Raw genomic sequence first — 72,089 nt, 5'->3', positions numbered from 1 at the left:
ATGACAAATCTGCCCCTCACGTGAAGGGCACACTGAAGGGTTTAATAACCAGACTTAACAAGATTAGTGAATTCGGGTTTAATTGCAAATAAAATGAAACTACATGGATAAAAATCAGAAATTTGAAACTATTGGACTAAAACCGCTGATTTGAACAAACCATGAGTATGAAAACCGCAGTTCACTCTAAGAAGAACTCAATACTGAAACTTTGCTATATCATGATTTGATTTTCAAACCCATCATAAGGGTCTTTTTCACGTGCTCGTCCATGGTAGAGATGGGCAAAAAAACCGGTTGGTGAACCGGTTCAACGGTTTAAACCGAAAACCGGTTTTTACAAAAACCGGTTATTTAAAAACCGGTTTGACCGGTTTAGTAACCGCCGGTTCGTATATCGGTTACAAGTTCTAGAGAAAAAACCGGTTACTGAACCGGTTATGGAAAAAACCGGTTAATTTTAAAACCGGTTATTATGAAAAAAACCGGTTATTAACCGGTTATTTAAAAAAAAAACCGGTTAATTAAAAAAACCGATTATTATGAAAAAAACCGGTTATGGACTCCATGGCCACTAGAAAAGATTAATATGGAATCTCGAACAATCCAAATAACTCATGTCAATTTTGGTTATCAGAATGTCACACAACAAAGAAAAAAAGGTATAAAAGTTTTAACATACGTGGATGTTTAAAAGTACCAAAAATATCTAAATGTCACTAAAACACAAATTTGTATATGTTAGTGATAAACGTACATCCTTCTATGATTAATTTTTACTGTTTAATTCGTCATATTATCTCTCTTTTTTACTAAAAGCATATGCCTTAAAACACATATAAAAGATGTGTTCAGGCTCACCTTATTATATTAGAAGGTCTATTTCAAATTACTTGTTATAAATTTGTTTATAACAAACTATTATGTGTAGTGAGTTTGATAAATACTAGATGTCTTCTAAAGGTCTAAATAGAACGGATTACTTTTTCTTTTTGGTTATTATTGTCTTGACGGGTGTCACACCTTCTATCTAATCTTTTGGTGGTGCTGTGTTCTTCTGCTTTGAATAGATTTGACCAAACTTTAATGATTGATTCGATCACAATCTTACAGCCAGTGGATTGAAGTTGAACACATTTGTTTTCTTGTATAACTTTAGCACTTTTGGACCCCTCGAACCCCACGCATGCAAAGGTTGGTTCGTGCATCATGTTTGTGGTTGACCACATTAATCTTCAATGAAGCTGACCTGGGCTTTTCACGGCCGACGATCGTGCATTTGTTCATCTTTAACGTTGTGTAGACTTGATATGAAGAGGAGGCCTTGTGGAGGGGCAATATGTAATGGGCGCCGACCATGACACATTTTTTCTAGGGACACAAAATCTTTTAAAAGTTCCCGATATTATATATATTTTTAGATGCTTGAACACTTATAAAATTATTGCCGTAATAAACTCAATCTAATACAATGATTTTACTGATTGTTATGCTTATAATTATAACTTTAATCATCGTTTAAAAAATTAGTTTAAATTATGTCATTGGTTAAAAACCTAAAAGACATTCTAATTTCCGTTTTTGTCATGACACATGAATTCTCAGGGTTACCAATGGCTATCAGCTTGACTTGAGGATCTTACATAACTATTCATTATCTATCTATATATTCTAATAAAGTAAAATAAACGGGGACACTTGTCATGTTTTAGTTAATTTTCATAATTTTTTTCCTCCAAAACTAATATACCCTAATATATGTAATAAATCAATAATTATTCACTTTCCTTTTACACTATATTTATATAATATCTATATATTTTTATAAATATAAATATTAACATATTATTTTACTATATATTTCAAAATACTTGGTGAATTCTAATAATTAACAACAAATCATCTTTCTCAAATGAAAATTGTTTCGGGTTTTTTGTGGAATTTAAATTTGATTTTATGGGTCAAAAGTTGGTAAATAGATTGTTTGGTACAAGTTAACTACATTTAGGTCAAAATTTGTTATGGGTCAAAAATGAAAATTTTGAGTATTTTTAAAAGTTTGAGAATGCAAAATAGATTTATCGTCAAATTTGTTAGGGGTTCAAAGTGTTGACTTCAAAATGTCAAAAGTATGAAAGTTAGAATTTTAAACATGATTCGGGTTTCAAGTTTATTTTTAAGGGCATTTTTTGAAATAAGCAAAAGGTTCAAGATTTGGCAAATTGACTATTTTTCCCTCAACTATTAGAACTTAAGAAAAGATAGTGAATACTTTCGACATGCCACCCCCAGGCCTATCAATGCTTCTAACTTTTATCAAATTTCAAATGTTTATGTCAACATTAATTTTTCCTTCAATGATGATCAGAACGTTGTGTGGGAAGCATGTCATGCAAAACTATGTTCAAATGAAACAAAATATTCACAAAATTGAATGGGTTAACATGTTATTTTTTATGTTGCCATTATGACAAAGTCGAGAAGCCCTCTGAAACTTATCAAGATTTTTTTTATGGTGTAGCTCAAAAAAACATAGTTCTTGAAGAACATCCATTGTTACAATTTAATATCTTACTTTCCTTTGATGGGTGGTAAATTAATAAATATATCAATAAAGGTAACGCCTCTTTTATATTTAGGCTGAGTGGTTAGAACTACTATCGTATGAGGAGTCTTATTTTCGAAATTGGTTCATAACCAAAATTCTTTCAATTATACATATACGACACCGAGAATGAATTTTTCAATAGAAAGAAGCACTATCGGGTACGATTTTGCACGACATTTTTTTATTAAGTTTATTTAAAAAAACCATTTTGTGATATAAATAAAATCAATTTATGTACACATTGTAATACATATTTTTTTTCATATACGCTATGTAATTATTTGTTTTACTTGTAATTTGATAATTTGAATTATCCCGTGTGTAACACGGGCTCTAAAACTAGTATCAATATATAATATAGTTATATATTATATATACGTTCAATATATCTTTTAGGTCCTGAAACATGATGCACGAACCAACCTTTGCATACGTTCAATATATGCCCCTCCTAAAATACCTTGCGAGTCAATATATTTTGAAGAAATTATTACAAAAAAAATAAAAATAAAAATATGGATCTATGATTTATCCACTATATTATAGTAAACTGAAAGCCCATTTTAAAGTTAGGTCTATAGTTTTCTTTAAAGAATAATATAACTCTATTTTTAAACAAATTAGATACATGATAAACAATAGATTATATAAAGAAATCAGGTTACTACAGAGACTAAATTTATGCATGTGATCAAGCATACAGAGTTTTATAAAAATGTTTATACCACTATTGATTTTAACCGGTTGGTGATTATATGCATCGCTAATTATATTATAAGTGTGTGTAATTATATGCATACGATACGTTAATATATAATATGGATAGGCGTATAACGGATGCAATACTCAGATAATCATCAATTTTACAAAATATATTATAAGTGTGTGTAATTTCGGCCCACCTATTATCTTTTTGTTTATAAAATTATAACATTTTAAGATGTTACATACTTCCATTTAATTTAATAAGACAAGATGAGAGACATGGTGTCGGTATAGATGACATAAAATATATTAAAAAGAAAACAATAACAAATTAGTATAATGCATGTCTTGATCAAATATATATAAAAAACAAAAATATTTAATATGACATACGTACAGTACCATACTATGATGATGATGATGTGTGTGTCCATAGAAACCGGTCATCTGTGTATGTACCACTTCACTCTTCAATCAATTTCTTATTTTCTTCAATCCACTATTTATTTACACTGTTTTCAATTTGTATTTCTCTAGATGCTCCATTCCAAAACAATATATGTCACACTTGTAATTTTCTGAATATTATTTATATCTGGATTTCGAATGTTAAAGTTGTGATGGCTTCAATTGTGTGTTGATGTCGGGTTTCGTTCTTGAATAATTATGTATACAAGTCAAAATTTTATGAGTTCGACTGACTTGAAAATAACATAACCATTAAGAAATCACTACTACAAAATATCACATAGAGTCACTAGTACAAAATTAGATGTACGTGCGATCAGTGAAAGAGCCGTGATTTTCGCCTACAAAGTCACTATTTTTCGATACATGGAATTTTAATAACCGAATACCAGAATTTTCGAGTCCTGTCAATTTAGATCAGTCAATCCATGTTAGAATTTAGGTTCCAACCTCCACATGTTATAGGTTCTTAAAAAGAATTGCATGAATCGTTTTTCATTAATATTTTCATAAAGATTTAGTCTGTACGTTGCTACTAAAAAAAACATGCTTCAAGTAAAGATTTTGCTTAGAACATCACCAATACGTTTCATTTACAATGCATTTGGTGGGTGAGAGGTGAGATAATCATCATTTAAAAGTCATTAGAACAATAGACATCACAAGGCAACAAGAAGAGAATGTAGCGGAAACAAAATAGATAAAGGTAATGGAAACACACATCCACTTATCGACCTATACTATTAAAAAAAACCATTTGTCCACATGTCATTAACTAATAACTGGACCCTCCACATAGGTTGCCAACATTTAAGACAGATTTTTGCGATAAACTATCGGTTGCTAAAAGTTTGACTTTTAGTGTCTGTGTGTACTAGAAGAGTTCTTGTGCGATGCGGCAGAAAACACTTACATGAACGATAATCACGCAATATGTAAAAAAAATTGAACTGAGAAAAAAACTATAGCAATACCATACTCAATTAAAGAGAAAATATGGTGTAATTTTTATTATAAAAAAATATTAACATATAAAAAAATTATATTTGTTTGAAAATCGTGAGAGAGGAGTTGATATACAATACTCCCTCGTGATACAAGAAAAAAAATGCTTAGAATAAACAACTACTTGATATTAATGTAAGCACTCCAAAACATAATTTTTTCCCTAAGAATAATAATAACAATAATAAGTGCATAAGCATAAATGAACAATCCCGCCGTTTGCATCCTAAAATACACTGTTTTTATAAATGGATCGGACAGGCAATCGGTTCACCGGTCCAACCGATTAATCCGGCCAAACAACTTTTGTCCCAAAAATGACGGATAACTGGATAAGGCAGAAAAAAAGAATTTTCAAAAAAAAAAATCATGGTAAACCAGTTCAACCGGTCCGGTTTCCCGGTTCGAATCGATCGGTTTTCTGGGAACCGAACGAACTACATAGAACCGGACCGGTCGGTGGACCGAATCCCGGTCAAACCGGTCCGACCGGCTGGTCCGATTCAGTCCCAACAACATTGCTAAAATACCTTCCCATTATGACCTAATAATTACCAAAAACTTACCAATAACCCTCATTTCAATTGATAGTTACTGATTCCTATTAAGAAACAAATTATATGTAGCAAAAAGTGAAATATTCTTTTAAACAAGTTAAAGTTAATGATGTGATACAATTAGAGGTTGAAAAGGCGGCTCTTCATACACCGAGCCCGCTACCTTCTAATAAGCAGTAAACGGGCCGACCTCAAGCATTAAAAATAGTTTGAAACAAGCCAAACTCGAACTCTGTGTGAATTGAACGAGCCGAGCTCCAACCTAGTCAAGCTCGGGCTCAGCTCACCTCGTTCGTGCCCCCACTTGGTAGGCGGGAAAAACAAACATGGTGATTTAATATGCCAAGTGACTAAAATCAACATAAAATCTTTTATTCCGCATGCAGTTATGCGCTGCACATTTTGCAGGTACTAAAGCACCAAACAAACGAATTGGAACAACCTAAAATAAACATACTATCGATTAACTGCAATGTTGTCCGTTTGAGCCAAGGCTATCACTATACCAGATGCTTTGAATCATGCAACATCATTTGCACCTTTAAGCTCGTACGCGACTTTAGATATCAAACCACCTGCATATGCCACGAAAAAAAGAACGCTAACCAAACAAGTTTACACCATAACATCCATAGATATAAATGATATGATAGCATAATATACAAAGTTACAAACCACTTATCGAAACTATGCTTAGGCTATTTGTGTCCATCCGTGTATACATTTTCCTCGCCAAAATAGACACAATAATTGGATTATGTTTCTTCTATATCTATAAAAAAATGTTAACTACATTTTTTTTTTCAAACTTCCTACGAAAAATAGCTTAGGCGTGTAATCATATTGCAGACGTTTGTTACATATTGCAGACCTTTTATATATTTTCAGATGTCAATCTGTCATACATAGCAACATATGCAGATTCTAGTCCTCCCAATATCAAGCCACTTGCAGAACAAGATAAATCAAGTAACATGACTAAAATCATCCCACTTAACATAATATAGATATAGATAAGCGCGTCAACTTTTTCTGCATCGCGATCTCTGGCCATTTTAGTTCGGACAAAGATTAGAAAAAAATTATTGTTCGAAGATCATACAAGTTTTTGGACAAATAAAAATTACAAGCGGATATGAATCAGAATCCAAACAGACGATAATAAGATGGATAAAAACTTCAAGCATTAGCAAGAACAACGGAAACATGAAACCAAGGGCATACCCAGGCTTGAAATGATGAAATAGTTAAGCTAATCGAATTGCACTTATTTGTGCTAGGAGAAGTTTACAAGAATGTTGTAAGAAATGACTTATGAAATGTGATATTATGGTAGTTAATTTAGTTTAATGGGTTAACATAGTTGAGATTCAGGCAGTGTTGTAAAACTCGCTAGCAGCTAGTCTATGGATGGAGTAGGGAACTAAAGATTAATCAGGATTAACAGAGATTAATCAGATTGAGATTTATATGTAACTTTCAAATATATACATATACATACCGAATTTATATATAAATTTTTCAGTTTTGACCAAATAGTGATTAATCGGCGTCTAGGCGGAATTTTTTCTATCATGGATTCAGAGGTGACCTAATCACCACCTCTATAACCAAATCTAAACTAGTATGGTATGCATGAATAATAATATATAAGGTTTATTCTACATCTATTTTCTTACTACTCTCCATAAAATTTGTTACAATAATAATAATAACTAGTTTTATACCCGTCCGGTGGATGGGCAATTTAATGTCATAATAACATAATTATAGATTCTTTAAAAAAAATTATATTCTAAATAAAAAAAAACATGATTTGTTGAAAGTGATGTTGTGGTATGAAAGTAGATATAACAACCAAATATTAATGATTCGATATTTTAGATTGTTAGTTATCTCAACTGAATGAAGCGAATGCCAACTCGTCTCAACCTTTGACACATAACTAAAAATGGCGCGCCTCAAAGTGAACCCTTTGGCCCATTGATAGGCCCACTAAATCAACCTATCTCACAGTAAGAAGCGAACTTACTCAACTAAAAGCGGTATACATATCTTGAGCTCATTGATTAGCTAAAGGCCCTGTCCAGCCAATGAGCCATATGGTGCACTCGTGCTGCTAGGGTCAAGAACAAAGAGACCCGATATTCATACCCGATTCAGGCGTTATCAAGGCGGATTTGACATTACTGACAAACGTTATTGGATGGTAAGCTTTCTTTTTGAATTGTGATCAACAGTATAGGGATACTTAAGGTTTGAGTTTTTTAATTGAAACTTGTTAAGACAATGTTAACAGGAGCTGCTGCTTTTGTTCTAGGCATCTTATGGTTTGTGCTCTTTGGGATAGCCATGATCAAACATCATTGTTGTGGAAGGAGATTATATATTAAAGGCAATAACTCCCAAACTTCCCAAATAATATGTTTATTTTACTTGCTATGCTCATATGTGCAAAGTAAGTATCTCACATCTCGTATTTCCCAAAGGGCAAAATAATATGGCCATTGTAAATAAAAATGACCATTGTACTACTTTGACTTTTAAAGTCAAACACACCAACTACAAAATAAAATGACCATTATACTTCTTTGACTTTTGAAGTCAAACACACAATACACAAAATATTATGAACATTGCAGATCCATCAGTAGCGAGTGCCTTATTTAGTGGAATCGTCAAGAGTTTAGAAGTGAAGTTTGATCTATCCCCTCGCCAAAAGGCGGTGTTTGAATGCCTTCGGGCTCCTCGGGCTCAGGATTTTCTAACGGCCATCCCCATTGAAGGATTAGGCCAACGTATGTCGGGTTTGGAGTATCGGGCTATCCTTAAGTACCGGTTAATGATCCCTATGTTCCCGACGGATGAACCTTGCCCAATTTGTCGTAAGGTCTGTTTGGATTCTTTTGGTGACCATGCGGTGCATTGCAAAGAATTGCCTGGCTTTAAATACAGACATGATCTGGTTAGGGATGTTCTGTGTGATGTTCTTAAACGGGCAGGGATTTCTGCTAAAAAGGAGGCCCCTGTTAACTTTCTCACGGATCCTATTGAAGGGAGGTCTACTTTACGACCAGCTGATATTCTTGTGTTCGGGTGGGCAGGGGGGAAACACGCCTGTGTGGATCTTACAGGAGTGTCTCCTCTTGTTGGGCTCAGGGACCGTGGGTTTGTTGTGGGTCAGGCTGCGTTGAAGGCTGAATCGGGCAAAGTTGTTAAACACGAGAAAGCTTGTTTAGATAATCAACATGTCTTTCTACCATTTGCCTTTGATACATTTGGGTTTCTGGCTCCAGAGGCTGTGAAATTTTTGAGTAGGGTTCAGCGCGTCGTACACGGAACCTCTTCAGCTTCTAGGTCCCAAAGCTTCGTTTTTAGCAGGATTGGCTTTGCTATTCAAAAGGGGGTTGCGGCGCAGCTTGTTGCCCGTTTGCCTGCCACTTTATTGTAATCGTTTTATAGTAAATTATATAAAACTTCGATTTGATTAAAAAAAAAATCAGTAGTGACACATTCATTCATAAGAAGACCCTGATACTTCATGCCATGCATTGCTGCATAATAACACAAATAAACCAATTTTTATACTTATTAATAGGAACATTCTAAACTCTTACAGGACAAACTGTAAGTAACCGACTTTCACTTCATTCATAAATTTGTCATTTCAGATATTTCTAGTAAAATTACCCAAAACAATCTATTTGAAAAGTTATAGTGATTTAGTAACAAATTTTGAAGTATAGCAGCCAAATTGTAAGATTGTAACAAAGTGACAACTGACAACACATTAAGGTGATAAGTTATGTACAACCTTCAGTCCACTCACTTTTCCAATGCATTGAGCAAGGCCCATTTTATTGATCTTCTTCACCTAAACATCAAACAAATCTCTTTAGCTAAACATCGCACAAAAGAATACTGTTATCTCAGCAGGTTTGCTTGTAAAGGAGCTAATATAACTTTATTTATAAGTGGATGAAACCTCCTAAATTATTTTATTCAGAAAATGGATAACTGTTAGAAATAATAAAATTTTTGGTAATCATATTTAACACAGTAAAGTTATCCGTTTTGCTCAAGCCCAATTTGGCCCAGATCTTTATCTAACACACCCGCCTCCGGCCAAATGTTTCTTCATGAAAGTGTAGAAATCTAAACTTTAAATTACTCTTATCCATTCTTCTTGTAGCTCAAAATTCGATGCATATTCTCTGAGACGGGCTAAGAGGTTAATATCACAAATCTAAAGATTTTTAAATTCTTCTTGCAGGCACCACGTCACAATCGCGAATGCCAGCACATCGAGTATGTTGCCACACACCGCATACATCACATGCCAACATCCTCTCACCATCATCATCTTTCGCCCCGCAACTACAATCTAAAGTCCATCTTTCCTCGCCTCGTTCCATTCTAAACCGACCCAACCCGCTCTTCCCTAAACACTTCCCGACCACGTTGACTGCCGTGTTTGACCCGAGCAGTACCTTGATTCGGGTGGACTCATCTACACCTCTATATCCAACAACCCCTTCCGCTTGAAATCGTCTTCAAACCAAGTAAACTTCTTGAAACGCTTTCGATGCTTCAACTTTAACGTCACGAACCGTAGCATTATCATGAACTATTATGTACTCGGCTGGCGTGCTTATAACATTCTCTTCAGTCTGTTCATCAAGTTCGGCTTTACACGACAATATTAACGCACCCGGGTTCGCTTCTAAAAACGACCTTTCAGGATCGTAATTCTTCACGAAATGCTTGCAATCGAGAATCATCATAGCCGAATTTACCATTTTGCCCCTCTTTAACATAAACTGTGGATGAAGTAAAGCTTCATATAAGCATTTTAAATCTCGCATTAACATATCTTCAGTCGGACAAGTTGTAACCGAGCCATTATTATTACTACTGGCATTGCTCATATCCGGTTCAAGCCGGTATTCAATAACACCCGAAGCTGGATTGGACCGAGCGTTAACCACCAAGCCATCACTCGCTCGTTTCCCTTTAATTTCTTTAAGACAATAATTCAAAAGCTCGGGGCGGCCCACTTTACAAACCGCCCCACGTAACGAACCCCAACTAACCCAACCAGACCCACTAACCGCTTTCAACACTCTAAACATTGCTTCCTCGACACAAACAATGTCACCCATGTCCCAAACACACAAGACCCTCGAATCATTTAACCTAACCCTTTTGGTGGTCCAATAATCGCCCCCCATTGTCCGGTTTTTATTAGCATCATGTAATAATGTAGTTAACAATTGAAAAAGGTCTCTACTCGTTACAAGTTCTTGACTCGAAAGCGACTTGTAAAACGAAACCAAGTCGTTTAAATGTGTTATCAGTTTACCTGGTTGAACCGAAAGCACAGATAAAGGCATATTCACTAACTTTTCGATAGCGTTATTATACGCTTCATAACCAATACCATAACTTCCACCACCAAACTCGTAACCCCAATCACCATACCACGGGTGACCTTTAATAACCGAGTGAAGTAACCGAAACTCAAATTCATATTTCTTTGACACGTCCATAACGCTCACCTGTCTAACACCAAGAGCTTTACAAAGACGGTCCCAAAAGTCCATAATATGGCTTCCGGACAGGAACCGCGAGCCGCCTTCGCGGCCATTGACTCGGAGAATATGACCATAACCGTTCATATGGACCACACCATGTAACAAATGGCTGGTGTGATCCAACTGGTTGTATAGCCAACCCTCAATGTCTTCTGTTGTCATGACATGGTTACATGACTTGCACCTACAAATGTTCATAACTTTTAACACCATTTATATCATTATAAGTTATATATAATATCATGTTAAGGCATTTAACTTTGTGTTTTATGGATCAGACCTTGAATAAGATAAATGGACCAAAGCACCACAACCAACACATGGCTTGTTGTAGCCACTAATTGAAGTGCCATCACTCTTTATTATGAAATGGTACCTCTTTCCACATACTGGGTTCCCACTCCATCCTTCATATATGGATTGTGAAGTGTATTGATTAATTATAAAGTGTAAACAAAATGTGTGTGTATATATATATATATATATTAGAAGAAAAATTAACAATACTCAAATAAACAAAATACATGCAGATGAATATCAAATAAGTTTATCATGTTAGATTGTTAGATATTATTACTTATTAGAGTAAGCATGTATTTCTTCTACCCGCGCATTGCAAAGGGGACTCAGACGATATTGGTTTGGTTCATTATGAAAAAAAGCTTTGTGGTCAAAGTTTAAAATCTAAAGTTGTGTTGCAAAATTAAGAAAACTAAAAGTTATTATTTTAAAAGTGTAAAACTTTTGTGGCCAAATTGAAAGGCTAAAAGTTTTGTGCCCAAAGTTGAAAGGCCAACAGGTAACCGTGTAAAAGTTCGGTGACAAAACTTCAAAGAAAAAACCAAAGTCTGAGGGACCAACATGTAAAGTCCTTTATGTTGATGTAAAGCCGTTGTTTAAAAAAAATTATAAATAAATAAATTCGGTTCAGATTTACAAAATCACCAACCTAAAATGTCAGTTTTTTTTTTCGATTTCATGCACACATAGTTTCACATTTTAAAATCCAAATCAAATGTTAAATTATTATTATTATTATTACTACTACTACTAATTAATGCTTATTAAATAATTACCTAACTTTTTATCAAGCCAGCTATAAATTAAACTCGTTTAGATAAATCCAAAAAAAAAATTCACAACCGAGTCAACTCAGTCGAGCCAAATGAACTCACCAACAACTCGGCACTGATCACAATACACCGATCTAGATCTCATCACATTTTCTTCCACCACATCCAAACATACATCACGATCAAATAACACCTGCCACGCCATCAAATGCGGAACCAACGACGACAATGGCGGCAACAATGCATGCCGAAGCAAAAACCTACGTACGGTTAGCCTGAACGGTCTTGTTGCCGGACTTTCGCCGGCCAGAAAAGTCAAAAAGTCAGCGGTTACTCTACGTTTCATCTTTTTTAGCGGGCGACCATTAACTACCATTATTGTTTTTTTGATTGAGAATTTGAGAACAAGGGTTTGAGTTAATGGAGTGGAGTTGGTTTAGGATGGAAGAGAGGGTCAATCGCTAATTCTTTTTAGTAACTTTTGTGGATTTATTGATTGATGTACTTAAAGTTTAATAACAGAACCCGTGTTTTGCGACGAGGACGTATAAGGTGCTAGTGATGATGTATTTATAAAAGGTGGATTTTTATTACGGAAATAAGAATGTCACGTCATTAATGAGACACACATAGAGTTAAAGGTAGATTTAATTATAATAAATAAATAAACGTAAAATGATTAAATAAATAGAGGAGTTAGAAGTGTGAAGTGTTCAAAGATAAGAGTTATTAACATGAAGGAGTGGTATAATAACTTTATTAAAGGTCAGGTTAAAAATGTAAATTGATGAAAAAGTTATGAATAAATACATAATTCAAATTGTTATATATAGAATATAAGTTTTATTTATTTTTCTTTACGGCTAATTGTTGATAATATTATATTTTGTAGAGTTAGAAAAAAGACAGATTTAATTAAACAGCAAATATAAATCTTTAGTTACATGTTTGAAGTCAACTGTGGAAGTTGTATGTTTAAGTCAATTGTGGTGTGTTTAGTAGGAGATAATGAAATGGGGGTGGAATGAAGTGAATGAAAGAATGAAATGGGCATGAGAATTAAATGAATTATTATCATTTATTTGTTTTGTTTGATTAATATATGAGAATGAAACAAATTATTACTTTATCTTGTTTGGTAGGAAAAAAAACAACTCTTAGAAATGATATACAAATGCCAAAAATACATACATCAAAATAAAGAAAATATACAAAATAAAAAATGGCAACGCTGGCAATGCGGGTTGCGTGCAATTCACAAGAGCGAGCGACGATGGAGACAGAAGGGTGCTAGCACAATGGGCTAAAGGTTGTATTAAACAAGGAAGAATCAATGATATCATTGATCCTAGATAATTAAGTGGGCAAATCGCAAGCACGTTACATATATATATAAAAGACCACATAAGCGAACGACCTGAGATGACTGTTGTTCTTCAACACCAGAACTCAAGTTCATTGACATATTTTTTTCATGTTTTCGGCCCAACGTTGAGGCAAAAGGCTGCAATTCGATATTAGTGCGCTGGAGGTAGCATATCGAAGAAGAGAGGCTAAACAATCCAATCATTGCCACAAGAAAAGTTGAAGTTGTTTTAGTTTACGCGATGACAATAATGCTTTCGAATTAAGCCATAGATCGCCAAAGTTAACTGTTTAGCGCTGATTGATCAACCAAATGTTTTAAAGTATTGAATCATAATAACAAATGTTTGATATAGTTTTGAATCAAGCATAGTGAGGCCTCTAAACAAACCAACCAACACAAACAAGCTAGGGATTATTTGTGTTCATTTATTTAACTTTAAACAAACATGAACGCGAACAGTTAATTGGATAAATATTTGTGTTCTCGTTCATTCGTTTAAAAACGAGCATGTTCGAGTTTGTTTATGTTCGTTCGTTTAATATCTAAGCAGTTTACGAGCATACATCAACATATTTGAATAGACATAAACGAACAAACGTAAATAGACACAATCAAACATGAATGAACAAACTTAATGAACACAAAACGAGCAAATAATATTTAATTATTTTCTGTTATTATGTAAACAAACGTAAACGAACGAACGGAACATGTATTCATGTTCGTTCGTTTAATTAAATAAGCACAATTTTTTGTTCATGCTCGTAAGTTTATGAAATAACATCAGTTACAACTATAACCAAAAATTACCAGACATTTTATTTTTTAATTATTTGCTACAAGCTAACAATAATTTAAAATCTTTAATTAAACGAATGAATGAACATGAATCCGTGTAATTTTGCTATGAATGAGATATAACTATATTATCACAAAAATTTAGGATTTGTTGGTGACAAAAACTGAATACAAACATTCTTAGGCCTATAGCTGCCTAAGATTCAATCAATGATCAATAAGACAACATTTGTGTTGGTGTTCAAAAAATATTTCGTCAAAATTCTACATATATAAACAACATCTAGAAAATTGTCAATCCATTAAATTTATACAGAATATGAGTATGATGTCAATATAACTTATTAAACCCATTAGACTGAGTTGACTCGCTGAGTCGGCTAGGCAAAAAACCTTCCCTCTCAAGTGAAATATGAAGAGATGACCTAATTTTCCCCATCGAAACCCATATAACCGGGGAAGCACAAAACGCGTATGCGAAAACAGATAACGCCCTCACAACACCATCCGTGTACCACGGGCCAGCCATGACTATAAGGACTCCTATAGTCCCCAACCAAGGCGTCAAAACCGGTAGTAATGGGAGAAGAAAAACATTTGCGGTGAGACATGAGAGTGCAAATGACCCTACTAAGTACACGGTCCACCCTAGAATCGGGTGGACCGTGTGAGGGACTAGCATGAATGGGAAGACATATGATATGATGATTGATAATATGGCTATAGCTTTAAGACTTGTTTGGATTATGGTTAAGTTCTTGTCTGCACCGCGATAGCATAGCTTTGTTAGATTTGGGCGAGCCAAGCGTGCTATTGCTATAATGCATAGGTAAGTTATAACTTGGATCAGTACCGAAGGCAACTCTGAGTCGTACCTGTTATGTTACGCATATATATAAAATATTATAGGACAATGTAATAAATGCTACATTGTTGTGAATTACATACCCGATTGTTTCTCGTCGTTGTTGATGCCATTGGATGCCGAGCGGTAAAACAGGCCATGACCACCAATACCATGGCTTTAACCATGATGCACCAGGAAAAGTGATCACACTATTTGGTCCACATGGTACACTCCACCTTAATCTTAGATCTTCAACACAATCAAGCAAAAGCAATTTTGAATATTCTTTAGTTTCATAAGAAGCATAGTCAGTACCGGTGTTCATGACCGGTTAACCAAACCAACCGGACCGAATTATTCACTATATTTTCCTTCAAAATCCCATTTTCCTGATAACTTATCATATTCACTTAGGTCTTCATATTTTATTAAAATTGCAAATTCACCAATATATAAAGTACTCCCATTTTTTGTTTTGCATTAGAAAATACATATATAGTTTTAAATTCTATATTATATAAGACCTCATCCGGTCCTTAAATCTAGCCTGACCAGTGGACCAGTCCGGTTCTGAAAACATTGATTAGTACTATATATGTACAGACAAATATGAATGACTTACAATAATAAGAAGCATCCATTTGGTAACCCAAAGGGAGTCTATATGTACCATCAAGTTTGGTGTCATTAGTGGGTGGATGGAACATAGGTTGATCAAGAAGATCAGGAAAGTACCCTCCAATAAAACCTTGATCAGCTCCATCTGGATTATCGCGCCCCCTATCTAAATCGCGTAACATGTTTTTAAACACCTTTGACGATGGCTGCAAATGTTCAATCAATTTTTAACTATAGACCATTAGTTAAAACAAACTCGATGAATATACATATTATACATGATACATACCTGCAACACAAAGAGGCCTGTATGGAATATGCACGGGTTAATGAATACCGCACAAAACTGACCGCATTTAAATAGTTCATCAGTATTTTTTAGAAAAAGATTATCAGCATCAAGCATGATGACCCTTTCGTATTCGACTAAGCTCCACACGTACAACTTGTTTAGCGTTAATTTGAATCTGTCATGACTAGTATCACTTATGTATGGGTTGTTTAGATTCTCAACTTGCACCACCTTTGCACCATCTTCTTCTTCCCTGTTAGAGAATTATTATTAGTTAGGTTTTTTAATATTTGTTAAGAATTTGTTAGTATTAGCATCATATTGTTATGACCCATTAAGACCCAAAATATGACATGTTATATTATCTCATTTCAAGCTAATTAATAAAACTCACCTAAACTAAACTAAATGTACCGGTATAGTCCCACTCACAGCTAATAAGACTCACCTAGGGCCTTTTTCGAGAATTGTTAAAAATTCCTAAGACGGGTAAAAATATGTAGCCTTAATTAATAAAATTTCAAAAATAAATCAAAGGGGTGTACATTTTATTGTGTTTAAACAGTTAAGCTTTTTAATGAGTTGAAATTGGGTAATCGGTTATTGCTTGTCTGGGTTGTGCAATACTTTTTAAAAATATGCTTAAATGAATTGAGTACTTGGATTATAAATTGGGTTGCCTAGATCAACCGCCCTCCCCGCCCCTCCCCAAGGTCGGCCCTGGACTCACCTAAACTAAATGTACCCGGTATAGTCCCACTCACAGAAGTGTGATGAGAGAACCGTTATCTATATCCCAACAAACAAGGCCGGCTCAACCTCTTTGGTAGCCTAAAACGATGACTTAAAAACGAGATCTTGTTGGAAAAAAAGTTATCTTGCTTTCACTTCAAATAAATCAAGATGTTATCAACAATTTTTTTCTTTTTTTTTTTTTTTTTTTTTTTTTTGCTAACTGTGAAAATCAAGTAGTGTAATTATATATACAACATAGTGTAATTATAGTGTAGTGCAACTACAGCTTAGTGTAATTACACTACGATGTAATTACATAATTACACTACTTGATTCTTACAGTTATCACATTAATTTAATTTGTATGTCAACTTTCCCCTACATAAGTAATAAAGTTCCTAAAACCTTACCAGACCTAATTCAGTTTAACTGTTGCTCAAATCACACATATTAATCCAAATCCCAAATTACAAGTGTATAATTATTAATTTTGTTTCGGAAATTGGAGGCTTTAGAAAGTAAAGGTCTAAAGCTCTGGCTTCATTTCGCTGTCCATAGAGACTGGTCTAACCAACAAATAGAGAGTTTTAATTACGCTAAAACCCATCTCCGAAATTTTATTATTTTACTAACAATATACAATACAGCAGTACATACAAGTATACAACATAAAACTTTTAATAATTTATTAAGACCTTATATATGACCAACTACTGCATAAGCATCATCTATATTCTAGCTCATGACAAAATATTAAAAACCCGCATACATTTTATTATAATCATATCGTAGATTCAATGCCAAGCATTTATTTTAAGAAAATATATGTCTTTCATAGAAAGTTAGACAAGCCACTAACCTACGCCGTATATGCCAGCGTACCGTAGCAAAGAAGACAAATAAACGTACATGGTATGTATCCAACGAGTCGGGACATCGGTAGACGCAATGACGACCAAATCCGCGTCGACTCGAAGCTTAGCAAGAGACCTTAACATGACTCTTATCGCAACGTAAAACTCGTAGTCCCTTGGTGTCCCCATATACATCATGGTTGCATAGGCGTTTGTGTGACTTGTAGCAGCCCAAACAACGTTCAAACCAGCACCGATTGTTAGTACGAACAACGCCAACGACGTCGTGGGGTTCGGACAAGCCATATGTTATTAATCTACACTTGTAAGAGGAAATGAGAGAGTTAAATGTTGGAGAGGAGATGGATGGTTTGAAGGGTGTAAATAAGGATGGTGATCTTTGTATTAAATATTAAAACTAAAATTTGGTATAGAAAGTTTATTATTATTATATTATTATTATATTATTTGAATTTGAGGATTTGGGGAGTCATCCCACCGGAGTAGTGAACTACTGGACAAATTTTATACGTCCCGTTAATTATTATTATTATCATTATTAAGGAAAATACCATAAAAAATTAACCAACTTTATTAGTTTGCTCAGAAAATTCCTTTTACTTATTTTTGTACGTTAAAGTCCCTATATTTGGTATTTTTGAACATAAATGTGAAGTTACTTGTGATAACAGGTTAATGACCCGCAACTTATTTATTATATAACAAATAAAAAAATAACAATGTTCAATTATGTCTTCTTCTTCTACCACCGGCATCTGCATCACCGTGAAACCACCGTCACCGTCATACTGCCCGTCGATGCCGGCTACGTCAAATCAATATCTTTTCCACGGCGATGCCGGCTACAATTCCGACGATTGTGTTCATAAACTTGGTTTTTGATGATGCACTGGAGGTGCTCGACGAAATGCTTGAAGGAGATCAGGGAATCGTTATTAGGAAACCGGTGATGGAGAGCGGATATCTGGAATCGGAAGAGACGTTGACGGTGACGGGCAGTATGATGGTGACAGTGGTCGGTGATTCGATCGAAATGCTTGACGTAGTCGGCATCGACGAGCAGTATGACGGTGACGGTGGACGGTGGTTTCATGGTGATGTAGATGCCGGAGGTAGAAGAAGAAGACATAATTGAACATTGTTAGTTTTTTATTTGTTATATAATAAATGAGTTGTGGGTCATTAACCTGTTATCACAGATAACTTCACATTTATGTTCAAGAATACCAAGTATAGGGACTTTAACATGCAAAAATAAGTAGAAGGACTTTTGTGAGCAAACTAAGAAAGTTGGTTGGTTTTTTATGATATTTTCCCTTATTATTATTATTATTTTGATCTATACTGACACCATAATATCAGTCTGGGGAGGAAGATTAGAATAAAGAGAATAATGGGATGTTAGACTTTTGGTACATTGCTAAAGGCAAATCCTTAAACACGTAGGTTTACGAGAAGGGGATTTGGAGTTTAAGTACAAAAGAAGATATGGATTAAAAGAAATTCGTCGTTTAAAAAAAGAAAGACTGGCAGGATATTAGACAAGGTATACAACCCCGTTTGCCAATGAGTTTGTGGTGGAGAGATAAGGGAGAGATTTGGTGTTCTATGTAACCCGGGTTTGATTTCTTCCCTCCATCATTTAGTTTCGGCAGCCTCAGGTGATGATGGGAGAGTATGCGAGTATGTGGCGTTCGCTAGTTGGATCCTTGAACTGAACGAGTTTATCTCACTGCACTTTCGTGCATTCGTACGAGTGTTCATTAGCGTTGGCCTTAGATGAGGGTTTTCATCGGATCGAAAATTGAGTATATCATGATGGGTGAATTTAGTCACTAACCCGCTTAAAAAATTCGTTGGGAATTAAAAAAAAATAGACAATATATACAAAAGTTAATAGGCATACAAGTTGGTGGGAAAGGATTGTTACTCTGACCAAAAATGATGATAACTTTGTTAGATTTGTTATTTTGGTCTGGTTGGATAAAAGAACCATGGTTACTCGTCTCATCCTAGTATTGTTATTGCTTTTTAAAGTGTTGTTAAATATTTAGTAAAAGAGTGTTATTAGAAAACTTCAATACAAACTATTTTACTAGATCAAGAAAAATCTCATTTGATAGACTCTCATTTCTCATCTAGTCATCTAACAAGATAACTTCAATTTGACTAATTGATAATTAATGGCAAATCAATTTTGTTAAGAGTTTGCTCCTTTTTACATATTTTGGAGCTATTTTAGTCAAGATATTAAATGCTTCAACTCTTTTTATGGTCAAAGCATTAAAAATAGATGATACTTTATTAAATATCTTTTGAATTGTGATTTTCTTGAAAACATAATATTTAGTTTGATACGTAAAAACGTAATAATAATAAGGAAAATTGGAAATAAATAATCTCAACTTTTGTGTATTGGCTGATAATAATCCTAACTTTAAAAATCACTACCAACGGTCCCAACTTTCAACTATTTTTGTCTCAATAGTCCTCTGTTAAAAAACACTTAACGCCGTTACGTTTTTTCCCGAGTTTCAAAACGATGTTTTAGGGCTTTTGATTGAAAGAACGACATGAGTCGACTGATGCAAAACTTATCTCGAAACGGTGATCCAAGCGACGAAACAATGTTTCAATTCGGGTGTTTGAATTTCCAATTAACAAAAATCAAGTCATCTGAATCATCGTTTCGATATAAGTTTTACATCAGTCGAATCGTATCGTTCTTTCGATCAAAAGCCCTAAAACATCGGTTTGAAACTCGGGAAAAAACGTAACGGCGTTAAGTGTTTTTTAACGGAGGACATTGAGACAAAAATAGTTGAAAGTTGGGAGCGCTGGTAGTGATTTTTAAAGTTGGGATTATTATCGGTCAATACACAAAAGTTGGGATTATTTGTTTCCAATTCGCCTAATAATAATTAAAACAGTATGTAACATTCAATAATTTTTGTTATTCCCGTTGTGGTTGTTCAGAGTCTTTATCTTACATTATGTTGTCAAAGGTTTTTTTTGTGTTCGACTTCGTGGATTCAAAATTTCGAATTCCACTTGTGTGATATATTCATGGGTTTGAGTCTGGATGAATAGGGATGATCAAAAAGCCAAATAACGACGTATAGGATAGGTATGAGATTAGATTTAAAATTTTTCGCTTGTATGAGAATAGATGATACCTGACTTGATTATCAGAAACCACATACATCTTTACCCGAATCATATACCCAAAAACCTTTTAAACTAAATTTTTATTTCTTCTTAACCCTTGCATATTAATGCTTCATTTCAATGGGTTCATATATAAAAGTTAACCCTTGCATATTAATACTTCATTTCAATGGGTTCATATATAAAAGTTATTTTGTATGGAATATGTAGTTATTATATTATTTATATTTTATATGTTGTGAAGTATAAATATAATTATATTATTTATTTATTGTCACAGTTATATGTATGTAATGAATCATATTTTAAATTGTAATAGTTGCTATACGAATAAAATGTATAAATGAGTTATAATGGTAAAAAAAATTACTTGAAAATACTAATGGGTATTTTTTCTGACAATTTCACGGTACACCGGATAGTTATGACCGATACTCGACAAATACCAGACAGGTAATGGGCCGGGGATGTGGCACGTTTTACAAACGGATATGGGACTGAGATGAACAGTCGTTAATTTTTCAAACGCGAAACTCAACTTGTTTAAATTTTTGGATCGTCTTTTAATTTCTTAACTTGATTGTTAATCTTATTTTACGTATTTTATACTTTAATCAAAGTCTAGAGGTTAAAATTGTCAATTTCTAAGCTTTATGCGAAAACTTGTTCGGCATAATTACATTATCAAATTTAATAAAGTTCTCATTCATATATTATTATTATTATTATCACTAAACCATGAATGATTCGTTTCAAATTATTAGCATTATTTTCATATGAGCAAATATTTAAATATATATTCATTTCATTGTTTACATGTGTAATCATTAATTTGACACATTGAACCTGGCATGTTTAATAAATAGTTTAACATGTAACATAAATAATTATGGTTATCTTAAATTAATTTTTATCCTAAGTGAGAATACGCCATAATACGTTATAACGAGCCCGAGATCTGGTCGCAATTGGATACGTCAATTCGTAAACGAGACAATATACGTTTAAAGGTCGATCGATACTTTATGGGCGCGTTAAGGATGAATACATTAGGCCTAGAGAGGATCCGACATGGTAGCATCACATTAGGGGATAAATAAACTCGGATCTCTACTTACATTAGCTATGGAAGGCCTATATATAGGCAGCTCTCATTCGTTAAATACATCTAACGAATGAGACCTCTCACTCATTAGACATACCTAATGAATGAGGCTCCCATAACAAATGGCCTCAATTCGCTAAACACCCTTAATGAATGGGCATTACTTTAATGAATGAGCTTTCATTCGTTATACTGTAGTAACGAATGAGCTCACTAACTTAACGAATGAACCGCATACGCTACATCCTTCGCGTATGTGCTCTTAGGCTAACGAATGAGTCTAGTCTATAACGAATGGACCTCATTCGCTAAACGTGCATGCTTAGAGAATGAGCCATATTACATTAAATATAAAGACTAAACTACCCCTAGCCTATTCGATTAGCTGCGAACAACAAATCATGCACTAACACTAAGTATTTTACTTGACCTCTTTTATTAATAGAAAAACATCTTTCTAGCATATATCAAACACAACTTTCACTCCAAAACTCACATACTTAACCCCCTTCTAATCACAACTATAAATACCCTTCATTTTCATCTTATTTCCTTTGCTCATTTATCTCTTCTTCTCTCCCTAAAACATTCCTCCAAGTAAGGTTTTAATTTATGTTCTTTATTTTCATCATATTTTCTTTATTCTCTCTTATGTTTATTTTTGTTTATAATGGTTCCAAAACCATCACATAATCATGTCAAGGATCCCACATAATCCGTACACTATGGTGTGTGTTGTGGAGGAGACAAAAAACTAAAGGTTGGATGATGATCTTCAGTAGTCACACCTTCACAAGTTCTTACATTTTTTAAGTTTTTGTTTTGTTTAATTTATTTTAATTCATGAACCATAAGGATTTTGATTATACATGACCAAATATATTGTATTTATCATATCACAAGTAGTTCGTAATTTTTTGTTATCAAAATCCATTACAAAGCATTAACAATATTGTTATTTACAATGTTACAGATTTGATAGCAGAATTGTTCAACAAAGTTTGAGCAATAACTTGGTCATAACAAACTGGAAAGATGCACCTATCATTAACTTTATTGAGTTTCCATTCTAACAATTATTTATTTGTATTTTTGTTCTTTCATATGGCTTCACAATCTTTATTTTAAAATCAGTGCGCAAATCTGTACCTTTTTAGAAGAATGGTTGTTTTAGCCAATCTCGGGTCCGAATCTAACCAAACTTTCTAAATGAAAGTTGTTCCTAAAACATTGACTTAGTTTATTGGAGTTTTTTATAATTTTTTGGAATTGTTTCATATTTTTTTATAATTTATCTATTCTTGGACAGCAAGCTGTCCAATTCTCTTTTCATTTTTCTTTTCCTTTTTCAAGTACAAGTTATCATATCATCATAACATTATAATCCTTAGTTAATTATTCATCAAACACAAACTAAAACTAGCCTTATTACTTTTATTTAGGGCTTACACGTTAGGACATTCAAATGCTTAACCAAAATCTTAATCTTTCAACCCACCAAATTCAAGATGAGTTTGTATACCATCTTTTTCATCCTTTATATATTTTGGGGGTAGCATGTATATCGTATGTACTATTCGAGTTTTATTACCACGTCTATTCAAAACACGATTTATTTTTTGTTTATATGTGATTATTGCATGCTCTATGTGCTTAAATGTTTATTTTATTGTTTGATGGTTTGGTATCTCATCGTCGTCTATTTTCATTTAGTATGATCATACATTTAACCAAGTACGTTGATTTTGTATCAATAGGAATGAGTACACATCTATTTAATTGTTTACATCTTCATAAGAATTGTAATGCTCATCATTGACATATTATTTGTGATTTTATATATATGCATATATATCAACTTAAACTTATGTATTTTCATCAATATTCATGTTAACAAACATTATTTTTATACATGCTACAGAATCAACGTTGACCTTAGGATATTTATTCAAAATATAAAAGTATAATGTATTTGTTTCGATTATTGAAATTGTGTACTTGTTTTAATATTAATGAATAAATAATTATTGTCGTTTTAATTAGTGTCTTTTGAGCTACTGCCCGATCAATTCGTTAAGTCCCGACACTGATCGGGGTGTGACATGGGATGCCTTGAACCCAACACACTGTCATCCCTATGGGTGAAGCACCTCTATGTAAGGTCTTATGACATCAAATACTTCGGAGAATATTTTAGGGGTTTTACCTGTTTTCGGTCATTAAAAAATTAATAAATCAACAAGTTTTCTATTATGAACTTTAATTAAAAACAAATTAAACCAAATTGTAAAACTATTTCACCTTGGAACATAATGCATAATGATAAAGACATACAACAGAGTAACACCTTATATAAATATATATACATACAAAATAAATAAACAGCGTACACGACATTAAGTTTACAAAATAAAAAACCTTAAAACATACATAATGAAAAGAGGGGTCCACAAAATGATTCTTTTCTCTTAACTCATGGTTTGAAAATTGTGAAGTTAAAACTTAAAACTACAAAATGCACTGCTTTGGATCCTTTAGTAATTTTATCAAAAACCAATTACTCCATTTAACCATTTGTAATCAAGTAAATCAATGCCATAGAAACGTTAGATTCCTAAAAAATAATACTTAACAAGAAAAACTCAATACTTGATAACATGAGTAAAAGATATTATAACTTTAAATCTTTATAAATAATTAATATTAACCAACTTATAAGTTTTACGACAGAAACTCTAAAAAAATACAATCATAGAGTAAATATATATTTTTGTTTTCAAAGGTTTAAGACACTAAACTATGAACCCAATCTTTTAAATATTTCGTCTATTTTCTTGAATTTTGTATTGAACCTAGAAATATTTTCTAGGACCACTCATCGAACCGAACTCGTTGGTTCAGCTCACTTAAGCACTTAACTTCATCTTTTGTTCACTTAGCTTTATCAACTGAGTTTCGTAACCCATTTTTCATTGTTTTAACATTTTTGGGGTGTAGCACGTTACCATGTATTCTCGTTATTTCATGTTCATTGTTTACAAATCGATTCGTAATTATGCCATGCATGTTAATAATATTTCTTTCATATTGTTTATGATGACTATGCGTGTATAATGTGCAATGTGTTTATTGTTTTATGGTTGGTACGTCAAACATAAAAGCGGGAGGGTCCGACGGGACACACATGCGCAACTTATCCTTCAGATTCAGTTGTAAAGAATTGTTGTATCATTATCATTACCCTAGGTTGGGGAACTATTTTTTATTGCATTCCATTTACTTTGTGTTAGTATATTTATTGCATTCGTGACAGGTGAATCGTCAACATTTTTATATTATATGCATACTGAAGAAACGTAGATCGGCTCACAAGTAGACGATCAACTTTCCTCGGGTATGAGTATGCTATATCACCGATGGTTCTCCGGAGTATGAATTCTTCCACCTACAAAATGAGCAGCACCGTGAACTTATCCCTCAGAAAGGGACAGAGGGGTCCTCTTTGGGGTAACCCTCCGGTGTGAGAATAAGAGATTGTAGGAGAATAATAATAATAATCTGAGAGTGAGTAAGGATTTAGAGTGTATTTTCTTGCTTACCTCCCCTTGTGGAGGTGGTGTGGTATTTATAGTGTTAGGGTTTCCAATGATTGGGCTCAGATCCCATTAGGGCCCTTTTTGGCCTCCTCCTATTGCTTCGCGCCACGTGTCCTTAGGACACCTGGTGCTTTTTCATTGATTATTCTCTGACCAAGGTATTTCACCTGACCCATGTGCAATCACGTGGTAGCACATGGGTTTTGCTGAGTTGTCCACCTTTCATTGGCAGCTGTCAACATCAGCATATTCTTTATTCCTTAAAGGATACCTTCTGGAAGGTTGTCTGATGAGCACAATCAGGGTTGTCCTTATCCTGATTTGGATAAGGACGAGGTTGATTATGTGCATGTGTGATATGCGCCTATCCTGAGGATGCGCGAGGTCTTCTCTTTATTCTCACGCGCAGATGTTTCATGCGCAGATGTTTTATGCGCAAGCATATGTAATATGCGTGAGCATATGTGATATGCGCCACGCGCAGATGTGATATGCGTGAGCATATATGATGCGTGAGCATATGTGATATGCGCCACGCGCAGATGCGCCACGCGCAGATGTGATATGCGTGAGCATATATGGTGCGTGAGCATGTGATACGCGTGAGCATATGTGATGCGTGAGCATATGTGATATGCGTGAGCATATGTGATATGCGCCATGCGCATAGGTTTTGGCTTTGTGCCTTCATGACATCTTGATTTCAAGCCTCTTGTCTATATCTTGTGGGTTGACCCGCCCCGCTCGATGTTAAGGCGGGTGCATACCTCTTCAAGCCCCCCCCCCCCAGTCTAATGTGTGTCCTGTCTCGCGCGAGCGAGGTAAGATAGATATTAGACTTAATAGTTTGCTCTTTTAATAGGGTTTGTCTTTTCTTTTTTATTTCTCATCGTTGCGCGAAATTCTATCATTTTAGTTTAAATGAATCGTCCATGTACGTGGTTGGTTGGTGCTGACATGCGTCAGAGATGGAGACATGTGTCAGACTTTTCGTGTGCTCGAGGTGCTACAGTTGCCTTTCATGTCTTCTCACACAGTGTCAGGAACACGTGTCGCGCTCGTGTTGGCCTGCACCTGCGAGTGGGGGCGCGTGAACTCTGATCAGTACCTGTTTCTCTCTCTCCTGGGCCTATAAAAGCAAGCCTTTTGAGTTGTTATTCTTCATCTTCATTGTTATTTCAGAGCTTTTTCTTTCCTTCCATTTTCATTCCGAGTAAGAGCCTGTCTTTTGCTTCCAGATTTCCGTTCTTGAAGTAACCGCTGTTTGATTCACAGTTGTATGTTTGATAACCCAGACACCACAATTTCCCCCAGCAAACGCCGTGTAAAATCATTAGTCATGTCCACTTTGAAGAAGACCGGCAAGGGAAAACGGGCTGCCGAGGCCTCGTCGGAGGAGGTGGGGAAGAGCAAGACAGTGAAGAGGTGGGATGAGATTCCCTGCAAACTGAAACAGTTTGATTTCGACAATCTCATCGCCTCTCAGGGTTTTCTCCCTGAGTACGGCTGTCTGCTCCCGGCGGCCGGGCAAACGGCGGCAGATCCGCCCACCGGCTATATCTCCTTAAACTGCCACTTTTTCACTCACTGTAACCTTCGTCTCCCGATGACAAGGTTTATGGGTGCGCTGCTTCAGTTTCATGGGATTCACATATCCCAAGTCCATCCTTGTGGACTTGTGCGCATGACTCATTTTGAGTTCATGTGCAAAGCTCAGCGCGAGGAGCCCACCCCTCGGCGCTTTCAATATTTTTACAAGCCAAAAATCCAAGATTCTTGGTTCTCATTCATTCCTCGCAGTCAGAAGGTTAAGTGCTGCACTGTTTCCTTCAAAAGCCTTCATGACTGGTCTGAGAAATTTTTTTATATTAAGGCTGGTGTGATTCCCATCCGCATGACCATGCGCGCGATCACTTCTGCGCCCGCAGATGAAAATGTTCTTAAAAACCCAACTGGCGCATGGGTTAATAAGTTGACTGCTGAACCATCCCCCGCCAAGAATATTTGCGAGGAGACGCTGGTGGGGGTTGGTATGAGCAAGAGGTGGACCGACAGCGCGACTGGGCCTGTCCTTCAGGTTGATGGCTTAGGTGAGTTATTAGCTCATTGCATTATTTCTGCGCGAATATAATTCGTTTTGCTGATATCATTTGTCTTGTATTATGCAGTAAGCAAGGAATACGTCCACGCCGCCTATGATGAGCATATGGAGGGTGGCTCTGTCGCGCTGGGCGCTGGGGAAGTTGCTTTCCCCGATCGCTTCGATGATATGTTCATCCCTGTTGATTTGGGATTTTGCTTTGACAGCGATGCGCCTGGTAAGCCTTTGTACTTATGCTTATGCCTTTATAATACCGAATTTGGTTAACATTTCTGTTGCACGTATTGTAGATGCGCTCGAGAACTATGAGCTGGAGCTCGCGGAAGAAGAGGTGGAGGAAGAAGCTGAGGCGCCACAACTCAAGCGCAAAGCTAAAGGCAAAACTGGCGCAGGGGCCAGTAAAAAACAGAAGAAAAATGATGCCCCTGTTGCTCAGGATCCTCCTACTCAAGCGAAGGGACTTGAGAAAACCAAGGGGTTTACCTCCAAGTTTTCCTTGTCTTCTTTGCCTCGAGGTGTGGGCAGTCCTCCTGTCCACACGAGGTATGGTGCCGCCACCTCATCTCTTCGCGCGGCGGACAAGGGAAGCGACACTGCGCCTGCTGTTTCCTCTTCTCCAACAGGTATACTGTTTATATTTTGTGGTTTTATGAGAGTGATTCCGATAGAGTTATTAATGAATCTTTGCTCACTCAAATGTTTGTAGAGCCGGCGACTTTGGTGGCTCAACCTCAGGCGCAGCAAGGTACCGAGGCTGCGCCGAAGGTTGCCTTGAAGTCCCCTGTTTTACCCTCGAAAAGGGGGAAAATGGACTTCATGGCGATGCTCAATTCGCGGACGGCGGTGCGCCAAGGTATATATTGCGCTTTGATTTTCTGACTTTTTTCTTTTAGATCAAGTCATGAATCATTTCTCTTTGTTGGTTTTTTTTTTCATAGGAATTATAGCTGGCACACAAGCTGCTGGCGGCACTGCTGGCGCCGGCGCCGGCGCCGTTGGTTCTGCTCCTGCTCCGACAAGCACTGAATCTCCTCTCATTGGGATTACTAAGGAGCAGGAGACTGTTTTACGCGCTGATCTAGCGGCGTCGAGACCTCCCTCACCTCCTCCTGCGCGCAACCCTCCTCGCGAGACTGGTTTTGATTTTTCCAAGTCGCAGGAGAAAAGACCTGTTACAGAGGATGATGAGGAGGTCAACTTTGAAGACTCCGATGGCGGCCGCGCAAGCCCTGTAGCGCCACGAGATTTCGTGGCGCAGCCTTCTCATGGGGCTGGCGCTGACTTTTCTGCTTGCTCTCCGCAGGTATAAGTTCGTTTTGCTCCGCTGTGCGGACTTCCATATTAGTGTTTAGATGACTAAAACGTTGCTTTGTGTTTGCAGGAAGCCGATCACATATACCGCCCGAGATGGAATATTACTGAGGATAGCTCATTTCAGTCCATGGGTGTGTGTGAAGACTTCTGGGCTCACTCTGTGCCTCCAGCTGAAAGGAGGTTTCAGGAGGACCGCGCCCGCGTGGACTTGCTCAACGACCATCTTTTTGCTGGGTCTGCGTTCTTTGCTGCCTCCCAAGAGCTTCGCAATGATTATATAAAAGTGCGTGATGCTCTTGTGGAGGCCAAGCAAGAGGCTAAGGTTTTTGCTTGGAATCTTTCTGACGCTCGAGAGAGAGCTGAGAAACTCCAAGCAGAACTCAGCGAAAACCGAGCAAGTGCCAACGCTGCCTTTGTGAATAGGGATGGCAAAAATCCCCGAATCCGACGGGGAAACCCGAAAACCGGCTTATTTCGGGTCGGGTCGGGTTTTGTTTTTTCGGTTTCGGGTCGGGTTTCGGAGATTGTTTCGGGGATTGTTTCGGGTTCGGGTTCGGGTTCGGGTTCGGGTACCCCCGCCCCGACCCGCCCCGATATAATATATAAATATAAATATAAATATATATATATATATATATATATATATATATATATATATATATATATATTAAAAACCTCCACCAGCATTCTTCTTCTTCTTCTTTGTTCAAATCGAAACCCTAACTCGTTGACTCCGTCTGATCAGCAGCTGACTTCCTATTGAAAATCAGTTGACGGATCTGATTTTACGGCTGTGGTTGGATGAGAGGTTAATAATAATAATAATACAATGAAATGGGTATCATTGCTTAAGGACTTCAAGGAGAAGGTTGGATTCACTGCATCTCCTTCGTCATCCGCCGCTCCATCACCCATAAATAATAATAATAATAATAATAATGATATCAACAGTGCGGGATCGTCATCGCATAATTACTTCTCCTCTTCTACTCCAAGGTTAGGGTTTATTCATGCTTCCTCATCTTAATTAAGTTTACCGATTCAGTTTGGACTTTGGAGTGTTTTAATGGATTTAGGGTTTAAGTTGTTGAGATCTGAGAAGGAATTCGTTTATAAGTATCTGATTTAACTCAGTTGATATGAAATTATGATTTATGAATTACCCAGAATAGTCAATTTCGGGTCGGGTCGGATCGGTTTCGGGTTTTCGGGTTCGGGGACGGGGCGGGTCGGGGGGGTACAAAAAACCAAACGGGGAATCCCCGAATTAAACCCGACGGGTAATGGGGCGGGTACGGGGATGGTTTTTGGTTTCGGGTTCGGGTTCGGGTTAAGCAAAACCCGCCCCAAACCCGCCCCGTTGCCATTCCTATTTGTGAAGTGCGGGCATGAGCTGCAGGCTGCGCGGGAGAAACTGCAGGCGGCAGAGGCGGATGCAGCCAGGTACGCGCGGCGAGCGCGTGATTTGGAGTTAGAAGCAGAGGCGCGTGATCAAACTCTTGTGCAGGCTATTACTGACAAATCTTTATTAGAGAGTGAGGTTGCGCGCCTGAAGAAAGAGCTCGAAGCGGCGCGGGCAGAAAAGGGACAGAGGGGTCCTCTTTGGGGTAACCAACATACATGTTGATAAAAACATATTATTCTCTACATGTTGCAGATTAAATCCAATGATGTGCTAAGGACGAAGACAATTAGTTTACCTTAGGTTATATTAAATAAGACTTATGTGTTATCCGATGAAATGTTCATTGTTTTGTTTTCAAGTATGAGAAATTGTGTACTTGCTATTTGGTGAAATAGAATCAATATAATTATCGTAAATTTAATAGTGTTAGGAACTATAAAGCAATTTTTACGTACTATCTAGACGTATTCTGCTTAAAGTCTATAAGTTACACCTATTGTTTGTTATGGCTAAGAAGTTTTTGTTCATCTTGATTGAAGTGAAACTAATAATTTTTATAGTTACGTAAACTAATTTGACATACAAAAACAACCAAATTAAATAAAATAATAAGTTACTAAAATGGGTCATATAAAAAATAAAGAAAAGTGTTATTTTAAAAAAAGAAAAAAGAAAAAAAGGTCAATCATAAAAATAATTGAATCTGTGACCTATGGTTTCATGGAGTAGCACTATTTCTACCGCACCAGTCAGTCATTTTGTAAACTTTTATTTTGAACAAAATTATATGTATATAACATACTAGTTTGAGGCATGTGTATTACACAGTTAATTGATGAAAATTTTAAAATTTAACCATTAAGTGAAATACAATCAACAAAAATGATCATATAATGTTAATAAAGTTACAATTTACATTAAAATAACATAAATTACATAACTAAGATTACGCAAATATGTTGGAAATAAGTAAAACCTTCATTGTATACTACATTTGTGATTGTATTGGTCGGCATACTGTTTATCAAAAATCAAAATCTTTAGTCCATGTCTGCTTGTAACTCTTGATAAGATAACAAATAGGCCCGCTTATAACTCTTCTGTGTGACAAATAAGGTTTTTCGAGTGCATTCCAACCCTAATAAATGAAACTATATCTATGAAACCAACAAAAAAATATTCATGCGTATAAAATATCATACCTTTTAAATAATTAATAATATGATGTCATTTGAGATCATCTGCTAATGAATGAATCGGTTATGAATTACATTTAATAAAAATATTGAATTCATATATTAGAATGACTTAAACAATAAGGACTATATATTGAGATGGATTGAAGAAAATGTGAGGATGGCTATGAGATTGACAAGTGGCAAGAATATGTAGTCTTTTATTAGAAACGGCGAACGGCGGTGGGAATTAGGGTTTGTTATTTGGGCTGGGTGTGTGTTATGAAAAGAAATGGACATACAGAATAATAAAAGGATCCGGAAACTATTATTTGGACAGGTTGACCCGAAATAAAAACCATTTATTGAATATGGGTTAAAAAAAAGTGAGCAGTGATGAGAGCTTGACAAGTGACACAATGAAGTAGCCTTTTATTATAGTAGTAAGATTAGGGTTTGTTATTTGGGTTGGGTGTGTGTTATGAAAAGAAATAGACATAATAATAAAAGGATCTGGAAACTATTATTTGGGCGGGTTGACCCGAAATAGAAACCATTTATTGAATATGGGTTAAAAAAGTGAGGAGCGATGAGAGCTTGACAAGTAGCACAATGAAGTAGCCTTTTATTAGAGTAGTAAGATACATATAATTATGACCATTTTGATTTAACAATTATGTGCATCTCAAAAGACTTGATCTACTTTGATCGCCCTCCATTTAGGCTAGCTAGTCATAAAAATTAAAATTTTCTGCAATTTAATTAGGGTGTGCGTGAGTGGGTTTTGGTCCATATTAGGTTTCGGTTAATCGATTATTTATTATAGTTTTTTTTTAACAGCGTTTATATTAGTTCGATTTGGTTATAGTTCGTTCAATTTAAGCTAAAAGAAATTGCGTAAACTCTTTATAGTAAGTAATACTAATAATTGCAAATATGACATTTTAGTTGTGATTGCCAATGGTGCAATTATGAACACGTATACCATAATACCAACATTATCATATTGCTCCAACATTATCATAACTTACTATATCAACAAATACATTAACTAATAGGATCACAATTTTAACTTTTTTTTCTACAATCTCACCATGATGTGGTTTTAATGACTATCACATTGCTATATTTGTACTATAAGTTGCGTAAAAATAATAATTCCGCGTTAACAACATAGGTGGTCGACTATTGTAGTAATTAGAAAATGGGTGGCATTTCAATTTAAAGGCATGATCATGTTCAATTGCATTAATTCGGTTATGATACAAACCGCAATCGAAACCGGCCCTATAAATATCGTTTTTTAGAAAATGGTTAATCGAACCATTGGTTTGTGTTAATCCGGCTTGATCATGAAATAATCGTTTTAAACATGGTTTTTAAAAGGCATGCGATATTTGGACACCACCTTGCTTATCCAGACACCATTTGAGGCCTATACGACTCGTATACTCGTATAGGCTCGGAATTGTGTCAGTTTGTGTCGGGCATATGTCAGTTTGTGTTTCTATGCCTCTTATAGCTCTATACGAGCCCTATGTGAGTCATATAGGGCTATATTGATCGTATAAACACTTTCTTCTCGGTCTTCACCTTTTTTAATTTCCGGGGTGTCATGCTTCTAAAAGTCGTCATGTGATCCGGTAGCCGATAATTCTTCTCGCACCACATACAATTTAATCTCGCATAATTTTATGTGAGTTTTTATGATTTCAAAATAGTTTTAGTTACTTAAATTTTAATGGATTTTAGCCGAATAGTTGGATGTTGCTATTGAATGGTGGTTGTAATTACAGCCGAATAGTTGGATGTTGCTATTGAATGGTGGTTGTAATTATAATGGTTTCTTGAGTTACGAACCATACGGCCGAACTGTGGCTATACGAGCTGAATAGCTCATAATTTATGAATTATGCGGGCCGAATCGGGCCTATACGAGCTGATAGGTTACGAAAAAACATATTAAAAGTTAAAACAAGCTTAAAAACAATGATGGTTTTTATGGTTTGGTATTGAACTTTTGGCTGAGTTCTTGAGTTATGAACTATACGGGTCGTATATATTCTATATGATTCGTATAGGCCTGATGTCCTGTCATGTTCTATATGAGTTGTATAGGGCTTTACAAGTCTTATAGACCGTCAAGGCTATTACTCTGTTCTCTCCCTGCATGTTTCTCGTGCATGGTCTATACGAGTTGTATAGCCATATATGACCCGTATAGACTTGTACATATACCATAGGGGGTGCTGTTTAACCTATTTAATTTTATAACAACTTTTCGTTTATAATTTTATTTTATTTTTCTCTAATAACTTATTTTCGTTGGTTAAAAAAATATTCTAAATAGTTATGCTTTTTATTTCCCTCAACATTCTGATGCACATTTTCTTGAGACGTAGTTGTAAAAACGAATTTATATTCGATATAAAGTAATTTTTTGGCATCATAAACAACTTTCGCACCTGCTGATAGGTCAAATTATAAATATACGTGTACAAACTTTCCGCCGCATTGCGCATGCCAACTTTAGCGATGTTTAATGTTTTTTTTTCTCAACATTAAGCTTGTAGTATATTTTTTTTTAGTATAACATCGCACGCAAAAACTTGACTGTTACACACAAAACATAAAATAATATATAGGAACTGGGAAATAAGGTAAATAACATTTGACATAGGATTTGAGAGTAATTTAAAATGTACATAATATGTAGTACATTGTTTAAATGGTATGATGAGATGAATATATAACACGATTTAATATATATTAACATATATATATACACACACACTAGATTTTATCCCCCGTATTACGGGGGTTGTTTTTCATTATTCGTTTTTAATATTTATATTTGTATATTTGGATTTTAATTTTATTTATTGTAAGAAAGTTAATAATTAATATACCTAAGGTTTGATGATGAAATGGTTTCACAAATAAATTATATATTATAATCCGGTTTAAAAGTTATTTGGGTTTAGTGATACCCATTACCCGTTTATTTTCTTTATTATAAAATTGTTTCTTAATTTTAAATAATATATTTTTTAAATAATATAGGATATTAAATAAATGATATGTTATAACCCGTTTAAAATTTATCTGGATTTAGTGACACATGACCAGCTTATGTTTTTACTATAAAATTGTTTATTAATTATAAATAATATCTTTTTCTTTTTAAATTGGATATTAAATTTTAGTATATCCCTATTTTATAGGATTTTCATATCAAATAGTTGGTAAGATTTATTTTTAACTTAATAAGATGTTATAACCCGTTTAAGAGTTATCTGGTTTTGGTAACACCCATACCCATGAATTTGGGTTAAATCAATGACAGACCTCCATTTATAAATTAAGTAATCTGGTGGCTTCCATAGAAAGGGGGGCGACCACATCGCGACATGTAGGATTTTAGGGTATTCGTTTATATATATTATAGATATATATATATAGGATCAGGATCATGTGATAACTTTTTGGGAATTGAGAACTGTGAGAACCATTTTGGACCACAAAAAAACCAAAAAATAAAAAAAATTCATAAAACAAAAAAAACACAAAAATAAAAAAACTAAAAAAACCAAAGTTCTTATTTATCATCCCGGTTTCTTAAAAAAAACATAAAAAAATCTCGGTTTAGCTAAGTTATACATATATGTATAATATGTACATATATGTACACACATGTTTTTTTCCTATACACATATGTATAATTTAAGGTAAATGATAATATACATATGTGTACATTACGTAACTAGAGATTAAATGAAAATATACATATGTGTATAGGTATAATACGAATTAAAAAGAAAAAAATCGTTTTTTTATTATACATATATGTATAATTTGTACACACATGTTTTTTCCTATACACATATGTATAATTTAAGGTAAATGATAATGTACATACGTGTACATTACGTAACTAGAGATTAAATGAAAGTACACATATGTGTATAGGTATAATACGAATTAAAAAGGAAAAAAAAATTCGGTTTTTTTAATGAAACTGGAATGAAATATAAGAATTTTGGTTTTTTTACTTTTTAAAATTTTCATTTTTTTTTGTTTTATAATTTTTTAAATATTTTTTAGAGGATTTTTCTAGTGGTCCAAAATGGTTCTTAAAATTCTTAATTTGCCAATGGTTCTCTTAAATCCTTACCCAAGTATATATATATATATGTGTGTGTGTTAAAATTCTTTGGCAACAAAAATTGAGGTAGTGGAGGAGCTCCGATAACGAAAATAATGAGTTTTATCATCGATAAAAATATTAAAAGTGATAGAAAAAAAATTTGATCTAACAGTATCTATTTTGGTGTATTGTAAAATGTTATCTTCTTTGGAGGTAGAGGGTTCATGCCTTTTAATAAAAATTAATGTAGTAATATTGGAATTATATTAGATTGTCGTAAAAAACGAAATTAGTGATAGCATAGTAAATGATTATAAGTTATCTAAAAAATCCTTAAAAAATTATTTATAATTATTTTGTAAGTGGTTGTTTATAATAATATGTAATATGAAAAAAATCATGTTTTTACATGTTAATTATAATATTTTAATATGAAAAAAAAATGTGTCATGTAATTTAAAAAAATCATTTAGAAGTTAATTTCAAGCATGTTACAAAAAGTTGTAAAGACATAACTGAATTATTATTTTTTATTATCTATACTAGGGTAAGGTTAAAATGAAAACCCACTTGAGTTGTGAAAACCCGCAGAAATCCTATGTAACATCGGTTTTTTTTTTTTTGTTACATGTAATATATGTTGTAATATTTAATACAAAACATCGAAACATCAAAAAAAAAATGTTTTGCTATTTTTTAACATTTTTTTACTAATTTTTATATATGTTTTCAGGAGAGAGAAAAAGTTATATTTATATTTACATTTTTTATTCACTTTAATTGTGGACCACAAGATTTAAACATTAATTAAAAACATATGGTTGAAAATTAGTTTCTAGAGTTTTCACAACTCAAGTGGGTTTTCATTTTATACTTAGCCACCTATACTATCTATCTCTCTCTCTCTCTCTCTCTCTATATATATATATAGAGAGAGAGAGAGAGAGAATCCAATGGGCAAATTTTATTAGTTTTACAACTCATAAAGCATATGGTACAATCTTAAAGAAGGGCAAAATAGTCTTTACAACTCTAAATCTCATAGTTATTTTAGTTTTGTTAAAATAGTTACAGTTTTTGCCCTTTATTATTGGTTACCTTTTATTAATTTAAATAATAGTTACACCTTTATCCCATAATCTAAACAAACTACTCCCATGACTTTAAACGGCCATAACTTTTTCACACATTAATATTTTTTTAAAAACAATTACATCATAAAAACGAACATTTTATGCTCTTTAATTTGAGTATGATAATTATATAGTTTATTAATTTTAAAACTAACATATTACGTGATTACCAGTTTGTACCAGCATGAGTCGGGCGGGTTCAACTGATGATTAATTTGGTTCGGGTCGGGATGGGCTCAGGTCAAAATGGGCTTCAGGGATAAAACGTTGCCGGAACAAGTTCCGTGCCAAAACGGGTTGTGTTAAAAAAGCGGTTTATTTGAAATTACTCTACATTTCATCTTTGTGTCTTGATTTTTGTCACCGGTGATGCGCGTTCAGGCATCCGCTACGCGAATGATATTGTATATACATATCGGATTGCTCGCGTATAGGGATTGTGATGCGCTTACCGACACCAGTTACACGTCTGATGCCACGCGAAACGCATATCATCGTCAGGTTACGCACGTACCGAGGTTACGAGCGTACTAACATCGGTTGCGTACACCGCTGCATCGCGCGCGCACCTGGCTAGTCTTAAATGTATATAAACGAAATCTTTAAAATCTCTCTGGTTGTTTTCTTCATCCTTCCAAGTTATTAGATTGTTTTATTTATAAATGGAAGCTTCTCATGCGTTTCACTAGAATTCACGATATCAGTCTCACCAAACCCAAAAAACCCTTAAACAGGTTATAACATCTCATTGTATTAAAAATTAATCTTACCAAATATTTGATATCAAAATCATATAAATAGGGATATACTAAAAATTATTATTTATTTTTTAAAATAAAATATTTATAATTAAGAAACAATTTTATAGTAAAAAATAAAAAATAAACGGGTCATGAGTCTCACCAAACCCATGTAACTTTTAAACGGGTTATAACATCTCATTTATTTATGAAATCCTTTCATCATCAAACCATAAATATATTATTAACTTTCTTTCAATAAATAAAATTAAAATAAAATAATTAAAATATTAGGAAAAAAAATGAAAACAATCCTGTGTTGGCCCGTAAACACGAGAGATAAAACCTAGTATAACTACAAAGTTGGGCACCATCATATTGACAAAAATAATATTGTAGCAATAACATTACAATTACAAAAAGTAATATGACGATGATATCTTATTACAACAATAAATGTTTCATCATTATTATTGTGTATATAAAATGGTAAAATGCACAATACCATAGACTACAAAGGAACCATGAATTTGTTGTTTCATGGCGTTCTCATCCTCACAACGCTATCACTTTGCATTGCTTCAAGCCCATATACCATTTATGACTTAACGATGTATGTCACTAGCACGATTCATGATAATATTATAGTTCATGTCTCTGGTGATGAAGACCTTCAAGCCCATATACCATTTATGACTTAAGGATGTATGTCACTAGCGTGATTCATGATAATATTATAGTTCATGTCTCTGGTGATGAAGACCAGGGAAATCGCACATTGGCTTTTAATGACGAGTTTGATTAGAGGTTTGGTGTAAAAATAGGAACCTACTATAAAGGTGAATTTTGGTGGGGATCGAAGTATCAAACTATCAGTCTTTTTAATGATGACATTAATTGTTTCAATGGAGACATTTTTCGTGTTCAAAGATGTTACTGGTTAGTAACACCGGACGGATTTTGGTATAATAATCGTAATGACTCGTTTCCTGGTAATTGGAGCAAGAAGAAAAGTTGGTAGAACATGTAATCAATATAAACTAATTGAATTATAAATCGAACTTTTTTCGAGCTACTAGTTCAGAGTTTTTGAATTTTATTTAAGCGTGTGTGCCTGAATGTTTGTGTGCTCAATTTGGATAGGGTTTCTTGGGTTGATTTACTTGTTTTGCAAATAAAAAATCAATAAAATAAAATTTCACATGAATGGGTTGGAGAGGGAATTGAATGGATGATGAAAAGAATGGAAAAATGAATGAAACGGATCATTACATTTAGGGGTGTCCAAAATGCCCAAACCTGATTAACCCGAGCCCGACTAAGCTAATTAGGGTCAAAAAGTATAAGTCGGGTTAACTTTATTCACCCATGTTATTAGGGTTAGGTTTCGGGTTCATTTTTTAAAATTAATCGGGTTTCAGGTTAACTCGAACAACCCGATTAATAGTTAAATCAAGAATTGATGTCCATAGCCCAAACCCACCTATAACAAATCACAATTGATGCCTTAACTAAATTAGGCAACCTAATACACAAGCCCGCCTACAAAACATACCACTGGTTTATATAAAAGCATATGAAGTATGACCACACACATATGAAAGATACTTTCATTGGATCAAAATTCTTAAAAAGATATATTAATTACCATAGATTTCATGTTATGTCCTCACAATTCAATAGTTAAACTAGATGTCCTTCTCTGAAAATGTTGTACAATCAATGTCATTTTCATTAACGTTGTCCATAAGAAGGCCATCCGTCATATGAATCGGATTAGTGAAGCCCATATAATTGCTAAAAGGGAGGACGACTGATCCAGACCTAGTCTCTTGATAAGCCGATAATTATTAAAACAATTATATATTTTTATATATGATTTTCTTTTAAAACAAAAGCCTACAAAATAATTTCTTAGTGAAATGGTAAAAGTGTTAATCCATGGAACCAACGATAATAAGTCAATTCTCATGAGTTGTTTTCTTTATTTTACAGAAAAAAAATCCCATGAGTTGTGTTCTTTATTTTATAGAAAAAAAAACTTTTATTTGTGTTTTTATATAAGCCATTTTCGATTCAACGATAATTTTTATGAATGCCTTTCATTTAACCTTTTATGGAAGTTTGATTTTCCCATAATGCATCCTAATTTTAGTAACTTGTTTACTATTATCAGTGTCGCGAAAATCATTATTCGCTAGTCGGACGGAGTGGTGGGGACTAGCGATTAATCGAATCAAAATTTAATGTATAATTCTTAGTTTTATATATACAAACACACATTTTCATATGTAGTTTTTAATGTTATACATGCACAAACACACTTTGGCCGGACATTAGTTGGAATCTCGCTGGAAACCACTGATTTTAGTCAGAATCTCGTCAGAAAAAGTTGAATAAGTCCGATTTTTGCCAGATTTTTGCCAGATTTAACCATTGATCGATTAATTGGTTGTTTAGCCCAAAATTAATCAGAGTGGGAACTAGCAATTAAACGACACCTAGTCGGTATTTTTACAACATTGATTATTATTATTATTAACTTTTTTTCTTTTGTTTCGATCCAACATGCCTTTTGAAAATACAATCCAAATACTAAAACCATCAAATTATTTATCATATAATTAAAACATGTTTTCCGGGCCTTCACCAAATCGATTAATTTAACAAAAAAAAAAGGTTATAATAATATAATTATTTTCATCTTCGTCTCTTGTTTCTAAAACCCTAGCAAACACCTTGTATTTTTCAACCAATTATACTCAACGGCGTCTTCCAAAACTCAGTTCAATCAAAACCCACTTCATTTACAGTCTCAATTAACCCTAAAACACTTCACCTTCAACAATGGTGCAGCACAAAGCCCAATTGAAGAAGCAGCAAAAACGCGGTGTAGACTTTAAGGTAAGCTTCATACTTCAATATCTTCAATAATATCTTCAAAACCCACAAATTGTTAACCCAAATTTTACTTCTTGCAGAAAATTAAACGAAAGATTGGGAGGAAATTGCCTCCGCCAAAGAACACTACCAACACTGAAGTCAAATCAAAAGGTGGTATTGATAAAAATTGAATCTTTATGTTATTGTTAGTGTTTTAAGGGTATTTTAAGAGTGCACATAAGGTGTTCGATGAAATGCTTATGCTTTGTTTTGACATGATATTACCTGAAGAAAGTTTGTATGTTATTATCGGAAGTTCTGAACAAAGTTTGTATATTGTTTTAAAGTAGGATGTTGAAAGACTTGAATTTATGTTGTTTCAAGAGTGCACATAAGGTGTTTGATGAAACGCTTATCGCTTATTAGGGGTGTTCATCGAATTGAATCACAAATTTTCAAGTTAATCGTATTGAATAATTCGAATCATTTATTTTTTGATAGTATTCGTATTAGAATAAAAGTTGAACCTTCGATTCGAATTCGTATTATATGTCATATTCGAAATTCGATTCGATTTGTATTTGAAACTCGAATTCGAATAAATTCGATTTGGTTCAAGCTCACACATGTTAAAAAATTCAAAAACCAAAATCATAACTGTATTAACACACAAATATTAGTTTAAAGTTGCTACAATACTTTGTGATAGGAAGTTCGAAACTAAAATACAAATAGTATGGGATAAAAAATAATAACATGTGCTATAGGGTTTAGATATTTTGTAATGGACGTTTATTATTTATAGATTTGGCCCAAACAAAAAAAATTATATATATGTATATATATAAATTATATATATATATATGTGTGTGTGTGTGTGTGTGCGCGTATTAATTTGAATTTGAATTTGAATTTCGAATCGAATAATAAATCATATATTCGTATTTGATTCGTATTCGATTACTGTACTCGAATACGAATCGAATCGAATTCGAACTTTTTTAAAACAATTTCGAATCGAATTTCGAATGTTTCGGATTCGAATCAAATTTTGAACACCCCTAAAGCTTATGCTTTATTTGATATGATATGTGCAGCAATTGTATAATCGGAACAAGTTTGTATATTATTTTAAAGTAGAATGTTGGAAGGATTTGAATTTATGTTGTTTTAAGAGTGCGCATAAGGTGTTTGATGAAATGCTTATGCTTTATTTTGATATGATTATGCGCAGCAATTGTATTACTGGAACAAGTTTGTGTATTATTCTAAAGTAGAATGTTGAAAGGACTTGAATTTATGTTGTTTTAAGAGTGCACATAAGGTATTAGGTGTTTGATAAAATGCTTATGCTTTATTTTAATATGATTTTGTGCAGCAATTATATTACCGGAACAAACTTTGGTGTCCGAGAAGACCGGGTTAGCTGTGAGCAAGAAAGGGTTGACTTTGAAAGAGTTGCTTCAGCAAACGTCTCATCACAATGCGAAAGTTCGTAGAGGTATTTTTTTTATATTTTTTCAATGTGTTAAGCCGGTAAAATTTGGTATTAACAGTAAGTGTTGTTGTTTGAAGATGCATTGACTGGTATTAGGGATATCTTCCAAAACCATCCGACTGAACTGAAACTGCACAAACTTACGGTTATTGAAAAGCTGCGTGAGCGTATGAGTGATGAAGATAAAATAGTGCGTGAAACACTATTTCAACTTTTAAAAGCAGTCGTGTTTCCGGCCTGTAAAGAGGATAGCCAGGGAACTTTCATATCTTTGATGATGGCGTATGTGTTCAATGCGATGACGCATTTGTCAATTGATGTTCGTTTGATGGCGTTCAAGTTTTTTGACCTTGTTGTTCAGCACTACCCGTTGGCATTCTCCATGTATGCTGATAAGGTATTTGTTTTTTTTTTTTAATTTTCTCATGTGAAAGAAGTCAAGAACATTTTTATAAGATACAAAGTTGTTTTCATGCACAGATCATCCAACATTACAAAGAGATATTGCAGAAGAACCAGTTTAATTTGCATGATAAGGGGAAGCTTAAAAGTGTTCTTGCTGGCCTGGCATACTGTCTCTCTCTTTTACCGTGCAATAATAATGATAATAATATACTTTCTAACTCGTCAACTGAACGAAGAATTTTGCATGCTTACGAGTCTGAAGTGCAGGAAGATCGTTCTGGTAAGTGACAGAATCTGGTTGTTTTTTTTTGTAGACTATTAGATTGTTTTCATCTAATGTTGTACATGTAATATTGAAAATCTAGGGTTTTCAGTGACTGCAAAGGAATTGAAGACCCTTTTGCCTGTTTTAGTTAGTGGGATTCAGGATTTTATGCCTTCGGTTCTGACAATGGAATCACAGTCATTTGATTGTCTTCTTTCTATATTGAAAAGTATAGATGTTATTGTCAAGTTTTTTGTTTATGGGAAGGGAAACCGAGGTGATCAAGATGTGTTGCAAATTATATTAAAGAAGTTATTTGGTGTTTTTCCTCTTATCCCGACGCATCAGTCATCGGAGAAGGGTGATAGTAGGTATTTTATGTTGAATGTGATAATATCGGAGATCTTCTTTTGCTTAGTTGACTGGTCAGCTCCACCGTCCGTTTTTCTGGATAAGTTTCTTGTGTTCATTGTAGATGCATTGTTTGAGAAGGTATGTATTTTGACTTTTGAGTCATGTTAATATTATAGGCACGTAAACCGCTAATGATCTATAAAATTTGCAGGCAGGTAAAGCATTCTTTCAGAAACATTCACTTTCACTCGTTCGTTTCATACCTAAACTGATCATACAAGTGGACAATACGTGGAAATCGCATATTCTTCAGGTGGTGTTTTGTTAAAGATTTGAATCTTAACAGTGTTGAGATTCTTAATATCTTACATAAGATGAATTTACGAATAATGGGTTTATTGCAGGCTTTTACAGAGGCTTTCAAGAAATGTGAACCCGAGTCTCTAATGAAATTAGCTTGTCTTTCAGCAATAGAAGAGATGTTGTTTCCTGTAAGCTCTTTTGTCTTTGTGTTACCGTCAACAGATTGCTTTTTGTTTATTTGTTTCATGTTTGATATCATGTCTAATTTACAGAAAAACTGTTCTGTATCCCCATATACAAGTGATTCGGAGATTATGGACTTTCAGATTAGCTGGATTAGAGAGATTCCTATGTTGCTAACCCTACTAGGTGATAAAAGCCCATCAGCATCCAAGGTATATATGTCATATATGTGTGTGGGTGTTTGTATATACATACACATATAGGGAAAAGTTCAAATAGAAAGGGAGACAAAAATGAGAAGGGTGAGAAGGATTTGTGGCCACACAAAAAACCCCTCAAAAAAAATTCCAAAAAAGTAATAAAAAAAATCATAACTCAAAATATAAATAAAAAATGATAAAATTTAAAAAACAAAAATGTTTCCCTTGTGATTCTCGTTCCAAAAAAAAAAAAAACCCCGCCGAAAAGACACAATGACAAAAATGAACAAAAGACACAATTATAACTAAAAAAAGACACAATAAATCGTAAAATATAACACAATGCTGAACAAAATATAACACAATGTCAAGAAAAAAAGACACAATGTCAAGGAAAAAAGAGACAATCAATGACGAAAATGAATACAAAACACAATGATAAACAAAAAGACACAATGATCTTTTTCCCTCAACATTGTGTGTGTGTGTGTGTGTTTTTATAGAACGAGGAAGACGGTGGAAACATTTTTGTGTTTTTACTTTTTTTGTTTTTTTATTAAATTTTGAGTTATGAATTTTTATTTATTTATTTTTATTTTTTTTGGAAGGTTTTTTTTTTGTGTGGCTATAAATCCCTCTCATCCTTCTCATTTTTGTCTCCCTTTGTAGAATAACTTGACCCTAATGCATATATACCATTACTTATATATTGTTTTCTGCAGGCTGTATTGCTTCTTCAACTTCATTTAGGACAATGTGGAACCTTCTCTCAGGAATTTGACAACATGCAGTACTCGTTAAGGGATTTTTACAGTGCGCATCCCGTCAATGACGGTAGGAATATTAATATATTATTACCGCATCCCACCACATCTTTCTGGTTAGTTTATTGTGTGATAATGTTTCCCTTTTTGGCAGGGGATATATCATATGGCCCGTTCATGAAGTTTGATAAAGAGATTCAAGAACTTTCTATATGCTGCCTATATTACTTCTCGTTTGTGGACCCGTCTCTGCTTCAGTCCATAGCTGCTTGTTGCTTGTGTGAGTAGTAATCTAGTTTATTTGGTAAATAATATTTGGACTCCGTTCTGATGAATAAAATGCATTTAGGCTATGATTTGGAGCCGTCTATATTATTCCGCTTCATGGAAGTTAGTAATTGTGCATATAGAGCCGGGCATATTCAAATTACTGATTATATTAGCTTTCTCATCACGTTACTGTCACGATATCAAGTTTCTTCTGGTAAGCAATTTTCACTTTTTTTTTTTGGTAAAAACATGTAACTAAATGTTGCATTTTATGAATTGTTTATCAGAAAGCGGGAAGTCAAAGTCCGGGTTGTTTAGGTCTGTCATGAGTGCTGTTTGCTCTTATTTGCCTCAGATCGGAGATGATCATCTTGTTCTCAAGATGCTAGAAGAAGCAGTTGTTGACCAGATTGTAAGTTGACCATACTCGTTTTATTTTTTGATGATTTTTTTTTCAATTATTTTTTTCACTCTCAGGCACATAAACCACCGTTGCCCTTGGAGAACATGTGTGCATTGCTTAGAATGATCGTCACACTTGATTCAAAGCCCACTAAACTTTCTGAACCGAGCATTTCTAAACTAGGGAACACGGTTCCAAGATACTTAATCTGTGTTGTTTCTGTAAGTCCATTTATCAAATCGTTCACATACATTTTTATAATATTATGTGAATTGTACGAAATAAGAATTACCCACCGACCTACTGATGATAATATATCGAATGCAGAGTCTTGGAGAAGAAGATATTGTGTCTGGTGCTAACCGCACCAGCAGAAGTCGCTATTATATTTTGCCTTGTTTTCTTTTATTTCATAGAAGCAAAACGATTTTTAATGGTGTTTTGAATGTGATGCCATCTTTCATCTCGGGGTCATCTTTTGATGGTCAAAACGGGCATGATACGGTTGACCAGTCAACCAGGATAGTTACAGCTGTTCGTGTCTTACTTCTAATGCATGAGGATGTTACAGTTCGGGAAATGTTATCGCATTACAAGAACGAGATTGACAGCATACTGCAGAGTATAGCGAGAATAAAGGTAGGCAATAGTCCCGTGAAAATTGCAAAACCTCACTATTTTTGGACATGGTTTTTTTAGAGTAAATTGCGGTTTTCGTCCCTGTGGTTTGTCCATGTCTGTGGTTTTAGTCCAATAGTTTCAAATTTGCGATTCTCGTCCCTGTGGTTTCATTTCACTTGCAATAGCCACCTGACGTGAGGGGCTGGGGTGTATTTTGGGAAAAAAGGACAAAACTGCCCCTCACGTGAACGACACGCTGATGGGATTAATGACCAGACTTAACGGGTTTAATGAATTCGGTTTTAATTGTAAGTGAAATGAAACCACAGGGACAAAAATCACAAATTTGAAACTATTGGACTAAAACCGCAGATATGGACACTCCACATGGACGAAAGCCATAGTTCACTCGCTTTTTTTATTTTTTGATCATTATGTTTAATAGTGAAATTTTGTTGTGTAGTCTGATGAAGGATACAAATTGAAGATTGAAGAGAAGCACAAGATAAAATGTGCATATGATCGATTAAAGAACGTGCTTGGTAGATAAGTTTAATAATATGGTGGTGGTGACATAAGTGTGAACCAGTTAGGCTTGTAGGCGGTTGAAATGGACCGAGGCGTGATTGAGTTTTTTGGGGTTAAATTGACCAACAAAATGCTGAAACTTGAATCATCAGATTGATTATTTTAGAGGCTTGTAAGTGGAGGTGAAGACAGCTTTAGTTAGCATAGATATAGGTTATATTCTACAATATTTATTTACTAACTTGTCACTTATCCAGTTTTGTAATGCTCTATGCATCTAAAAAGCTAGTGTGTTCTTCAATTTCTAAACAGAAACTGGAACATCACATGTGAATTATTGAATATTGAAAATTGTCATTAACTGAGGCATTTAAAAAACAGTTTTGTGTTCGTGTGTGGCGACGAATATTGTTTCTGGTAAACTTCATGGTACTCGTCATTGTTACACTCCAAATAGAGAGTGTGGCATAAGCACATCCATCTAGCATGATCTGGTTACGGTTGTGCTATGTTATGCTATGCTGTTAGGTTTGTACCATTTGATTTTGGTCGTTTTTTGGTCGTCTTTGTTTCTTTGATGTGAATGAACTGCCCTTGAATTTCTGATAGTTTACAGTGCGTCAGCGCGGGTTCATGAGAATGTGAATCCCATACAAGTGTAGTACACATTAGGATGAGATTTGTTCTTGATCTTCATTTATAGTTTTGTTGAGTTAATGTATGTAAACACGAAAAGGTCGTTAGATTATTTCGAACTATTTCCATTGGTTGGAGCCCGTGGCCATTTGGCATCGCCTGCCAAGGGTTATTGAGATGAATATATGATAAATATTGCATTTTGATAAGTAAATAACTATTAGAACCACATAATACACTGCTAGATAATAAATTTAAATTTATATAAATAATGTGAATTAGAAAGAGTAAGGTAAACAATTGTACATAATGATTGATAGGTGTAATGCAAATTGGAGAGTGAGGTAAACAGTTATACAACCATCTTATGTACACATAAAACAAAGGTGGAAGTGTATAGTTTATACACTTATCTTGGTTCTCACCGTACAATTGATTTTCCATTGAGGATCCTAATTGAATATTTGACGCGTACCTATGCGTCGGTTTCATAACAAAGCGATTTCCATATAGTAACCGTAGAAAGGAGGTAACTACACATGCACATGAGCGGCTTAATAACAACGGATGTTAACCACACCTTGTTGATGCGTAATCATAACCCATTTCAAACCTACCGGCACACTCAAAACATGTAAAATTATATAGCCGCACCACATAAATGGTATAATCTTACAATTATATCATGCAATACAACAAACTTTAAAAAGAAAAAAGCCATTTTAAATGGATGCACAACAAAACAGTCATTAATGAGAACAAAAATTTCAATTTGTCATATGTTTGAAAGACAATAATATTGATAACACTAGCATTCTTAAGTGTTATATTAGTTTTATCAATGGTCAAAAATTGCTTCTTAGTTCTTAGACACAGAGACCCCTTATAAATGACAATGGGAACTACTAAAAGAAAACATGATTTTAAGTACCAAATACATGCATATAAATAACAAAAATCATCTATCATTAATATCTCATGGATCAATCCATGTTTTTAACCAACCTCCAAGGGACGAGGTTACGACAACAAAACATAAAATCATCACAAAAACCATCGATAGCGTTAGCTTGATATTCAAAAGCTAGATGAGACTACATATATAGAGATTTCAATGGCATACGCCATACAGGTAGCTAGCTAGTAATAAATAAAGTTTCAAAACATAACTGCTAGAATATATAATATTAACATCTACAATGTTAAATAATGATTTCTCAAAACCCGGAAAGCTAAGGTTTGCTGTTCCTCTACTTTGTTTAGGTTGACCCATAACTGGTGTTCCCTGTAAAAAAAATAGGATTTATAAGCGCGTCTCATTCACGAAAGCAAGTCAATGTATAATGAACTAGGGGTGAGCAGAAAACCGAATTAACCGAAAAAACCGAACCAAAGCATTAACTGACGGTTGACTTTTTGTTTTTTAGAAAAACCAAAATTTTCGGATTCGATTCGGTTATCCATTTTTAAAAAACCGAAAAAAAACGAACCGTATCGATTGATGATGATAAAGATTATCAAGATGATGAGGAATGGACTAAACTTTAAAGATAAATAAATAAGATGATGAGTGAAGATCAGGACTAAACTTTTAATGCTTTTTTAATGTTTAAACTCTATTTAGCAACTTTGTATTCGTATAGTTCCACGTAACGCGTGCCTATTTTTGTTTTCTGAATTCAATATATATGTAGACTGTAGTACTCTAACACGTTCTTATACAAGCTTAAAATATGCATTTTCATTTTTAATTTTTTTTTGCAATGTCAACACATAATTGAAAGAAAACTGAAAACAACCGAACCGAAACCAAAATTAACCGGAAAACCGAACGGTTTGCATATTCAAATAACCGATTACTTCGGTTTCGGTTTAGGTTTCGCCTAATAACCGAACCGAACCGAACCGTGCTCAGCCCTATAATGAGGGATCGAAATATTGTGTAGAAAAGAGCATTTACCTTTTGATGTAACCTTTCTTTGAGCTGCATGTGAAACCGAAGGTATCTTTGAAATGGTAAGCGAGCTTTGTAACCCTTCCAATAGCTAAGACCACAAAAATATAAAAATAATCAGTTTACAAAAATTACTGATAAAAAAAAAATAATAAATGTAAAGCAAAAGACTATTTTACCCTTGATGTTGGCTGGATTTTACGATTTGATCTACGAGTCTCGTTAACTTGAGAATCTGATTTGTCCTTCACCTCTATTTTGGGTGTTGGTGGTAATTTTCTACCTTTGTAAGGTGGATCGGATTTAAGCTTTGATGTGAAAGTAAAAGGTTTCTTTGCGGGCGGGCCTTGTAGTGGTTCTTTCCTCTTGCTAGAAGATGGCGCGACTTGTGTCTGGTTTTGTCGGCTTAATGAGTTTTCAACAGAATCAACATCTGTCGGTTCAGGATCATGGCTCGTTACGGTTCTGAACAAAGGAACCGGTGGCTTTCTAGGCTTGAGTCTGGATTTGGTTTCAGCCACTTGATTTTCTACGGCATCAGTTTTGGTTACACGCGAACCATACGACTTTGGAAACTTTAATAAACTGTTTGAACTGCTTGTTGTGATGTTTTTGTTGGTTCGATCATCAGCATATTGCGTGTTCACCGCCATGAATTTCTGTTTCTTGCCAGGCTTTGGGACACCAAAAACAACTCTCGCCTTATCTTTACGGTTTGTTGGAAGATTGCTGGTAGGTTTGCTGGTGTTTTTACCAACATTGAAACAAGTTTCTTGGCTAGATAATAATAGCAGTAATGTTCCTTGTTCTTCATGTGTTCCCGACTCCACAATGATTGGTAACTTGTCTTTCGTTTTATCAGTGACAGCAGCGGGACTACCAAGTTTCATTCGTTTTTCCTTCGGTAACTCGCCCTGTAAAGAAATATAAAAACTTGCTAAACTAAATATAAACAAAACATTTTTTTTTTCATTTTTTAGAATTTAAGATAAACCTGAGAAGTATGGACTCCGTTCAATTCAATCCACTTTCTATCTTTCCAGATAAGAGTTGGCCGGACATGCCATGACCTAACAACTAGCGTCTCTCCTTGTGATGCTGCAAAAAGATAGATAAAACAAAAACCATAATAAGTCATCATATTGTACAAACTCATTTAAGCTAAATAATAAACTAAACAACAAGCAAGGAGACATCACATACCTGGAAACTGAACAGTCAGTGTAGTTACATCAATCTTATTTGGCTCCATAACAATTCCCTCGCGCCAACTACAAACAAAAGTATTACGTTTATTATACAGTCCGTGTAAAGATAGACATAAACCTCTGTTGGGAAAACACTAACCAATCTTGCATCCAGACATCAACTCTGTATCCCTTTGCCCAAGCATAGTCAGTGACAGCTGTTCTGCGTCTCTTTCTTGCCCCTTCAAACTGCATGGTGGTCATAGGATGAGCAATCCGTATACCAGGTACCTCCTCACTGCCTTTTACTTCAAATGCCACCCATTCTTCTACATTCTCTGACCATTCAAAACAATTTAGCAAACATTCACACACAATTCATAGGCATATAAATCACTCCAAAATGTCACCAGCTACATATTATCTGGATTGCTTAAAAACAACATATTTACCTCCATCTGAAGATTGGATTCCAGTGTAACATATCAACGCCTTTTCATCTTTTAAACTCAGGACATTAGCTGCTAACCAGGCACCTTCGTATTTACCATTTTCTTTGTATACCTAAAACCCAAGCACGTGGAAATAAGCAAGTGAAGTACAAAGAATGGAATGAAACATCTAAACTTTCAGTTACTTACCTCAACAAGGCAACCCTCCTTAATGTTATGCTCTTCCCAAACCCCTGGAGTATTTTGAGGAATGACATGTCCAACAACATATGTATGAGGTGATCTGATATTTGTTACAGTAGAAACACCGACAGCTTTGGACAAGTTGGGAACTTTAGAAGTCCTGGTATCCTTTTCATTGCTTATAACTGAACCATCATTAATCACTGTTTTCTTCAGATTAGGTGCCAAATGCACAGGAGATGCTAGACCATGTTTCAAAGTCTGAATCTCTTTGACTACCTTACCAGAAACGTTCTTTTTACCAGAGTTGCTAGTCGGATGCTGCTCATATGATAATTGTGACGTCTTCCAAAAACCTTCAGGGCCAGCTTCTGCGAATTTTCTCAAAGCTGATGAATCACCCATCGTGACAATCTTACCAACTTGTGATACAGCTTCTGCTGCCAGCTCAGCAGCCTTTACAATAGCATCTAGATTTTCAGCATGTTTTGAAGCGGCTGAAGCAGCTTCGATTCTCCGCCGAGCAGCTTCTCTGGCAGCAGAAATAATTGAATTGGAGTGACTGTCAGTTGTTTTGTTCGTACTCTTCAATATAGAAGCAGGTGTAGCTTTGTTGACCACATTTGGATGTGGAATATGACTGAAATTTCCAGTTTTTCTTGATTGAAATACCTCATCAGCCATTAGCCTTGCTTGTTCTGCAACATTTGTTGCAATTTTAGCAGCAGCTGATGCCATCTTAGCAACAGTAGCAGCAGCAGATATTGAAGACATTAGCTTAGCTTCAGCATCTGAAACAACAACAGAACTGTTTTGACCATCTAACCCGCTCCATACATTCTGACAATTACTAACTTCAGCCGCAGCAAGCAGAGCAGCATTCTCTGCTAGTAGCTTTGACTCTTTGATGTTGCTCAAAGTCTCTTCTACTCCAAGAGCATTCCCCATGTTTTGACTGCTGTAAGATGTGGTGGAAACAGGCGTTGACATGGCAACTGATGTAGGAAATGAAGTACAAAAAGCAGGAACAGTTACTGAAACTGTCTGATTTAGTGCTGAAACAGGGGTCTGGTTGACAGCTGGGCTAGCGGTAATCTTTGTCTTTTTTATACTTCCTGAGTCGATTGCATTCGCATATGCTTCTTGAGCATTACCCTCTATAACTTTTTTCAACATATCATGAACAGAAAGAACCCTGGCAGGACTGCTGCCTTTAGAAGCAGGTGGTGCTGATACAATAACTGAAGTAGAAAGCATACTAGTAACAGGAGTAGTGACTGTCTGATTTAGTGCTGAAACAGGGGTCTGGTTGACAGCTGGGCTAGCGGTAATCTTTGTCTTTTTTATACTTCCTGAGTCGATTGCATTCGCATATGCTTCTTGAGCATTACCCTCTATAACTTTTTTCAACATATCATGAACAGAAAGAACCCTGGCAGGACTGCTGCCTTTAGAAGCAGGTGGTGCTGATACAATAACTGAAGTAGAAAGCATACTAGTAACAGGAGTAGTGACTGAATCTGTCTGGTTTTCAACCAGCAACGGGGTACGGTTGTGGGCCCCGGTACGAGGGACCAGATGAGCACTAGGAGGAGTCATCAGAACTTGACTAGGAACATTAGTAACAGCAGCACTTACCTTTTTCCTCCTCCTACTTTTTGGATCACTAGACGCCTTTTTGTCATCATTAGATAATGGAGAAAACAAAGCACTGTGAACCACGGGAATAGAATGTGGATGTGGACCAATTCCAGAAACATTGACAGGGGTTAACTTTACTGCCTCGGTTATGGGTGATCCAGAAAAACGAGGGGCAGGTGAGCCTGGTAAAGAAGCAATCCCCCATTGTCCAAGAAAAGGACTTTGAGATAGCCACAGAGGGTTTGGTGTAGTTTGATAGGAAGGGCGATGTATAGGAGTAAATGGGTGTTGAAAAGCAGCATTTCTTGACTGTAAACCAACACAAGATGGGGTAGACATGTTCCAAAGAGGCGATGGAACAGGAATCAAGGGGCTGACAGCTGGCGGAGTGCCCTTGTATGTGCTTGAAAGAATACTACTATGTTTAATTCCTAGATCCGGGCTTTTGTAGCCTGCATCTTTCAAGTCTGAAATGAAAGTTAAAATGTTACGAGACTCATAATACACATAAAAAACAGCCAGTGCAAAAGTTACCTGCTCGTGGTTGTTGCATAGGGGTGTTAGCCTGGGATTTCTGACCATGAACCCTCTCCAGACAAGCACGCCAAGCATCCTCCCATGTCTTCCTTCCAGCATCTGAATATACGATACAATTATGTGTAAACATTTTGTATATCAGAAATATCGGCTTAACCTCAAAGACAACTAAAAATCATAAACTAACCAGACTGTTCAAATGCAGCAATCATGTGGGCCTCTTCAGCCGGCACCCCTGATCTGCAACCACAAAGCAACGCAACACATCTCAGCAAAAGATTCAAACCGCATAACATCACTCTAAAATTTATTTGTCCACCCCCAAATGCATAATGCATGTTCGTGTGTTTGGTTCAAAGAATTAAGATGAGAAGAGTGTTGGACCAAAAAATTAAATTTGCCAAAAAGATGTAAAAAATTTTGGTTTTAAATTCCCTTTTTTCTATATTAAAAGAGGCCAGTTATTTGGAGGCAAACAAAGGTTAAGAGAATGGAGAAAAATAACCCTCCAACAATAAAAAAGATGACAACATCAGCAGCAATCAATCAACCAGTGTTTGTGCTTTGACAAGTAAAATTACTCACATCAATGATCCGTATACCAATATTTGTGCTCGCAGTTGAACTTGTTGATTATTGGTAAAAGGCTGGTGAAAAACAGAGGCTGAATTATTCAAATCTGGCAGGTTTGCTATAGGAGCAGGGTTTGTAACACTGCATTCAACCTTCTCTTTGGGGCCCGACTCTTGAAACTGAATAACTTGACCAGTTGCTGCTGGGCTTATTGGTTGTGGGGAGGTTACCAACAGAGGAGATGACTTTTCTACTCTTCGTGATCGGGTGGTAGTTGTTTCCTTACCTTTCTCCGCACTTTCTTTCGCAACCGACTTTCGCCTTCTTTTACGCTCTTTGGTTGCTGCATTAATGGTCCCACTGCCAGGTGTTTGAGTAACAGGAGATGCATTTGGTTTTCTAGGATCCAAAGTGCTGATAGAATCAATAGAAGACCCTTCCATAGCCTACAGAACGAATTATCAACATTAACCAAAGTTAAAATAAATAAAAAAATTAATAAAATAAACTATGATTCTAAGGAAATCAAAAGATGAATGTAAAAAGTATTACCATAGATTGAGAGGTGGGAAATAGCTGCAGACCCTTGCATGTTTCTGTAAATCCAGCAGTTGCACTTGCACTTGCACTGACATCAAAAGTAAAACTTTTATCTGGTTTCATATCAGTGTTTGAAGAAATTGAATGCTCTTTTGCTTGCACGTCTTCGGTTGCCTCAGGAAGTGAGGTATTCTCACTAATGGCACCCTCGCTGGGTATTACTCTTGCACTCTGAGAAAGTTGAGTATTGTTTTTGTTTACAAGAGGAGAGACAGATTCAAGTTTATCCATGGGGACAGAACTATCTCCTTGCATCATAAGATTATCATCACGTTCTGAGGTAAGGACCACATCTTCTGCTGCCTCTGTAAGTGACGTATTCTCATCAATAGCATCCTCACTGGACTTTACTCTTGTACTCTGACAAAGTTCAGTATTGTTTGTGTTTATTTTAAGAGAAACAGAATCAAGTTTATCCATTGAGACAGAACTATCTTCATGCTTCATGTGACTATCATCGCATTCTGAGGTAAGCACCACATGTTCTGCTGCTTCTAGAAGTGAGGTGTTCTCGCCCGCACTGAACTCTACTCTTGTACTCTGAGAAACTTCAGTATTGTTTGTGTTCAAAAGAGGAGAAACAGATTGGATTGCGTCCATAGAGACAGAAGCATCTTCCTCGTGACTCATATGACTATCTTCACATTCTAAGGTAAGCACCAAATCTTCTGTTGCCTCTGGAAGTGAGGTGTTCTCATTAGTGGCGGCACCCTCGCTGGGCTTTACTCTTGTATCCATAGAGACAGAAGTATCTTCCTCGTGTCTCGTATTACTATCATCACATTGCGAGGTAAGTACCACATCTTCTGTTGCCTCTAGAAGTGGGGTATTCTCAATAATCGAACCCTCACTGGGTTCTACTCTTGTACTCGCAGAAGGTTCAGCATTGTTTGTGTTTAAAGGAGATGTATGATGAACTGCACCCATAAAGCCAGAACTATCTTCCTCATTCACCATATGATTATCATCACATTCTGAGGTAAGCACCACATCTTCTGTTGCCTCTAGAAGTGAGATATTCTCATTAATGCCAACCTCACCGGGCTTTACATGTTCTCTTGCCACTAGAAATGAGGTATTCTCATCAAAGGCATCCTCACTGCGGTGTACATCTTCTGTTGCTTCTGGAAATGAGGCATTCTCATCAATGGCATCCTCACTGGGATTTACATCTTCTGTTGCCTCTGGAAATGAGGTATTCTCATCAATGGCACCCTCACTGGCCTTTACTACAGTACTCTGAGAAAGTTCAGTACTGATTGTATTTAAAAGAGAAGACACAGATCGGAGTTTATCCATAGAGACAGAGCTATCTTCATCATGCCCCATATGACTATCATTGCATTCTGTGGTAAGCACCATAGCAGTAGAAACAGGCTGCTCACTTGACGTATTAGCTGCAAAATCCAGTTGAGTAATTAGAAACAGAAGCAAATATGCATTTAATACTTTTGGTTCGCTCTTTTCATTAAATAATATGTGTGTGTGTGTAGAGAGAGAGAGAGGGATACCTGGTTCAGCCAGAATGGTGATATCAGCTTCAGATCCTTGAGCCTTACAGTCTTTAGCAACTGATTCAATATCTTGTTGGTTATCAAGTGCTGCAACGTCCATATCCAAAGTACCACCATGTTGCTCAGATGATTGTACTTCATCATTTATCTGCTGCTGCACTGAACCAGGAAGCTTAGCAGCAGGGCTCTGGTCCTTGTTTGAATCCCCACTGTGAACATTCGGAGTGGCTACAAGATCCGTGTTTCCAGCAATCAATTCAGCTGATGAGCACGTATTTGTCATATCAGTACATGTGTCGTAATATGTGTGTGCTAGAGAGAGAGAGAGAGATACCTGGTTCAGCCAAACTGGTGATATCAGCTTCAGATCCTTGAGCCTTACAGCCTTCAGCAGTCGAAACTGATTCAATATCTAGTTGGCTATCAAGTGCTGCGATGTCCATATCCAAAGTACCACCATGTTGCTCAGATGATAGTACTTCATCATTCATCTGCTGCTGCACTGAACCAGAAAGCTTAGCAGCAGGGCTCTGGTCCTTGCTTGAATCCCCACTGTGAACTTTCAGAGTGGCTACAAGATCCGTGTTTCCAGCAATTAATTCAGCTGATGAGCACGTGCTTGTCATATTAGTACCTGTGGCGTTAATGCTTCTTCCTTCACCCATTTCCGATTGGTCAAAAGCACAGTCTGGTTTTTCTAATTCCTCAATTTGTGCATCCAACACCTTTAATGGAGAACACACATTTGATTCTAGAGAAGCAAGATTCTCTGATGTTGTCTTGCCATCATCCTCAACAGTAACTGGAGGTAAGTCCTCATGCATAAAGTCATTATTAAGTTCACATGTATCAGGAAAAGCAGTGGCAGCACTCTTGCTGTCATGAGAAACTTCAGCACAAGCTTCTGTCATTAGCAAATTACAACTCTCTGCTGGCATTGACTCCTCATCAACAAGAATGTCAACTGAAAATGGTGGCTTATCAAGAGAATCCACATTTGAAGGCTTCACATTACTGTTCGTACAAGTTTCAACTGCAGTGAGACTGCCTACTGGATTACCCGTGTTCTTGGTGCCACACTCGGCCTCACTACTTGACTGACATCTTTCCAAATAGCATTCCTTACTTGCATCCAAATTTCCACTATCTATTTTTGAAGTAGAAATATCTTCTTCCAGTTTGTTTTCAGATAATTCAACTGCTAAATTTCTAGCTTCATGATTAACATCAACACATATACCATCAACTTTTTCCTCAGAAAAATCACATACGTTACCTAAAACATCTGAACCTAACTTTCCACCAGAAACTTTTGTCTCTTCTTGAGAGTCTTTAGTAACTGTAATATAAAACTCATCACAATCGAAGCTTTCGTAAGACTTATTTATTATCATCGTTTCTTGGGCATGACTGTTTACGTCATCTTGCTTCATATTTGGACCCTCATTTGTAGTTAACTTATCAGGGTCATCACTCGCAGCCAATTCTTCAGTCACAAAGGCCCACACTTCTTTGTATGTCACCATTGTTTCTTGGGCATAATTGTTCCCATCATCTTGCTTCAAATTAGTATCCATACTTAAAGGTAAGCTACCGGGGTCATCACTTACATCGAATTCTTCAGTTTCCAAGACCCCATCTTCTACTTTATCTACCATGATTGCTTCTTGGGCATGATTGTTTCCATCATCTTGCTTCAAAACAGGATCCATACTTGCAGATAAGCTATCAGGTTCATCATCACTTGTAACCAATTCTCCAGTTATCGGTACCTTTTCTTCTTTGTTGTTTGCTACCATTGCTTCTTGGGCATGATTATTTCCATCGTCTTGATTTAAACTAGGATCCATATTTGTAGCTAAGCTACCAGGTTCATCACTCGCATCCAATTTTTCAGTCACCAAGGCCCCCACTTCTTTGTTTATCACCGTTGCTTCATGAGCATCATTTTTTACATCATCTTGGTTCAAATCGGGATCCGAGTTTGTAGCTAAGATACAATGTTCATCACTCAAAACCAATTCTTCAGTTGCCAAGACCCCTTCTTCCTTGTATGTAACCATTGCTTCTTGGGCATGATTATTTTCATCATCTTGTTTCAAATTAGGGTCCATATTTGTAGCCAAGTTACCAGGTTCATCACTCACATCTAATTCTTCAGTTGCCAACACCCCCTCTTCTTCCTTGTTTGTTACCATTGCTTCTAGGGCATCATCATTTTCATCATCTTGCTTCAAATTAGGTTTCAGATTTATAGATGAGCTACAAGGTTCATCACTCACAACCAATTCTTCAGTTGCCAAGACCTCTTCTTCATTGTTTGTTATCATTGCTTTTAGGGTATGATTATTTCCATCATCTTCCTTCAAATTAGGATCCATATATGTAGCTAAGCTACCAGGTTCACCGCTTGCATTCAATTCTTCAGTCACCAAGGCCCCCACTTCTTCATCTATCACCATTGCTTCATGGGCATGATTAGTTTCATCATCTTGATTCAAGCTAGAATCCACATATGTAACCAAGCTACCACGTTCATCACTCTCATCCAACTCTTCAGTTGCCAAGACCACCACTTCTTTGTCTATCACCATTGCTTCATGGGCATGATTACTTTCATCATCTTGTTTCAAGCTAGAATCCGTATTTGTAGCCAAGCTACCATGTTTATCACTCTCATCCAGTTCTTCAGTGGGAAAGACCCCCTCTTCTTCCTTGTTTGTTATCATTGCGTCTTGGGCATGATTATTTTCATCCTGTTGTTTCAAATTAGGGTTCAGATTTATTGATAAACTATCAGGTTCATCACTCACATCTAACTCTTCAGTTGCCAAGAACCCTTCTACCTTTTGTGCTACCATTTTTTCTAGTGCATGACTGAATTCATCATCTTGCTTCAAATTAGGATCCATATGTGTAGCCAAACAACCAGGTTCATCACTCACATTCAATTCTCTAGTTGCCAAGACCCCCTCTTCCTTGTTTGTTACCATTGCTTCTTGGGGTTGATTATTTTGTTCCTCTTGTTTCAAATTAGGTTCCAGATTTATAGATAAACTACCAGGTTCATCACTCACATCTAACTCTTCAGTTGCCAAGAACCCTTCTACCTTTTTTGCTACCATTGTTTCTAGTGCATGACTGAATTCATCATCGTGCTTCAAATTAGTATCCATATGTGTGGCCAAACTACCAGGTTTGTCACTCACATCCAATTCTTCGGTTGCCAAAGGGCCCACTTCTTCCTGGTTTGTTACCATTGCTTTTAGGGTATGGTGAAAATGCTTCAAAATAGGGTCCAGCTTCGTAGCTAAGTTACCAGGCTCATCACTTGATTCGGTGACCAAGGTCCCTTGGTCAACTGATTTTAGAAGCATTTCAACCGACTCTGAAGAAGCTGCTTCAGACCATACATTGCCATGTCTTGATTCTACCACATTTGAACTAGTACCACGTGAGTACTCTTCAATCCACTGATTGTCTTCCTGACCAGTGATACCAAGAAAAACCTCGTTCTCAACCAAACTATCAAAGCTTAAATGTCCCGCGTCTTCATAGTCATACGGGGGCAAAACAGAAGAAACTGTGGAGCTTCCTTCTTCGGTTAACTCAACATTGTGGATGCTGAACTCACTGTCATCATAATCCATTGGCATATTCCTGCGGTTCAACACTTCAAACAAACTATTTTAGACATAAGTACTTGTACAATTTATCATTCAATATAATATAATGTAGCACATAAAATCATTATGATAAAAGTCATGCCAGTTAGAATATCAACACCCTCTTAGAAGATTCTTGTTTTTCAAATAGCTATGCCCTTATTTTCAAGCAACAAAATAACTTTGTTTTTCTCATATATTTGCTATTTGAAACTAGTAAAACCAAGTCCTAAAAAGAATATGCAAAAATGATGCTTTTATTTTGGAACGCTGTGACACAGCTATTTGAAACTAGTAAAACCAAGTCCTAAAAAGAACATGCAAAAAAAATGCTTTTATTTTGGAACACTGTGACACAGAGATGACATAATGCATAAACAATAGGCCTCTCTTAGAATAAACAACGTATTGGTTCATTCAGTGGTATCTGAAACCAATGATCACACGCAAATATGCAATGTTAACTTTGTGTCTATTCTAAAAGTGTATGTAAATCCACACACTGCTACAGACTACGGCTTATGTTTTCATAGATTAGCACACCATTCTACTTTCCAAGTATGAAAATTTCATGATTCATGACTCCATAGAATCAGCTCATTCAGATATCTTAACCTGTTAGTATCAAAATGTGTGGTTAAGATTTCATACTAGTTTACAAGGGAGAACCTCAATTTATATACACTACATCATGGTTAACCATAAAAGAAATACAAGCCAAAACCAAGTCAAATCATCTCAGAATCAAGCACAAATCACCAGCTACTACACAATTTGGCGATTACATAAGCTACTACAAGTAAAATTACGAAAGTGAGGCAGCAATCTTACCAAATCAACTCTTATCAACAGGCGTCCAATATTCAACAAGATATAAAAACCTTGAAATGTGATACATATAATAGCTACTAGGGCTGTAAAATCTCGTTCTGTAAGGGTTTGTGAACCGTTCATGAACACAGTATTTCCTTAGCAAACGAACATGAACAAGGCCTTGTAACTTGTTCTTGTTCGTTCGGTTCGTTTGCAGCCCTACTAGCCACTACAAGTAACACCATTTAGCAAAACCCTAAGCTTAATCACTCACATTTCAACTCTACATACACAACTTGTTCAAAATAGATCCATAGTTATTAATTGCGATAGGCGCACTCAAGGCGCATAGGAGTCGTCTGGGGCCTAGGCGCAAAAAAAGCGAGGGCCTAATAAAAAAAAAGCGCGCTTAAATAAAAGATAAAAATTATATTATGTATATGAAAAATAATATTATTCTTCAAATAAAATAAATAAAAGCTATATATAACAATTAATATCATCTAACTAGCACCAAAAGTTCTAAAATAGTCAAGATTCAAATGTAATTCCAAAACTTGAATAACAAAATGTTGAAGGTAGTTCCTTTTACCTCTCCTAGATCTAAGTTTCAATAACACTCCTTGTGTTTCTTTTTGCCTTCTCATGTTCCTGTCCTAAACAATGCCAAAGCGCTCGCCTAGGAACTAGAAGCGCATTTATTGAGCATTGTCTGAAAAATGGGCCTAGGCGCAAGAAGCGAGGGCTTTTAATAACTATGAATAGATCTATAATCATTTCATCCAAACTACAATAACAATACATTACAGTCACTAAAAATAAAACGTTTCTAACATTTTTACAAAATAAAACCTACAAAGCACAATAACGTAAATTAATCAGTTATTACTACACGTAAACGTGGAAACGAGAACCTATCACTGCCTTCCTCCATCCAGTGTCAAAATCAGCTTATTCAGATATCTTATCAGACTGTGTGGTTATCCTTTCATAAAACAAAACAAAATCAACTCTATCAATAGGCATCCAACATTCAACAGGATAAAAACACTTGAAATGTGAGTACATAAACTAGCACTACAGGTAACATAGTTAGCAAAACCTTAAGCTTAATCACTCACGTTTCAACTCTACATACACAATTTTTTTCAAAATAGATCTACAAGCATTTCATACAAACTACAATAATAATACATGCATTCACTAAAAATAAAAAGTTCCTAACATTTTTATAAAATTTAACCTAAACACAAAGCACAGTAACGTATATTAATCAGTTATTACTACAAGTAAACGTGGAAACGAAAACCTATCACTACCATCCTCCATTTAGTGTCAAAATCAGCTTATTCAGATATCTTATCAGAATGTGTGGTTATGCTTTCATAAAACAAAACAAAACAAAATCAACTCTATCAATAGGCATGCAGCATTCAGCATAACAAAAAAACCTCGAAATGTGAATACGGAAACCCTAAGCTTAATCATTCACATTTGAACTCTACATGCACAGCTTGTTCATACAAACTACAACAATAATACATGCATTCACTAAATGTAAAAAGTTCCTAAAACCTAAATACACAGCACGATAGCGTAAAATGATTAGTTATTACTAGAAGTAAATGTAAATCGGCGAAACATAACACTACCTTCCAGTATTCAGTGTCAAAATCAGCTTATTCAGATATCTTATCAGACTGTGGGGATATGCTTTCATAAAACAAAGCAAAATCAACTCTATCAATAAGCATCCAACATTCAACATCTTGAAATGTGAATACAGAAACCCTAAGCTTAATCACTCACATTTCAACTCCACATACACAACTTGTTCAAATTAGGTCTGCAGTAATAATACATTGCATTCACTTAAAATAAAACGTTCCTAACATTTTCACAAAACTTAACCTAAACACACACAGCACAGCAACGTAAACCGATCAGTTATCAACGAAATGCAAATCGATGAAACCTAACACTACCTTCCAGCATTCAGTGTCAAAATCGTGACGGTTGGATCATAAACTAGCTACTACAGGTAACACAGTTAGCAAAACCCTAAGCTTAATCACTCGCATTTCAACTCTACATACACAGCTTGTTCAAATTAGGTCTACAATAACAAAACAATACATACATTCACTAAAAATAAACAAACTCCTAACATTTTCACAAAACTTAACCTAAACACACACAGCACAGCAACACAAAAAGATCAGTTATCACTTATCACTAGAACAAAATGCAAATCGGTGAAACCTAACACTGCCTTCCAGCATTCAGTGTCAAAATCGTGCCGGTCGGATCATAAACTAGCTACTACAGGCAACACAGTTAGCAAAACCCTAAGCTTAATCACTCACATTTCAACTCTACATATCCTAACAATTTCACAAAACTTAACCCAAGCACACACAGCACAACAACATAAAACGATCAGTTATCACTTATCACTAGAACGAAATGCAAATCGGTGAAACCTAACACTACCTTCCAGCATTCAGTGTCAAAATCGTGCCACTAGGATCATACAGTTAGCAAAACCGTAAGCTTAATCACTCACATTTCAACTCCACACATCCTAACATTCTCACAAAACTTAACCTAAACACACACAGCACAATACCTTAACACAATCAGTTATTACTTATCACTATAACGAAATGTAAATCGGTTAAACGTAACACTACCTTCCAGCATTCAGTGTCAAAAACGTGACGGTTAGATCAACGTTGCAGCTGCCGCCTCATATCAGAACCGATACAATCCCTAATTTGTAGTCAAACCAAATTACTGCAGATGTTTGACTCGCTAATGGACAATACAGTCTGAACAACAGGTTACAGGATGAACAGAATAATAATAATAATAATAATAATAATAATAATAATAAGCAGAAGGAGATGATGAGTTTGGCGTGTTGCAGAAAACCTAGAGAGTGAGAGTGAGAGTGAGAGTGAGAGTGAGGGTTTGTTTGTTGTTCTATTTATGGCGAACGAATATTATTATTTGAAACTGTGTGGGAAGGGGTGTTTTGGTAAATTGAATGGGATGTTTTGGACAGGTGTGGGTGTGTGGTTGGTTAGGCTGAGGGGTGTGGGGGGCGCGAGAGGGGGCGCGAGTGGGGGCGCCAGCCAATAATATTGTGACGTGTGGCAGAGAGAGAAACTTGATAAGATGGGTGTTGGTTGTGGTGCTCGCGCCCCGGGACATGGTGTGGAGGGGCGCGAGAGGGGGCGCGAGCGGTTTTTTTTTATTTTTTTATAAATGTATTAAAAAACGTATTATTAAAAAAACTCATAAATTATTTAAAAAAACACACATTAATTAAAAAAACACATTAATATCTAAAAAAAAAATTAAAGTACTAAAAAAAAACATCGCTTGTTTTTCCGTTTCGTCCTTCCAGTCCGACACAGGGCTTCCTTCTCATCCGATGACCACGGAGTGGTTTTCCGTTTCGTCCTTCCAGTCGAAGCCGAACCCGACCCGTCCGTTGCAACTTGTTTTTTCCGGTGGACGCGTCTTCTTTGTCCCGCAGCTTCACCTTCTGGTTCTTGTGTCTCCGGAACAACAAAGTTAGGAGACGGTTGTATGTTGGATGGTTGAAAGCCGGATGATTGTTGCGACCCCGAATAGAACATCGCTTGGTCCAGTGCCGACTGTAACACCCCGACCAAAGGCGGATTATACATCGGGGCGCCACATATTGCTTCATTACTCGCGACACTATTGGTGTCAATATTTATTAATACACATTTTATCGCGCACGCGCAGCGGGGAAAATATAGAACATAAATCAAACATAAATCAATATATTTTAAATTATAACATTCAAACATCATTAACTTGTCCTGATACATTTTAATTCTAGGTCCAAAAGTAAAAAACGTCCTACGTGTCCACAAGCTCCAAAACAGCTACTGCAAACCTGAACATGTGTTAAAATAAACGTCAAACACTTGCGTGTTGGTGAGAAATCAAGTTTAATACAATACATAGATAACAATAAATCTGCGCGCAACATGTGTATGTCTGGTTTTCAACAAGGGTGTAATCTGATCGGGACCAACTCTAAGAGACAAGACTGCCAGTGCTCACAATTGAGCTCACAAACAAGACTAACTGTGCATGTGTAAACAAAAGAGAAAATCATAAACGAATGTTCTCCCGTGTTCATCTAATGGTACCATGAAAACTGCGGAATAGACCGTCCATACGGTTAATGATCCACACATACAAATAAACAGCCAAGTCTACGTCCTCAACACATGGGATACTGCGCGACTAAAGTTCATAAACAGTTTAAGACTCAAGTTTTGTATGAACACATGAACATCCCAAAGCATTTAAAATAAAAAGGGATTAGATACGAGATAACTCACTTGATAAACGATGCGGTGTAAGATAAAGCAAGAACCAACTTTAAACAAGCACAAGTTAACCTATAAATAAGATTATTGTTTTAATGATCTGTTTTAAGTCTTGATTATAAGTTAGCATAATTAATAAGTAAATTATTATATATAATATATATATATTACCGGAAAAGCAGGGAAGAACAAGGAGGAAGACGGAGGCAAGAGAGGAGACGGCAGGAGGACAACGGCAGAGAGCAAAAAGGGAGGAAGAGATAATAAGAGAGATTAAGTGTTTTGTGTGTGAAGTGTTAGGAAAATATTATTATTACTTATAGAGAAACCCTAGGAGACATAAACCCTAGAAAAAGGGGAAAAGATCTCAAAAAGTAAAAGAAAAGATATCAACGGTAAAAAGTTCTGAAAAGTAAAGATATCAAAAGATATGGCAGCTGCAGGGGGCAAGATAAAGCTGACAGGGAACAGTAAAAAGCATGGGCGGATCAGATAAAGGTACTGGTCAAGCATGGCAAAAGCAGATCTCAAAAGATTATGTCAGTCACTTTATCTGTCAACCAATGGGGTTGGTGCGCATGCTGCGCCGAAAGTAACTATTCAGACATTAGATGGGTTAGGTCAACGGCTCAAAAGATAAGACAACACAAAAGCAAACGGCTAAACAGAAGATACAAGGGTTAAGCGCGGGAAGGCTGAGTGCGCGAGCGCGAAGGCTGGCACAACAATCCTTAGCGTGCTGCGTGAAGAACAAGAATTCTAAGCGCATCGCGGGAAGAACATACATTCTTAGCGCATTGCGGGAAGAACATGCATTCTTAGCGCGCTGCGAGAAGAGTTCTCTTCACGCATCGCAGGAACATGGAGTCTGGCGCGTGGAGCTGCAGACATCCTTAGGCGGGAAGAACCAAAGGACAAGCAAAGAGTTGAGGGAAACAAGGCTTAAGGGCGGGACGGCGACAAGAGGGAAAAGAAGGCGGAAAGAGAGAAGGAAGGGGGAGGGGACGGCGGAAAGAAAGAGAGAGAAAAAGGTGGGAAGGAAAATATATTATTATTATTAAAAGTAAAATATAAGTATAAATAAATATTAAATCATAAAAGAAAGAGATCGGGTCAGAGAAACGGGTACCTGGGTCGGGTCGGATCAGGCAGATGTCACAGTCTCCCCTACTTTAAGAAATTTCGTCCCGAAATTTATCTCGAAGTAGGTTGCGCAGAGAACAGGTGCGGGTACTTGATCTTCATTTGATCTTCCCTTTCCCATGTAAACTCGGCTCCGCGCTTGGACTCCCAACGAACTTTCACGATAGGGATACGACTGCGCTTGGTTTGCTTAACCTCGCGATCCATAATCTCAACAGGCTTCTCAACGAAATGCATAGATTCATCAACTTGAACTTCATCGAGTGAAATGTGAAGGTTCTCGTCAGCTAAACACTTCTTGAGATTGGATACATGGAACGTTGGATGCACATTACTGAGCGCGGGCGGCAGGTCAAGTCTGTAGGCAACTTTTCCCACACGCGCGAGAATCTTGAATGGACCAACATAACGAGGAGCAAGCTTACCCTTCTTCCCAAAGCGGACAACACCTTTCCAGGGCGACACTTTGAGGAGAACAAGATCACCAACTTGAAATTCGAGAGGCTTTCGCCTACGATCTGCGTAACTCTTCTGTCGGCTTCTGGCAGTCAGCAAATGATCACGGATCTTGGCGATTTTATCGGTTGTCTCTTGAACAAGTTCGGGTCCTGTGATTTGAGTTTCACCCACTTCGCTCCAACAAATCGGGGAGCGGCACTTACGACCGTAAAGTGCTTCAAATGGGGCCATACCGATACTGGAATGATAGCTGTTATTATAAGAGAACTCGATCAAAGGCAGGTGTGAATCCCAATTACCTCCAAAATCAAGAACACAAGATCGGAGCATATCCTCAAGAGTTTGAATAGTTCGCTCAGACTGTCCGTCAGTCTGAGGATGATATGCAGTACTCATGTCCAAGCGAGTTCCTAGCGCAGATTGGAGAGATTTCCAAAAGCGAGATATAAAACGGCCATCGCGATCGGATATGATGCTCAAAGGAGTACCATGGCGGCAGACGATTTCCTTGACATAAAGCTGCGCGAGTTGCTCAACACGGTAGTTTTCACGAATGGGCAGGAAGTGAGCAGACTTAGTCAATCGATCCACTATTACCCAAATGCTATCATGCTTGCTTGCTGTCAAAGGTAACTTGGTAATAAAGTCCATTGCTACACATTCCCATTTCCACGTAGGAATTTCTGGTTGTTCGAGCAAACCAGATGGGCGTTGGTGTTCAGCTTTAACTTTAGAACAAGTCAGGCACTTAGCTACGAACACAGCAATATCCTTTTTCATACCGGGCCACCAATAAGTTATGCGCAAATCCTTGTACATCTTATCAGCGCCAGGATGAATAGAATACCGAGATTTGTGCGCTTCACTCAGGATATCAGCGCGAAGATTCTCATCAAAGGGGATCCAGATGCGATTAAGATAGCAGAGAATTCCACTCAGATTAGGGACAAAGTGCGCTTCCGCGCCACACGCTAACTCGGCGCGAAGGTTACCGTTACTGATGGATGCGCGCTGCGCGTCACGAATACGCGATTCGAGGTTGCTTTGAATCGGCGCAAAGTGAAGATGCGTGCGCGGCAAGATACAGTTAAGTTGGCAGGGTTTTCGGCTGAGCGCATCGGCTACCACATTAGCCTTACCAGGATGATACCGGATCTCACAATCGTAATCGCTGATGAGTTCGTTCCATCGGCGTTGCCTCATGTTAAGTTCCTTTTGATCAAAGATATGCTGAAGGCTTTTATGGTCAGTGTAAAGGATACACTTAGTACCATAAAGGTAGTGTCTCCAGATCTTCAAGGCAAAAACAACTGCACCAAGCTCGAGGTCGTGAGTTGTATAATTCTTTTCATGAACCTTGAGTTGCCTTGATGCGTAAGCGATAACCTTGCCTCGTTGCATAAGAACACAACCGAGACCTTGGTTGGATGCATCGCAATACACGACAAAATCATCATTACCCTCAGGTAGCGCAAGAACAGGAGCTTCACACAACAAACGCTTGAGCGTTAGAAAGGCTTCTTCTTGCTTCGAGCCCCAAATATACGGTTTACCTTTGTGCGTCAGAGCTGTTAAAGGCAAAGCGATCTTTGAGAAGTTCGAAATGAAACGCCGGTAATAACCAGCTAAGCCCAGAAAGGAACGGATCTCAGAAGGAGAGGATGGCGTAATCCAGTTCTTGATTGCTTCAATCTTGGATGGGTCGACATGAATACCCATCTTGTTTACAACATGACCAAGAAACTGTACTTCATCAGACCAAAATTCACACTTGGAAAGCTTAGCATAGAGCTGCTCGGTTCGAAGCTTCTGCAACACCAACCGAAGATGTTGCTCATGCTCGGCCTTGGTCTTAGAATACACCAGAACATCATCGATAAACACGATCACGAATTTATCCAAGAAAGGCCTACACACCCGATTCATTAGATCCATGAAAACGGCGGGTGCGTTGGTTAGACCGAAGGACATGACCAAGAATTCAAAATGGCCATAACGAGTTCGAAAAGCAGTCTTCGGAACATCTTCATCGCGGATGCGCAACTGGTGATAGCCAGAGCGGAGATCAATCTTCGAGAAACAAGAGGCACCTTGGAGTTGATCAAAGAGGTCGTCAATACGCGGTAAGGGATACCGGTTTTTAATGGTGAGTTTGTTCAACTCGCGGTAATCAATACACATGCGAAACGATCCATCTTTCTTTTTAACGAACAACACCGGAGCACCCCAGGGCGAAGAGCTAGGGCGAATGAATCCTTTAGCAGTCAACTCTTGAAGTTGGCTGGCCAATTCTTGCATCTCAGCGGGTGCAAGACGATAAGGAGATTTAGCTACGGGGGAAGCACCAGGGACAAGATCAATACGGAACTCGACTTCACGAGCGGGAGGGATACCAGGAAGATCATCAGGAAAAACTTCAGGGAAATCACGCACAACAGGGATATCGCGAAGCTTCTTCTCTTCAGCAGGCTTAACCACATGGGCTAGGAATGCAATATACTTCTTCCGCATGAGCCTTTGGGCTTCGGCGCAAGACATAAGTTTAAGACCACTGGAGGGTTTTTCGCCGTAAATGTAAAGATCACCATTTTCTCGAGGTATGCGAATCAATTTCTTGGCGCAAATAACTTCGGCGCGATTATGCGAGAGCCAGTCCATACCAATAATAACATCAAAGCTTCCAAGAGGCATAGGGATGAGGTCGATCAGAAAATCGTTTTCGTTAAGATTAAGCGTGCAATCTTTAATCACTGAGTTAATTAAAACAGTTTCACCGTTAGCCAATTCAACTGAAAAATCTTCTTTTAAATCGTTGCGCGGTCGCGCAAGCTTCTGCTCGAAGGCGCGAGAGATAAAGCTTCGATCGGCGCCAGTATCAAAAAGTACAGAAGCATAAAATCCGTTAAGTAAAAATGTACCATTAACTACGTCATTAATCGCTTGCGCTTGGTGCGCGGTTATGTTAAAAGCTCGTCCACGCGTCACTTGGTTCGAAATCTGGTTCACCGGATTCGCTTGTGTGATTTGCACTTGCAGTCTCGGGCACGCGTTCCGGAAATGACTGGGATCACCGCAGTTAAAGCACGATCTGGGTCGTGGGTTTTGGTAGGTTGGTTGTGGATTCTGCGGGTAGACTGGTGGTGTTGGCGCAATTGGATTGGCGAGAAGGACTCTACAGTTCTCAGCAGTGTGACCAGTACGGCCACATCGGTTACAAAGTCGACACGGGGTTTGGGTTGGGTGGTGAAATCTACAGGTTGGGCAAAAGGGATGGTTTCCTGTGTAAGGTTTCTTAGTTGGCGGGGCAGGGAGTGCTGGATTGGTTAGGGCATAGTTGTGAACTACAGGGGGAGTTGGGTAAGCTGACAGAGGGTTAGGCGCGTAAACTGGGGGTTGGTAAACGGGTTGCTGGACAATGGGCGGGTTGGTAAGCGCATAGGCCTTGCGCCTGCGCTTGAGGTTGTTACGGTTTGAGGGTTCTGGTTTGGTTTCTGCGGGTTCAGGGACAGTTTTGGTGGTTTTGGTCTTCTCAGTTCCCCGCAGGAACAGAGTTCCTGCTCTGACATGGTTGTCGCTGAGCACAGCGGCCAACTCAATAGCGTCAGGGAGGGTTACTGGGTTTCTGGCCCACACAGAATCTTGAATTTCCATGGGGAGACCCCCAAGGAATTTCTCGATGGCTCGGCGGGAAGGGGTAACAAGGTGAGGGACCAGTAAGCTTAGCTCGTGGAAGCGCGTCGCGTACTCGCGCGCTTCACCGCTGTATTGCTTCAAGTTCCAGAATTCTTCCTCCAGGCGCTTTACTTCGTTGGGAGGGCAGAATTCTCGCGTAAGAATTTCCTTGAATTCCTCCCATGTCATGCTAGAAGCAGCCTCTGCGCCACGCGCATGGGCTACTCCATTCCACCATGTAAGCGCTCTGGATTCCAGGACACTGGAAGCATATAGGGTTCGTCTGTCTGAGGGGCATTGGGTGTGAAGGAAAGTGTTTTCTATCTTCTCGAGCCACTGGAGCATCACGGTGGCTCCTTCGAGACCTGTGAACTTTGGAGGGTTACCCGCATTAAATGTCTTAATGTTATAACTCGAGGTGTTGGTATTGTTTTGGCTCAAAGCTTGGGCTATTGCGGCGGCCATTTCCTGGGAACGTTGCTGTCTACGCATGCGCGAGGCTTCTCTTCTCTGAAATCGGCGAGATAGCGGAGGCATTCTATAAAAGTTTTAATTTTAGTTAATATCTTGGTTTTATCGCAAAGTATAACTTTATAAAGCTTGGTTTCACGGAGTTAGATGCTATCAAAAGTTAAAGTAAAATAAATGACCCAAAATGCAGACTTAATAAAGGTAACAAATTCGAATCAGAAATCGACAATTCATGCATCACCATGACTTTCCGAATTCCCAATTTAAAATATACGAGTAAACGAGTATTGGAGATTGACGATTCATGTATCACCATGACTTTCCAATCTTCAATATAAAATATACAAGAAAATGAGTATTGGAGGTTGACAATTCATGTATCACCATGACTTTTCAAGTCTCCAACCTCAGAACATAATCGTAAATGGAAATTGAAAATCAACTATTCATGTATCACCATGACTTTTCGGATTTTCAAATCCCACAAACGAATATGTAAGTAAAATCAATAAAAATCGAAATTCAACAAAAATCGAAATATCGCGAAATAAAACATAAAATCATATACTGCGCAAGCGCGAGCATATTCATAAATAACGAGTAATTAACAATAAGCGCGCAAACATGAGATTTCTCTCATGCGCGAGAAGGGACTCTTAGGTATTCTAGGCCGTTACGTCTAACCACCTATCCTAAAGTCAACGAGCTCTGATACCAATCTGTAACACCCCGACCAAAGGCGGATTATACATCGGGGCGCCACATATTGCTTCATTACTCGCGACACTATTGGTGTCAATATTTATTAATACACATTTTATCGCGCACGCGCAGCGGGGAAAATATAGAACATAAATCAAACATAAATCAATATATTTTAAATTATAACATTCAAACATCATTAACTTGTCCTGATACATTTTAATTCTAGGTCCAAAAGTAAAAAACGTCCTACGTGTCCACAAGCTCCAAAACAGCTACTGCAAACCTGAACATGTGTTAAAATAAACGTCAAACACTTGCGTGTTGGTGAGAAATCAAGTTTAATACAATACATAGATAACAATAAATCTGCGCGCAACATGTGTATGTCTGGTTTTCAACAAGGGTGTAATCTGATCGGGACCAACTCTAAGAGACAAGACTGCCAGTGCTCACAATTGAGCTCACAAACAAGACTAACTGTGCATGTGTAAACAAAAGAGAAAATCATAAACGAATGTTCTCCCGTGTTCATCTAATGGTACCATGAAAACTGCGGAATAGACCGTCCATACGGTTAATGATCCACACATACAAATAAACAGCCAAGTCTACGTCCTCAACACATGGGATACTGCGCGACTAAAGTTCATAAACAGTTTAAGACTCAAGTTTTGTATGAACACATGAACATCCCAAAGCATTTAAAATAAAAAGGGATTAGATACGAGATAACTCACTTGATAAACGATGCGGTGTAAGATAAAGCAAGAACCAACTTTAAACAAGCACAAGTTAACCTATAAATAAGATTATTGTTTTAATGATCTGTTTTAAGTCTTGATTATAAGTTAGCATAATTAATAAGTAAATTATTATATATAATATATATATATTACCGGAAAAGCAGGGAAGAACAAGGAGGAAGACGGAGGCAAGAGAGGAGACGGCAGGAGGACAACGGCAGAGAGCAAAAAGGGAGGAAGAGATAATAAGAGAGATTAAGTGTTTTGTGTGTGAAGTGTTAGGAAAATATTATTATTACTTATAGAGAAACCCTAGGAGACATAAACCCTAGAAAAAGGGGAAAAGATCTCAAAAAGTAAAAGAAAAGATATCAACGGTAAAAAGTTCTGAAAAGTAAAGATATCAAAAGATATGGCAGCTGCAGGGGGCAAGATAAAGCTGACAGGGAACAGTAAAAAGCATGGGCGGATCAGATAAAGGTACTGGTCAAGCATGGCAAAAGCAGATCTCAAAAGATTATGTCAGTCACTTTATCTGTCAACCAATGGGGTTGGTGCGCATGCTGCGCCGAAAGTAACTATTCAGACATTAGATGGGTTAGGTCAACGGCTCAAAAGATAAGACAACACAAAAGCAAACGGCTAAACAGAAGATACAAG

At 36.4% G+C, this 72,089-nt stretch overlaps 4 protein-coding genes and 1 pseudogene across 4 annotated transcripts; 1 reads left to right on the top strand and 4 right to left on the bottom strand.

Moving 5' to 3' along the window:
- Positions 1-9,599: 9,599 nt before the first annotated feature.
- LOC143549554 (PHD finger protein At1g33420 pseudogene) lies at positions 9,600-12,386 on the bottom strand (annotated as a pseudogene).
- Positions 12,387-14,451: 2,065 nt separating this feature from the next.
- Positions 14,452-17,926, bottom strand: LOC143549538 (putative glucuronosyltransferase PGSIP8). The gene is made up of 5 exons (XM_077040428.1): positions 17,579-17,926; positions 15,932-16,187; positions 15,647-15,848; positions 15,126-15,273; positions 14,452-15,052 (listed from the first exon to the last, which is right to left on the bottom strand). Exons 1-5 carry the CDS (start codon positions 17,827-17,829, stop codon positions 14,509-14,511), a joined length of 1,401 nt encoding a protein of 466 aa, XP_076896543.1. The 5' UTR covers positions 17,830-17,926; the 3' UTR covers positions 14,452-14,508.
- Positions 17,927-40,221: 22,295 nt separating this feature from the next.
- Positions 40,222-46,214, top strand: LOC143549537 (uncharacterized). The gene is made up of 16 exons (XM_077040427.1): positions 40,222-40,332; positions 40,410-40,482; positions 41,690-41,812; positions 41,887-42,206; positions 42,290-42,494; positions 42,580-42,971; positions 43,045-43,146; positions 43,238-43,324; positions 43,409-43,531; positions 44,242-44,353; positions 44,438-44,563; positions 44,633-44,794; positions 44,841-44,965; positions 45,031-45,177; positions 45,284-45,595; positions 46,041-46,214. Exons 1-16 carry the CDS (start codon positions 40,276-40,278, stop codon positions 46,125-46,127), a joined length of 2,553 nt encoding a protein of 850 aa, XP_076896542.1. The 5' UTR covers positions 40,222-40,275; the 3' UTR covers positions 46,128-46,214.
- A 195-nt stretch (positions 46,215-46,409) lies between these two features.
- LOC143549553 (protein SWOLLEN 1-like) lies at positions 46,410-54,825 on the bottom strand. The gene is made up of 12 exons (XM_077040439.1): positions 53,821-54,825; positions 53,281-53,714; positions 52,883-52,935; positions 52,693-52,794; positions 50,524-52,625; positions 50,335-50,446; positions 50,043-50,220; positions 49,899-49,966; positions 49,690-49,793; positions 48,875-49,609; positions 48,702-48,786; positions 46,410-46,420 (listed from the first exon to the last, which is right to left on the bottom strand). The coding sequence occupies exons 1-12, from the start codon at positions 54,823-54,825 to the stop codon at positions 46,410-46,412; spliced, it is 4,989 nt and encodes a 1,662-aa protein (XP_076896554.1).
- A 436-nt stretch (positions 54,826-55,261) lies between these two features.
- On the bottom strand, positions 55,262-61,878 carry LOC143549552 (uncharacterized). The gene is made up of 4 exons (XM_077040438.1): positions 61,846-61,878; positions 55,717-59,042; positions 55,380-55,643; positions 55,262-55,329 (listed from the first exon to the last, which is right to left on the bottom strand). The coding sequence occupies exons 2-4, from the start codon at positions 59,036-59,038 to the stop codon at positions 55,262-55,264; spliced, it is 3,654 nt and encodes a 1,217-aa protein (XP_076896553.1). The 5' UTR covers positions 59,039-59,042; positions 61,846-61,878.
- Between the last annotated feature and the right edge of the window lie 10,211 nt (positions 61,879-72,089).

The sequence above is a fragment of the Bidens hawaiensis genome, unplaced genomic scaffold (genome assembly GCF_021521415.1).
Source record: "Bidens hawaiensis isolate Kalapana, Puna unplaced genomic scaffold, B.hawaiensis_p1.1 tig00015640_1, whole genome shotgun sequence".
Lineage (NCBI taxonomy): Eukaryota > Viridiplantae > Streptophyta > Magnoliopsida > Asterales > Asteraceae > Bidens > Bidens hawaiensis.
This window is presented reverse-complemented; position numbering and strand designations above follow the sequence as displayed.

Coding starts and splice junctions, on each gene's coding strand:
- LOC143549538 (XM_077040428.1), bottom strand. CDS start 17,829: ATGGCTTGTCCGAACCCCACGACGTCGTTGGCGTTGTTCGTACTAACA. Junction 16,188..17,578: donor ACTCGTTGGATACATACCAT/GTACGTTTATTT, acceptor ATTCTCTAACAG/GGAAGAAGAAGATGGTGCAA. Junction 15,053..15,125: donor CAACGACGAGAAACAATCGG/GTATGTAATTCA, acceptor GTAACATAACAG/GTACGACTCAGAGTTGCCTT.
- LOC143549552 (XM_077040438.1), bottom strand. CDS start 59,038: ATGCCAATGGATTATGATGACAGTGAGTTCAGCATCCACAATGTTGAG. Junction 55,644..55,716: donor CACCAGTTTGGCTGAACCAG/GTATCTCTCTCT, acceptor CGTGCTCATCAG/CTGAATTGATTGCTGGAAAC. Junction 55,330..55,379: donor CACCATTCTGGCTGAACCAG/GTATCCCTCTCT, acceptor TTTAATGAAAAG/AGCGAACCAAAAGTATTAAA.
- LOC143549553 (XM_077040439.1), bottom strand. CDS start 54,825: ATGGTGAATGAGGAAGATAGTTCTGGCTTTATGGGTGCAGTTCATCAT. Junction 52,626..52,692: donor TATGCAACAACCACGAGCAG/GTAACTTTTGCA, acceptor CTTTCATTTCAG/ACTTGAAAGATGCAGGCTAC. Junction 50,447..50,523: donor AGGAGGGTTGCCTTGTTGAG/GTAAGTAACTGA, acceptor CTTGGGTTTTAG/GTATACAAAGAAAATGGTAA.
- LOC143549537 (XM_077040427.1), top strand. CDS start 40,276: ATGGTGCAGCACAAAGCCCAATTGAAGAAGCAGCAAAAACGCGGTGTA. Junction 40,333..40,409: donor AACGCGGTGTAGACTTTAAG/GTAAGCTTCATA, acceptor TACTTCTTGCAG/AAAATTAAACGAAAGATTGG. Junction 44,795..44,840: donor ATTTTCACTTTTTTTTTTTG/GTAAAAACATGT, acceptor ATTGTTTATCAG/AAAGCGGGAAGTCAAAGTCC.